This window comes from Rana temporaria, chromosome 9 (genome assembly GCF_905171775.1).
Source record: "Rana temporaria chromosome 9, aRanTem1.1, whole genome shotgun sequence".
NCBI classification, from domain to species: domain Eukaryota; kingdom Metazoa; phylum Chordata; class Amphibia; order Anura; family Ranidae; genus Rana; species Rana temporaria.
Window position 1 is genome coordinate 39,937,433 of NC_053497.1, and position 72,089 is coordinate 40,009,521.

At 42.9% G+C, this 72,089-nt stretch overlaps 2 protein-coding genes across 2 annotated transcripts; both read left to right on the top strand.

Annotated features, from left to right (window-relative positions):
• Positions 1-9,616: 9,616 nt before the first annotated feature.
• Positions 9,617-26,788, top strand: LOC120913370 (olfactomedin-4-like). The gene is made up of 5 exons (XM_040323250.1): positions 9,617-9,708; positions 12,447-12,596; positions 15,979-16,191; positions 21,376-21,535; positions 25,884-26,788. Exons 1-5 carry the CDS (start codon positions 9,652-9,654, stop codon positions 26,684-26,686), a joined length of 1,383 nt encoding a protein of 460 aa, XP_040179184.1. The 5' UTR covers positions 9,617-9,651; the 3' UTR covers positions 26,687-26,788.
• Positions 26,789-30,690: 3,902 nt separating this feature from the next.
• Positions 30,691-57,833, top strand: LOC120914520 (olfactomedin-4-like). The gene is made up of 6 exons (XM_040325197.1): positions 30,691-30,739; positions 36,675-36,817; positions 47,784-47,933; positions 50,267-50,479; positions 52,004-52,163; positions 56,915-57,833. Exons 1-6 carry the CDS (start codon positions 30,691-30,693, stop codon positions 57,712-57,714), a joined length of 1,515 nt encoding a protein of 504 aa, XP_040181131.1. The 3' UTR covers positions 57,715-57,833.
• Positions 57,834-72,089: the final 14,256 nt, after the last annotated feature.

A 72,089-nucleotide genomic window follows, 5' to 3' on the forward strand; every position in this document is an offset into this window, starting at 1 on the left:
ATCCACAAAGCACTTATCTAGAAATTTCAGGCTGTGTAACTAAAATTCCGCCGGCGCAAGGCGTTCCTATTCAAATGGGGCGAGTCCCATTTAAATGAGGCGCGCTCCCGCGACGGCCGTACTGCGCATGCGCGTCGGCCGTACTGCGCATGCGCGAAGTTACGTTACGCCGAGTTTTGAGGATCGCGACGGCTTAAAGTTGCGTCGGGGAAAAAAAAAATGACAGCGGCATGCATTCCTGAGGGAGAACTCCATGCCAATTTTCAAAGAAAAAACCGGCATGGGTTCCCCCCCCAGGAGCATACCAGGTCCTTAGGTCTGGCATGGGTTGTAAGGAGACCCCCCCACGCCGAAAAATTGACGTAGGGGGTCCCCCTACAATCCATACCAGACCCGTATCCAAAGCACGGTACCCGGCCGGCCAGGAAGGGAGTGGGGACGAGCGAGCGCCCCCCCCCCTCCTGAGCCGTGCCAGGCCGCGTGCCCTCAACATGGGGGGGTTGGGTGCTCTGGGGCAGGGGGGCGCACTGCGGGCCCCCCCACCCCAGAGCACCCTGTCCCCATGTTGATGAGGACAGGACCTCTTCCCGACAACCCTTGCCATTGGTTGTCGGGGTCTGCGGGCGGAGGCTTATCGGAATCTGGGAGTCCCCTTTAATAAGGGGGCCCCCAGATACCGGCCCCCCACCCTAAGTGAATGGATATGGGGTACATCGTACCCCTATCCATTCACCTGGAGGCAAAAAGTAAAAGTTAATAAACACACAACACAAGGCTTTTTAAAATAGTTTATTATTCTGCTCCGGACGCCCCCCCTGTCTTCGTTATTAGCTCAATTACCAGGGGGGGCTTCTTCTTCCGCTCTCCGGGGGTCTTCTTCCACTCTCCGGGGGTCTTCCGCTCTCCGGGGGGGCTTCTCCGGACTCCGGGGGGGCTTCTCCGGACTCCGGGGGGCTTCTTCCATCTTCTCCCCTCTTCCGCTCTTGACTCGGCGAACCCCGGTTCTTCTGCAGCTCTCCGGTGCCTTCTTCTTCAGCGCTGGCTGCCTGCTATGTTTGTGTGTTAGCTCGATTTCAAACAGGCAGCCGGCGCGGTCTTCTGTGACGTCAGGGTCTTCTGGTCTTCTGTTCTTCCGATGTTGTCTCGTCGCCTGTTGTCGCTGCAATGATAGAAGCGCGCCTTGCATCCCATTTATATAGGCATCACCGTCCCATCATGCTCCGGCAGGTACCCACGTGGTGGGTGCACGTGGGTAGGCACCCACCACGTGGGTACCTACCGGAGCATGATGGGACGGTGATGCCTATATAAATGTGATGCAAGGCGCGCTTACATCATTACAGCGACAACAGGCGACGAGGCAACATCGGAAGAAAGGAAGAGAAGACCCTGACGCCACAGAAGACCGCGCCGGCTGCCTGTTTGAAATCGAGCTAACACACAAACATAGCAGGCAGCCAGCGCTGAAGAAGAAGGCACCGGAGAGCTGCAGAAGAACCGGGGTTCGCCGAGTCAAGAGCGGAAGAGGGGAGAAGATGGAAGAAGCCCCCCGGAGTCCGGAGAAGCCCCCCCGGAGTCCGGAGAAGCCCCCCCGGAGAGCGGAAGACCCCCGGAGAGCGGAAGACCCCCGGAGAGTGGAAGAAGAAGCCCCCCCTGGTAATTGAGCTAATAACGAAGACAGGGGGGGCCTCCGGAGCAGAATAATAAACTATTTTAAAAAGCCTTGTGTTGTGTGTTTATTAACTTTTACTTTTTGCCTCCAGGTGAATGGATAGGGGTACGATGTACCCCATATCCATTCACTTAGGGTGGGGGGCCGGTATCTGGGGGCCCCCTTATTAAAGGGGACTCCCAGATTCCGGTAAGCCTCCGCCCGCAGACCCCGACAACCAATGGCAAGGGTTGTCGGGAAGAGGTCCTGTCCTCATCAACATGGGGACAGGGTGCTCTGGGGTGGGGGGGCCCGCAGTGCGCCCCCCTGCCCCAGAGCACCCAACCCCCCCATGTTGAGGGCACGCGGCCTGGCACGGCTCAGGAGGGGGGGGGGCGCTCGCTCGTCCCCACTCCCTTCCTGGCCGGCCGGGTAGCGTGCTTTGGATACGGGTCTGGTATGGATTGTAGGGGGACCCCCTACGTCAATTTTTCGGCGTAGGGGGGGTCCCCTTACAACCCATACCAGACCTAAGGGCCTGGTATGCTCCTGGGGGGGAACCCATGCCGGTTTTGTTTTTTACAAATTGACGTGGAGTTCTCCCTCGGGAAAGCATACCAAATGCCGTCGCTGCAATGGGCCTTTACAAGGTGTGACTAACTTTACACTTTGTAAAACGAGCCCTAATTTTACACTTGCAAAATAACACTTACGGCGCAAAAAAGAAGCTAGAAAGCTTTGTGGATCGCCTTAAGTGCTAATTTGCATACTAGCAACGGCATTTCGACTCGAAATGCCCCCAGCGGCGGATGCGGTACTGCATCCTAAAATTAGGCAGTGTAAATCAATTACACATGCCGGATCTTCTGTGTAACTTTGGAAAAAGCCTTTTGAGGATCGTTTCCAAAGTTACACACAGACTGAACAGCACTTAAGTCGGAGTATCTCTTTTGAGGATCTGGCCCATGTTTTTTATTTTCCTTGCATGGCCCCCTCAGATCTACAGTGACTGCACGTCCAAGTGCACTTTCAGTGGATTTGCTTTTTGTAAATTACCCCCATATATCCATGTGGATGTATCCGCCGCTGTAGTTCTGGTCTCTCCGCCAACATAGACTCCAGTTTTTCCATTCCAAAAATGCCAATTGGCTGTGCTTTAACCATTTTCAGCTGCCATACCTTTATGCCCTTTATCTACTGTGCCTTGAAAAAGTATTCATACCCCTTGAAAATGTCCACATTTTGTCATGTTACAACCAAAAACGTAAATGTATTTTATTGGGATTGTATGTGATAGACCAACACAAAGTGGCACATAATTGTGAAGTGGAAAGAAAATGATAAATGGTTTTATTTTTTTTTTACAAATAAATATGTGAAAAGTGTTATGTGCATTTGTTTTCAGCCCCCCTGTATCAATACTTTATAGAACCAACTTTCACTGCAATTACAGCTGCAAGACTTTTTAGGGATGTCTGTACCAGCTTTGCACATCTAGAGAGTGAAATGTTTGCCCATTCTTCTTTGCAAAATAGCTCAAGCTCTGTCAGATTGGATGAAGAGCGTCTGTGAACAGCAATTTTCAAGTCTTGCCACAGATTCTCAATTGGATTTATGTCTGGTCTTTGACTGGGCCATTCTAACACATGAATATGCTTTGATCTAAAGTTCCATTGTAGCTCTGGCTGTATGTTTAGGGTTGTTGTCCTGCTGGAACCTCTGCCCCAGTCTCAAGTCTATTACAGTCTGAACAGGTTTTCTTCTAAGATTGTCCTGTATTTGGCTCCATCCATCTTTCCATCAACTCTGACCAGCTTCCCTGTCCCTGCTGAAGAAAAGCATCCCCACAACAGGATGATGCCACCACCATGTTTCACGGGGGGGATGGTTCAGGGTTATGTGCAGTGTTAGTTTTCCACCACACATAGCATTTTTCTTTCAGGCAAAGAATTACAATTTTAGTCTCATATGACCAGAGCACCTTCCACATGTTTGCTATGTCCCCCACATAGCTTCTCCCAAACTGCAAACAGGACTTCTTATAGCTTTCTTTCAACAATGGCTTTCTTCTTGCCACTCTTCCATAAAGGCCAGATTTGTGGAATGAATGACTAATAGTTGTCCTGTGGACAGATTCTCCAACCTGAGCTGTGGATCTCTGCAGCTCCTCCAGAGTTACCATGGGCCTCTTGGTTGCTTCTCTGATTAAAGGAACACTAAAGGCAAAAATTTTTTTTTTTTAAATAACAAATATGTTATACTTACCTCCACTGTGCAGCTTGTTGTAACGTCACACCAATAACTTTGCATTAAGTACAACTATAGTTGCTTCTTTCCCAGTCAACTCTCTTCTTTTCTTCCTTCTTTCCGAATAACCTCTCACTTCCTGCAGCCTTGCTCTTCACGGTGGTTGTGGAGGTGCTCCACCTAGTGGTACTTCCTGGTTCGCTCCTGTGCGGCCTATTTAAACTCCCAGCACTGACAGGAAGGTGTTCCTCTACTGCTGACAGTATGCCACTGTCACCTGGGCTTCCAGACTCACCTGATCTAAGCTCCAGCTTCCTGAACTGGATCTCCAGGACTCCTTGTTCGCTACAGCTCACAGCAACCAGGTCCAGGCTCCCAGGACGCTCATCCATGCCCAGCTATCTGCAACCGCAAGTACTCTGCTATAGGAACCCATTACTATGCACTGATCTCCATACTTGCCGCCTTGCTTCCAAGTTCATGTTTACTGCTATGCTATCAATTACTATGGAGTTCTGCCTAAGTCTCAAATTACAGCTCTCATGTTAAAGTTCATTGCTATAGGAATCAATTACTATGCTCTGCTCTCCATGCTTGTTGCCTTGCTTTCAAGCCTGTGTGCATTGCTAAAGTACTAAGGAGTTTTACTCAAGTTGAACTGCAGCTCACATGATATGCTCACTGCTATACATACCAATTGCCTGCATTGCTTTACATGCCTGATGTTTGCTTCCATGCCTGCGTGCACTGCTAATACTGTTGAGTACTATAGAGCACCCCTAGAGTCACAACTACAGCATTCTTGTTTACCTTCACTGCTACAGATATTCTCACCATTGTGCTCTGCCTATGATATCGGTTACTATTGGAACTAACCATTGAACTATGATAAGTAGACTAATTCGTCCATAAGGAACCCAGTCCTGTTTGTACAATACCAGTATCTCTGAGTTCACTCCTGACCCCTAGTGTGCAGTCCCAGTACTGCGGCTACACTTTTCCCTATACCTGTTCTATATCATTAATACCAAGTTTACTTTAATGTTGCTTATGCTGGAAAAGCACTATTTACTTTACTGAGGCTGTGATGTTAGAACCCAACCTCTTAACTGAGTTAAGAGTGAAACCTGGGTTCGAACCTGAGAAGTCTCCGCAGTTGCGATCCATAAACCTGAATCGAATTTGGCGTATTGTTACACTTGTTTTGCACAGAGTGTCCCCGAATCCTCTGTCTCGGCTCCTCCTCGCAAAAGCTTTCCACCTTCATGCGAGCGAACTCTCATGGTGGAAAGCTTTTGCGGGCGCACTCCCGTGATACAGCGGCAGGCATAGCCGCTGACTGTATCACTCGGCCCCGCCCCCCCGGCGTGCCGCGTCATCGGATGTGATTGACAGCAGTGCCAGCCAATGGCTGCGATCACGAGGAGGATCACGAGGACGCGCGCGGGAATTTCGAGGGGTGAGGTAACTAAAACGGGGGTACGAGGGGGGCGGTACCGTCGGATGTTTTTTCACCTTAATGCATAGGATGCATTAAGGTGAAAAAACATTTACCTTTACAACTCCTTTAATGCTCTCCTTGCCCGGCCTGTCAGTTTAGGTGGATGGCCATGTCTTGGTAGGATTGCAGTTGTGCCATACTCTTTTGCCTTGTACACACAATCGGGCTTTTGCCCCGACCAAATCACATCGGAATTCCGACGGAGTAAAATAGAACATGTTCTATATCTAAACTTCGATGGAATTCATGGGAATATCCAATGAAAAAACTCTGATGGGGCTACACACGATCGGAATATCCGATGGAAAAAGTCTGTCTGCCTTTTTCCATTGGTACTGTGAGATGTTCAAAGCTTGGGATATTTTTTTTTCCTTAACCCCTCTTTAAACTTCTTAAAGGGGTTGTAAAGGAAAAAATTTTTTTTTATAATAAGCATCCTTTACCTGCAGACATTCCTCTTTTCACTTCCTCATTGTTCGTTTTTGATCAGAAGTTGCTCTATTTCTTCTCTGTTCTGTTCACTTCCTGCTTGTCTGATTGTTACACACCACCGTGAAGGGAGGCTTTACTGCGGTGGTCAGGACGTGCTCGCCCCCTCCTGGGAACTACATCTGTGCGGCAGGACACTCTCTACGTGTAATGCTGCGTACACACGATCGGTTTGTCTGATGAAAACAGTCTGATGGATCGTTTTCATCGGACCAAACCGATCGTGTGTGGGCCCCATTGGTTATTTATCCATCGGTTAAAAAAATAGGAACTTGTTTTAAAATTATCTGATGGTTAACAAACTGATAGGAAAAAAAACGATCGTCTGTAGGCACGTCCATCGGTTAAAAATCCACGCATACTCAGAATCAAGTCGACGCATGCTTGGAAGCATTGAACTTCATTTTTTTTCAGCACGTCGTTGTGTTTTATGTCACCGGGTTCTGAAAAATGGAAAAATCCACCAGACCATTTTCTTGAGACTAACCTATTGTGTGTACAGGGCATTAGAGACTTCAAGGAGGTGTGAATTACTGGGCGTGCCGCAATGCATACTGGGAAATGTAGTTCTTACATGAACAAGAGCCACAAACCAGGAAGTGAATGAGATAATAGAAACTAGAACGCTGGAGGTGATATAGATGAAGGAATATAATAGGTATTTACTCGTTTTTTAACCTAATCATTACACTAGTCTGTCTGTCTACCTTGCAGACATTAATTTTAGGCAAAACAAATTTTCCTTTACAACTCCTTTAACAACTTTATCCCTGACCTGTCTGGTGTGTTCCTTGGCCTTCATGATGCTGTTTGTTCACTAAGGTTCTCTAACACACAACTGAGGGCTTTGCAGAACAGCAAATAGATGCTATTTACTAATTAGGTGACTTCTGAAAACAATTGGCTTAACTAGATTTTAGTTAGGGGTATTAGAGTAAAGGGGGCTAAACACAAATACACACCACACTTTTCAGATATTTATTTGTAGAAAATGTTGAAAGCCATTTATAATTTTCCTTTCACTTCACAATTATATGCCACTTTGTGTTGGTCCATCACATAAAATCCAAATAAAATAAATTTTACATTTTTGGTTGTAACATGACAAACTCTGTAAAATTTCAAGGATTATTAATACTTTTTCAAGGTACGTACAAGGGCAGTTTTTACATTTTAGCTATAAGCCTAATAGTTTATCAAGGAAACATGAAGCTAACAGGAATCCTCCTGGTGCAGAAAATGTTGACTTTATTGGGATACATGTGAGACAATGGGGATTATTTACTAAAGGCAAATCCACTTTGCACTACAAGTGCAAACTAAAGTTCAAAGTGCACGTGAAATTTCACTGAAAGTGCACTTGGGAGTACAGTCGCTGTAGATCCGAGGGGGACATGCAAGGGACATAAAAAAACAGAATTAAAGCTAGCACATGATTGGATAATAAAATCAGCAGAGCTTTCCCTCATTTCAGATATCCCCCTCAGATTTACAGCGACTGCACTTCCAAGTGCACTTTCAGTGCAATTTCAATTGCACTTTGCACTTGTAGTTTGCACTTGTAGTGCAAAGTGGATTTGCCTTTCGTAAATAACCCCCAATGTATAAAAAAAAAAAACACTTAAATATTTAAGAGGTGGCACTGATGAGCCATTTTTGCATATTGTGCACACATGCTTAAAAATAATTTCAGGCCTAAAGATTACATAAAACCCCCAAAATATGATATATTTCCTGAAAGCAGACACCCTAGAGAATAAAACAGAGCTAGTTCCAATTTTTTATGTCACACTGCAAAGTTCTAGGAAGTGCAAAATGTCAGTAAAAAATACACTAAAGTTAAACGCAATAATTACCCAGTTTTTTTGTAAAATATAAAAGGCGAGGTTGAGCCGAGTAAATAGACACCCAACACGTCCAACTTTAAAGTTGCATGGGCCCGTGAAACAGCAACAAACTTCAGAACCCTATATTTTCCATAGGTAACATTTGACCCCTATAGGTCATTAGTTTAACATTACGGAGGCGGTCTGAATATGTCTGAATAGAAATATTGTTCTCACTCAAGCGTGTGCAACGATATGTTAAATGTGTATCGCAACCTGCGTTTTCATGCATAGGTGCTACGACAGATGTGTTTACATACATATGAGTGTATGTGTGGGGGTAGGGCCTCAAAACATTTGGGGGGGGGGTATGTGCTTAAGTGTAACTTTTTAGTTTTTTACAATTTGAAAAAACATTTTTTACTTAAAGTGGTTGTATACCCCTTTAGCACATTTTTACCTACAGGTAGACCTATAATAAGGCTTACCTGTAGGTAAAATTAATATATTCTAAACCTCTACGGTTTAGAAGATATTCACCTTGCATGCAGCCGCTGACATCATTAAATATCGTGCCTGGGGGGTCCCCTTAGTGTGCCTGTAAAGTGGTGCATTTGTAGCATATACCTTTGGACACTTTTTTAAAAATTTGAATAGAGGATTTGTCAAAAACTCTCATGTGGATTTTACTTTTTGACACTTTTTTTGGTGAATGGGTAGGGGTACGATGTATCCAATGCCCATTCACATGGGGGGCGGGATCTGGGGGCCTCCTCGTTAAAGGGGGCTTGCAGATTTCGATAAGCCCCCCACCCGCAGACCCCCACAACCACAGCCCAGGGTTGTCGGGAGGAGGCCCTTGTCCCCATCAACATGGGGACAAAGCACCCACTATCCCAAGAAAGCTCTATTTGTGGGGAAAAAAGTACATAAATTCTATTTAGGTACAGCGTCGCACATCCGTGTAATTATCAGTTAAAATAACGCAGTGCTGTATCGCCAAAAAAATGGCCTGATCATGAAGGGGGCAAATCTTCTGGAGGTCAAGTGGTTAAAAAAAAAAAACACATAGTGTTCGCTTGCCAGCTTGACAATAGGCTTGTTTTACTAAACTCTAACACCAGCCTAAAGGACTGTTTTTATCCATGTGACTGTAATTTTAAATTTTCATTGGGCTTAACATAAAATAAACCAATTGATACATGATTCATTTTTTTTGCTCAACCTGCTGAACTTGATTCCTCTATCGACATACTTGATGTAGATGGGGGAATCACTCTCTCTGAGCTATTATATTCTGAATGCACTGAGACTATAGCCGGTAACGCTGATCATACAGAAATTTTCCAACTGTTGGTGCAATGAATTTAAAGAGACCCATGTCTGACCATCCAGGGCAAAATAAATAAGTCACATAATTCTCTCCCCACACCACCACTCTTACCTGAAACATACACCACCACCACCAGTATGTAGTCACCTTTCCTTGCTCTGTTCAATTGCCGATGGCAAAGTGCAACATGGGTACACGGTAGGAGTCCATAGCCCTGTGTGAGCTCTGACAAGTCAATATTGATCAATGAATATATATATATATATATATATATATATACACACACACATATATATATACATATATACACACATATATACACAAAATACTTACATTTATTTTAGTTAACAAGGGGTATTCTCTCAACAACTTACAATTTTTACCCGGTGGATTTGAATACCCCAACTATCTTGGTGCCATCACATGCTTTTGCAATATAAAGTCTGTGCCACGTTCAGTTAAAATCCCTTTTTAATCTGTCATCGTTTTGGCAAAGAAAAAAAATATCATCCATGCACAATATGACAGTTAAGGGGTGTGGCTATATCTCACCATATATAGGTGTACTGGTTGAGGTCTCAACACAGAAGACAAGAACATCACCATGCTCCCACTGATTATATTATTCTTGAGAATTTTCCAAAATCAGGCTACCAGTCTGGTAAGTTATTTTGCGTATCTCCATTCATAGTGGGCACAAGGTAAGGCTTGAAGGAAAATCAGATTCTTGACACAATAGTGATAATTGACATGCTTCGTGTTAACAAATGTTGTAAAATTATCTAAATTACCAGAATTTTACAATACGTTTGAATGAGATGTTGCCATTCAGTCAGGGGTTCTTGAAGGACAAGGTCAGGGTGCCATCATCCTAGGTATATCCGGACCTAGAAGCTTTGGAAGTGGGGCAGATATAATTCTGTGTTTTACTTGTTTCTGTTAGGAGTATGAAGGATACCATTGTTGACTTTCTTTTTATGAAAAAAAAAAAATTGTTTCCTAGGTGTCATCCTAATGCTCCAATGCATTCAGTACTTTCGAGATAATCAACCTGGAACATGCATGCAAAGCAGGGAGTTGTGTGATTCCTAAAGTGCATGTTTCCTAATTTCAGTTCCTCAGAAAATATTGAAGCCATTAAATGAGGATGACAGGCAACTGATATTTTAAAGAACTCAGCAACACAGTTTACATGTTCCCTATATCACAGCGTTCCTTTAAGAGTCGTTTTACTTTCCTGTAATACTCAGTCATCAGTCTCCCATATTTAGAAATTTTGGTGATTACCACTCTAAGCAACAGTTCTAATTCCTGCTCAGCCCCACAGTGATTGACCCCACAGCATGTAATCTAATCCAGCATTTTACTTGCTTAGATTAACAAATTTTCTATCTGAATGCTGAGCATACAAAATTGATAAACCAAACCTATATGAATATCAAATTATCTTTTCAACACCTACATTTCATATACGAGCAGACATTGGCACTCAGAAAAAGAAACAGAGAGCACATCTCCCAACAGTGGCACCCATGGTTGGCATGGTACAACAATAAAACTTTGATGTCCCTACCAGCACTCTAAGCTACAATGTCAAGGTGCATTCATTCCTCCCTAAGTCTATTCCTGACATTTACTTGTTTTATCAATCTCGTATTTTGTTTCGTATTACTATGCATTGACCAATACGATTGAATGGAACTTATCTAAGGAGGGGAGAGCTGGCTCGAGTCCTGGACACTGTCTTGAACCCGTAAGGGGTGCCCGGGATGGGAGCCAGCCCCTCCCTCCAATACTTTACCAAGATAAGGTATTACACATTACACATATTGTTATGCATATCTATTGTAGACTCTGTACTGTTGCCTTATTCTAAAACACACATGGCATTGTTCTACTGCCCTTCAACAATTCAGGTTTTCCTTTTTCTTTTATTAGTACATTGCTTATATGTGCATATGTTCCCTGTAAAAACCCAATAAAAACCTATTGGAAAAAAAAAATTATCTTTTAAAAACAGGAACATGTATATCGTACATTACAGTAGCATTCCAAAGATTGAGAACATTTTCAGGCAATAGTAGACATGTGCATTCGTTTTCGTCCGAATCCATTTTCGTTCTAATTTCAGGTATTTTCGTTATCGTTTTAACAAACGATAACGAAAGAGCTGGATCTGAAATCCGAAAGATCTGACATAAAAAATGCTTTATTTTCGCTTCGTTCCGACAACAGTTCGATATAGATAGAAGATTCGACATGACTCTGACAATAGCGATCTGTGTCAATCGAATCTGTGGTCGATTGTGCCTAACTTTAACTCTATTAGTCCAAGATTATTGTACATAGAGAGGAAAGGTTCGGCATTATAGAGACAATAGCAAAAAAGGTTGAATGTGCCTAACCTAACTTTATTAGTCCAAGATTATTATACATAGAGAGAAAAGATTCGACATTATAGAGACATGAAGATTCGATGAAGCAGCTACAAACATACGATTACCTCGAGTAGACATTTATGGTCAAATGCTCCACCCATAGACTATAGAAGAATTTGAATGTGGGTTAACTAGTAATAATAATTTATAAATATAATTATTACTAGTGTCATACAACATTAGAATTCTACTATAGCTTGTAGGCGTAACATCTGACCAGAAATGTAAGATCGCGGCGTCGTACAGTTTAGCTGCTCCTCCGAATCTTCTTAGAACATTTGACAGACACTATAAGCCTTAAATTACAAATTTGACCCTAATAAATTTTGATTTTTGGACGAATGCATTTTTTTACGAAACAAAATAAATAAAAACTAATTTTGGGAGTACCAAAATAAATGTATTTTTTGGACGAAAACGAAATTCCGAAACAAAATATTTCAGTGTGCACATGTCTAGGCTCTTTTCACATGCAGCAGAGTCAGCTCCAATCAGCAGGGCTCCATGGACCTTCTGATTGGGTTCACCATAAAAACACTGACTGGCGGACCTGACTGGACTATCTACTAAAAATGCTAGTTTCCTACCTCTTTCTGGTTCAAATGGTTTCTGAGTCATTGACCAAGAAAAAACTTGCAGCAAGTCGGAGAAAAGTCAGAACTCCTGATCTGCATACTCATTCCAGGTCAGTAACCTAAAATACTAAAGCCATTTAATAAGCAAGACTACCAGGCACCTAGCATTTTCAGAAGGAGAGGCCAGAAATTGCACTCTGCAAAACAGGCACAATCAATTCCTGATACACTTTACCAACAATAGATGGATAGACAGACACGTTTGAATGAGTTTCATTTATTAATTCTGAATGTATTAAAATATTAGATGATGGTAAAGTTTTGTTCAGTGTTTTCTTTACTAGCTTAAGTCTTTTCCAGAACCTAATAGTTTTGTCCTTTAACAGATTCAGAACTCCACTGGATCTCTGGATGCAAATGGGGTCTGCCATTGCTCTGTCATGCACCCAGATTCCACCTTCCCGGTGGATCGAATGGAGAGCTTGGAAATAGCAAACCGAAACCTGACCATAACTGTCAATGAAGAAATCACCAAGGTAGACAATGCATTTCAAATATTCATCTTGTTGTGGATTTTTTGACGAGAACTGAAAACGTTCTTCCAAGATAAAAAATTGAATGAATGAAAGAGTGTGAACACCAGTTTTGAATACAATAAAACCTTGGATTGTGAGCATAATTCGTTCCGGAAACATGCTTGTAATCCAAAGCACTTGTATATCAAAGCAAATTTCCCCATAAGAAATGGAAACTCAAATGATTCGTTCCACAACCATTTATTCATAAGTTCTTCAGTTTATAGTCCATATAAAAAGATTATAGCAATGTGATAAGTTGTGTAACCATAAAATGTCCATCCACAAATTGCGGCCTCCACAAGGGGATTAGAAGCAGGAGCTCCAGAGTATAAAAGAGAAGAGAGGCGCCTCTAAGTGTAGCAGTAAGTTGCTAAATGTTGTAGCTTCATTAAAATGTAATCATATTGCACTTCTCTTCTCTTTTATACTCAGCTGTGACATGACGCTACATCGCTTGTATATCAAGTCAAAATTTGTTAAAAAATTTAGCTTGTCTTGCAAAACGCTCTCAAACCAAATTACTCTCAAACTAAGGTTTTACTGTATAAATATACTGCACATATTCAATCTTTAATACCATAGCCTTGTAGCATTTGGAACGTGCAATTAGTTCCAGGCAACAGAGCTGCCCTGTTTTAATAGTGGAACTTCCCCTATCTCAATTCCCCCCCCCCCACAAAAGTGGAACTTCCCCAATCTTGATTCCTCCCCCCCTCCGGTGTCACATTTGGCACCTTTCAGGGGGAGGGGGGGTGCAGATACCTGTATAATAGCAATCTATAACAGGTATTTGCACCCACGTCCGGGCATAGATAGCTGTAGAATGTGCGGGTATCTACGGACCCCCCCCTCACTGTCTTCTGGGAGACACACGGGTCCCTGAAGACAGCAGGGACCATTCAGACTGTGCAGTGTAACTTGTGCATGCGCAGTAGGGAACCAGGAAGTGAAGCTGCAAGATTTCTTACCGAAGATGGCATCGGCAGCATCTGAGGACCGAGGGACAGGTCGGCCTCAGGTGCCAACATCGTGGGCGCCCTGGACAGGTAAGTGTCCTTATTTTAAAAGTCAGCAGCTGCAGTATTTGTAGCTGATGACTTTCGGAAAAAAAAAAATAGGCGGACCTTCGCTTTAAAGGCGTTGTAAAGGCATAAGGCTTTTTATCGTAATGCATTCTATGCATTACGATAAAAAGCCTTCTGTGTGTATCAGCCTCCCCAGCACCCCTTAATACTTACATGAGCCTCATCTCTCTCCAGTGATGTCCACGAGTCTCTTGGCCACCCAGGACTCTACCCCCTAATTGGCTAAGACACAGCAGCGGCATTGGCTCCCGCGGCTGTCAATCAAAAATCAGTTAGCCAATCAGGGGAGAGAGGGAGCGGGCCGAACAGCAGCTCCAATGTCTGCTTGCTGTGGGGGCACTCGACAAGAGGGAGGGCCAGGGGATAGCAAAGAGGGACCCGAGATGAGGAGGATCTAGGCTGCCCAGTGCAAAACCACTACACAGACGAGGTAAGTATAACATTTGTTGTTTTAAAAAATAAAAAATAAATCACTTCAAGCAAACGACTGTTCACTTTGCAAGGCAATTTTCCACAGACTTTAACGAATGAGGTGAAGCTCTGCTGACTTCTATCATCCAATCACCTGCAAGCAAAAATGCTGTTTTTCTTTTTTATTGTGATTGGGTATTCTTTGCAAAGTGAAATTTAACCACATTTAATAAGCGCTGGAGAAAGGTCCCTTAACCACTTCAGCCTTGGAAAAATGTACCCCCTTGTCCAGAGCATAAAGCATTAAAGGGTCACTAAAGGAAAAAATGTTTTTAGCTTAAATGACTGTTTACAGGGTATAGAAACATAATAGTTAACTGATTCATTTTAAAAATGATTAAAAATAGATAAAAAACAATCATATAATGTGCCTACAGTTTAGTTTCGTTTTTGCTGTTGTTTCCTGGTTCTTTGAAAGAGACAAAGAGCCAATAGAGGGCAGTGATGGTTTGTAAAATGAAACTGGATTGGTGCTGACACACAGTAATCACACCTCCTTGATTAGTGACCACAGTGAGAAATCTCCCAGTACTGTGGTGATCAGGAAACAGACAACCAGGAAGTGTCCAGAACAGAGAGGAATTACAGCAACATCAAAGCAAAAACAAACAATGAGGACATGAAACCAGGACTGCAGTAATGTAAAGGAAGCTATTTAGCTAAAAAAAAAAAATTCCTTTAGTGACCCTTTAAAATAGATCCCCTACAGCCAGCAACAATAGATCCCCCTAACAACAATGGACCACACACAACAAAATTTCCCCCCCAGCAACAATAGACTCCCAAGCAGCATCAACAGATCTCCGCACAGCCAGCATTAAAGGATCACTAAAGATATATATATATATATATATATATATATATATATATATATATATATATATATATATATATATATATATATATTTAAATAACAAACATGTTATACTTACCTCCACTGTGTAGCTCGTTTTGCACAGAGTGGCCCCAAACCTGGTCTTCTGGGGTCCCTTGGCGGCTGTCTTGCCCCCCCCCCCCTGCAAGGACTCAGCACCTTCATACGAGCGTGCTCACATGGTGTTGAGTTCTTGCGGGCGCGCTCCTGTGATACAGCCGGCGGCCATAGCGGCTCACTGTATCACTCGGCCCCGCCCCCCGGTGCACCGCGTCATTGGATGTGATTGACAGCAGCGTGGGACTTTCGAGGGGTCAGGTAAGTATAACAGGGGGGCTGGGGGGGCCGGTATTGCCGGATGTTTTTTCACCCTAATGCATAGAATGCATTAAGGTGAAAAAACATTTACCTTTACAACCCCTTTAATAGACTCTCTGGCAGCCAATAACAATAGACCCCTCCCCCAACAGTAGATCTCTTTCAGCAACAAATAACCCCCAGCAACATAAGACCCCCAGCCACAATAGGTCCCCCACCAGCATCAGTAGACCTCATCAGCAACAATAGACCCCCCCCCTGAAAAAATTGATCCCCAGCAGTGAGCATCAATACCCTGCAGTACACCCCAGCACCCCTTGCCTTGACATACAGTCAGTCCAGGAGGTGCCGGAACTGTGTTCCCCCATGTTCCCCCACGTTCCCCCACGTTCCCCCGCGTTCCCGCTGAAAAAAGTCCCTGTAAACACCTATATGTTGCATGAATGCCTGAACAAGCATGTTTGAAACATTATACTTTAAGCGTCTTTAGGGGCAGAAGCTGACATGAATAGTTTAGCATCTTCCAAAACCACTGTTGAATAAGGGAAAATTACACAAAATAATAAAGTAAATATGTAGAATGTTTTTAAAGATCCACAGCTATGAGAGCACAGTGAGTGTCTACATGGAGCAGCTGAAGGGCCTAACCAAACGTGTGGAGGCAATGGAGAAAGGAGGTGTCTCCTACTCTGAGCTGGACTTCGAGCTCATCAAGCTGGAGATCAAAGAGATGGAGAACGTCATACTGCAGCTAAAAACCTCATTAAATGGCTCAAATGTGATTGTGGAGACTCTCTACCAGGAGGTGAGAAAAATAATGCTTATAATAATTATCAGATGATAATTAGTTTAATTCCCTTCCTAAGGTGGAACCATTTATACATAATATATACATAAAGGCCCGGATTCACAAAGCACTTACGCCGACGTATCTCGAGATACGCCGCGTAAGTGTAAATATGCACCGTCGTATCTATGCGCCGTGCCCATAAACTGAGATATGCCTGAAAATAGGCTTCATCCAACCGACGTAAGCGCATATTTACGCTGGCCGCAAGTGGCGCTCCCATTGATTTCCTATTCAAATATGGAAATAAGGGAGAATGTACTTGCACCCAGCGCATAATATACGCGGTTTGCGTAAGTCATACGTCCGGCGTAAAGTTATTCCCCATATATGAGGCGCAACTCATGCTAAGGTATGGACTAGGGAACACTGCCGTTGTATTTTACGTTGTTTACGTAGTACGTGAATAGGGCTGGGCGTAGGTTACGTTCTCGTCGTAGGCAGTGATCCGTCGTATCTTAAGGAGTAGTTCCGACGTGATTCTGAGCATGCGCACTGGGATATGTCCACGGGACGGCGCATGCGCCGTTCGTTTTAAGTACTTGTATGGCACTCTGCCCATCATTTGCATGGGGTCACGCCTCATTAGCATGGCTCTTGCCCACTTCCACCTACGACGGCTTACGCCGAGGGAACCCAGCACAGTTTTGGAGGCAAGTGCTTTGTGAATTCGGTACTTGCCTCTCTGCGCTACGTCGGCGTAGCGTATATTAGATTCGCTACGCTGGCATAAATATGCGCCAATATATGTGAATCCGGGCCAAACTCTATACATAAGTGCTATAAAAAACACACATGTTAATTCATCTTTGATTTATATATACAATAAAAAATATAAAGAAATGTATAAAAAAAATTCCAAAAGTTATTGCAAGCATTACAAGCATACAGTAAATTTAACTTGACCTATTGAGTTCTGAAAATAAAACATTAGTGATAATATGATTCAGTGAAATCAAGGATGCTATAGCCAAAAACAAGTAAAAAACATAGTCCTTGTAGTGCAGAGTAATGCCGCGTACACACGACCGTTATTCATGTCATGGAAAAAAACAATGTTTTTCTCGACGTGATTCCTCCCAAGCCTGACTTGCATACACACGCTCGTGATAAAAAATGCTTCTGAAAAGCACGGTGAAGTACAACACGTATGACGGCAATATAAAGGGGAAGTTCCATTCGAATGGCGCCACCCTTTGGGCTGATTATGCAAATTTCCCTTCTCATAACTTGCTTCTGAGCAGGCACGTTTTTTTCCCCGTCGTTAAAGCCTACACACGACCGTTTTTGACGACGTGAAAATCGGCGCAAAACAATTGAGCAGGTTCTAAATTTTTAATGGCCATTTTTCTCATCGCAAAAAATGCTCTGGAGCACACGATCCTTTTTCACGACCAATTGAAAAAATTGTATTTTTCTCGTCATGAAAAACGGTTGTGTGTGCGCGGCATTAGACCTGAAATATGCCTTAATTTAAAGTGAAACTTCTAAAGTAATCTAAAGCCTCAAACACACTATCAGACTTCCATAAGACAAATCAGTGTCTGAAGGGCGTTGGCAGTGAACTTGGTATGCATACAGACGGCAGAACATTTTCAGAAAACATACACCAAACAACGTGTTTTTTCAGCTCTTTACCGCCACCCTTTGAGCAACTTCTGCCATTGTTGTCTGATATTTAGCATTGTGTCAAGTACCTGGTGGAAATCAAGCTGGAGTGGGGGCTTCTCTTGCACCCCCTGTCTGACACCCCTGGTAGTGATGACAGGTAATGACGGAAACACAGAGTGGCACGAGGGCCGATGTAATGGATGGCGCTGGCTGAGTCTTGGCAGGAACCAGGTGGCTGTAGAGCACTGAGCAGACTCTGAGAATGGGAGCTCCGTAACGCTGGGTCAGCAGATTGATGCGCAGCTGGGACGTAAGCCAGGAGGTCATCAACAGCCCGACAGAGCAGGTACCGACAAGAGACGCAGAGGCAGAGACGGGACACAGGCAGGGTTCGGTACACAGACGGGCAGCAAGGTGCAGTAACATCAGGCAGAAGCGGAGTCAGACACAAGCCAGGATCAGGTAGTGTCAGGACCATTAAGGTAAGTACTCACCGAGGCCGAGTTGCTGAGGGCGGCTCACCTTTGCGACCCTGTGCAGACCGCTCCCTGGAGTTAGAACAGAGGAGGGACGGCACAAGGAGGCACCGGTGCCGGGAACTGGTAGGCAGACTTGGTGCAGCTGACGAAAACAGGGCAGGTGCAGAGGACTGGAGACAGTCGTTGATCAGGCAGGAACAGGCAGGTAAGTCCAGAAGGGACCAACAGGAAACAAGGCAAATCCGGGTCACAGGCCGTGGGTCAGGATTTGGAGAGAGCAGAGGAAGTCCGTGAGAGCAAGCCAAGGTCAAGGGGGCAGGAGACAACAGCAAATCCGATAAGCAGGCAGGGGTCAAGTGTAGGAGACGGCAGAGAATAGTCAAGGTCCAATCCGGGTCAAACAGGTCAGGGTATTCAGGTTTCAAGGTTCTCTCACAGGATAAAGCTGACAACAAACCAGCAATTAGCAAAGGGGAAGGGGCTGGCTTAAATAGGCCGCACTGGCCACTGATTGGTCCACAGAAGTACAGGTTCAGAACCAGGCTCCAACGGACAGCACACAGACTAGAACTGAGCAGTGGCTCAGAGACAAAGAGCCGGACCTGAAAATGGAGAGGTCCCAGGTTCGATTCTACCCAGAACCAACTGGGGAATGTGACCGTGAAAGGTCTGTGCCCTGACAGGTAGGCAGGCGGAGATCAAAGAGTAGGTTCAGATAAAGCCAGGTCAAGACACAGGAAACTTGAATCAGAACGGGTAAACAGACACTAGCTGAAAGACCACTCAGCAATGTTCATGTGTCAGTGTTCAGTTTAAATAAGGTTACTTGGCGCCCATACGTGCACATGCGCGCACGTGTGCACACATGCACATCGGGGCGCGCCCGTGCACGCACGCGCATGCGCCAATACAAGTCCTTCTTTGTGCACACACTGGTGTGCCCGTGCTTGTGTGCAGGTGCGCGTCTGTTGGCCGGACTTCTCTTACACATTGGTTCGGAGCATGCGTGTTTGTACTTTGGATTTTAGTCCGCCGGTTTTGTGTACACACGATCGGATAATCCGACGTAACACATTTATTGTCAGACAGTTGGTGAGCATGAACAGCCAACATTTTTTGTCATTAATTCCGCCAACAATTGTCTGATGGACATACACACGGTCGGATTATCCAACACAACTCGTTGATCAGACATATATTGTCGTAAAATCCGATCGTGTGTACGGGCCTTAAGTCTTGGATTTCTTCCATACACCCTGCTATGCAGTGATTCTGAATAGTGTTTCCCAGTGCCAATCCACACACATAAGGGATAGCTCCCACCTTCTGTTTTTGACCTCAACTAAAATATATTAGATAGGTTACATACTCTTTGTCCCCTCAACTGAGGTAATATTGCATCAAATCTTGTCCAGCTTATGGCATAACCACATGCTCTAAAAAAAGGAGAGGAACCAAAATGCAACAGTGTAAAACCATAAAATTAACAGCATAACTAATATGCAGAAATAGATATGAAACAAATGCAAATGACACCCAGTACAGATGTAGGTGGCCATGGTGGCAATGTTTGAGGATAAATGTACACCTTGATCAAGTCCACCCCCACCTGGTAGATTTTTTTTATTTATTATTGTATTGTGACTTAATCCCCCTCCCTACCCTCTATTCTAAGGCAGCCATGTGGAATGCTTTCTGACACCAATGCTATAGTTGTGTCCTGTATTACATGACTATATGTAAATTTAAAGCTGTTGTAAAGGTTTCTTTAACCTCCCTGGCGGTATGATTCTTTCAGAAAAAAGGTGCTGAAAGCGGTACCATTATTTGCAAGGAAATTTGGCGTTTTATACTGTAGGCCTGTAATTTTTAGAAATAACTCACATAAATCTGACCAAAGAAGAGTCTTGTAGGCATCCCGGGTATGACATTTTTTTAAAAACAAAATTATAAATTATAATATAATAAATAATTATAAATAATTATAACAAATAATAATAAGATTATAATAAAAATTATTCAATAATGTAATCAACTCAAAATCACTGAAATTTGCTCAGTTGCAGAATTGTTGCTGTCATTACTTTTATTTTTTATGACGAATTTCCCCACAAATCGCTATCGCACAATTCTGCAAGTGATTATAATTTATTATCGCTGTTTTCTAGCTGCTCTAAAACCATTTTTGACATAAAGGGACACTTTTGGACAATCTACAGTTTGCAGGCAGAAAGAACAGTTTTTATTTTATAAAAGTACATGTAGGGCACTGGGCAGACCACTAGGGACAAGGGGGTGTGTATTTTTTACATACAGTACTGTACTCTATAAGAGTACAGTATACTGTATGTAATGTGTTTGTTTACGCTTTTGAATTTGGCGCCGTTCTCCGCTCCCGTGCGTTGTAACGTCGCAGGGAACGGAGATTGGCGGCACAGGAGGACACTGTGTGAATCGAGCGAGGTCCTGCTCGCTCACACAGTGCGGTGGCATCGCTGGATCCAGGAACAAGGTAAGTAAACCAAGCCTATGGATCCAGCGAGGCGAGCCCGAGTCTGACTCAGGGTTACTGATCCTAGCACAAAAATCTAACCCCGAGTCAGACTCGGGAATACCGCCAGGGGGGTTAATAGGTTCCTTTAAGCTAGTGCTTTGTTGGTTCACTAACCTTTACCTTCAATTTCCCTTCTAAATGTTTTTTTTCTTTGTCTGAATTTCTCACTTCCTGTTTCTCCTCAGTAAGCTTGCCCCCATCATCCAAGCTGTTTTGGCTGGGGGTTAGTCAGCCAGAACAGCTTAGCGAGGAGGAACAGAAGGTGATAAATTCAGACAAAGAAAACAAAAAAAAAATAACATTTAGAAGGGAAATCGAAGGAAAAGGTAAGTGAACCAACAATGCACTAGCTTAAAGGAACCTATTTAGAAAAAAAAAACCTTTACAACCCCTTTAAGATTTGATATAATTAATGGAAAAGTATAAAAAAAGCTGACCCAAAATCAGTATAGTTTATTTCAACTTCATAATCAGCTTTATTTGTTCTTTCTTTGATAGATTCGCAATATTTCCGTCATGGTTAGTCAACTGGAGGTCTATGATAAGAACAATGTCCTGGTGATCAGACGGGAGATTGGCGAGCTACAGAAACGGTTGGAAGAGTGTCAGCAAAACGATTCTAAACCAAATCTATGGTCCCTTCCTCCAGCACACTACGGTAGGTCACAACAATGTCTACAGGTTAATAGATTACAGCAGGATTAGGCAACCTTAAAGAGGACAAGATCTACCTGAACAACATGAGATATATCAAAGATTTCTGGCATCACCCCGCATTTACCCCATCTAGGTCGCGGGCAGTGCTTCCTCCGGGCGGTGGCTTCACCCTGCGTCTTCTCCTCGACTTCGGCGGCCTCCCCTGTGTCTCCTCCTCAGCAGCCAATAGGATCGCTTCTCCTCTCGGCCAATCGGGAGATGGGTCTCAGGACCTACTTCCTGATTGACTGGGAGGAGTTTTAGGAAGACAATAGCGAATATTAATTTGCCATTGTCACAGCACTGCGCCCCGAGCCCACCCTTTTTTGAAGCCAAATAGAGCCTCAGGTTCTAATCACGTGCATCTAAAAAAACATTGGAATCCATGCGTCCGGCGTTTGGTGGGTGCTTTTGCATGCTAAACACAACCCATTCAAGTAAATGGGACCACTTTGCAAGTCCCCCACAACTGCATGCTGCTGCGGGGTCCAAGGGGTTACAGCAGGTTGTGAGAAAGCAACACAACACTGCCTGCTTTAACACCTTGTTTGCTGTACTGCACAAGGTTGCAGGACACTTACAGAGTGGCTTCATTCACTTGTATGGGTCATGCTTGGGAGGTGCTACACCCACCAACCATGACAGGGCGTAAAAACTCCTGCAGCGACATGTGTACACCTCTGGCCACTACAGCTCAAGGGGGTGCAGTTGGGACAGGGGTAATAAAAACAAAACCTAACTGCAAATGTAAATGAACCCTTACTGTTATGAGCCCCCTATAAGGATGCTTTCACATTGAGGTCTGTGGTTTACCCACACCGTGGGTGCAGTACAGTGCATCTGCAACTTTCCAGGGTTAGCTGCGCTTTGCCATAGACTTTAATTTTATTCTGCAGGTGTGATGCATTTTCTGAAAATGCACCTAAACTCCTGTATTCAGGAGTTTTGGTGCGCTTTCAGAAAGTGCACCAAACCCGCAGGGTATAATAGAAAGCTATGGCTAAGCTCAGCAAACCTGCAGGGAAGCTTCAGGTGCACTGCACCCACAATGTGGGTAAATCTGAGCACATCAGTGTGAAAGCAGCCTTATATGTATTGCTTCACACTGACCTGGAGATCGTTTATTTCCTGCTGCTGGAACCAATCTGGAGACCACTAGCCGGGATAAGAGATGGAGTGCTGTTGGTGTCACTCCGCATGGGACAGGGGGCAGCACTACCGAGGAGGCATCGGTTTATACGGCTCTTGCTCCCTACTACCGCTCCAACTTTACAACCAGTCCCTCTGCATTGCACTCTGTTTGATGCTCTGGAATGTCAGTCAGCAAGCCCAGATCGTGATCTACCAGTAACCTGTCTGCGATCTACTGGTTGCTGACCCCCAAACATAGATGAGCTGGCACTTGCCTCAAGCCTAATATATACATACAAGTAGGACGTACATCATGGGGAGTAGGGATAATGGAGGTCATAACTGAGGCATGACAGGACTATATAAGAATGTAATAAAGTTCATGGGGTCCATGCAAAAACATCTTGAGAGGCATCCCAGTGAAAAGCAAGAAGCAGCTTCTGGAACAACTGAGGAAAAGGCATAGGTGCCAATCTGAGTGTAGTAAGTTGGTGAGTTTAATACATATGTACAATAAGGGTACTCACAATGGTAAAATGTCTCAGTAGGCATAGAGCACAAAGTGCATACGGGATCTCCGGGAAGGGAACATCCGATTGGCTTCTGCGGTGGGTAATTAAACGGTCCGCACGGCTGGATGCTGACGCTTCCTGGAACTCACAGTGACGTCACTTCCGGGACACAGTGAGGAGATCTTTGGTAAAAGTAGAATATAAAGAGGTGGACTTCAGACAATGCTACAACAACCAGATTCTTGACTGGCATACATTAATTTTCCTATACATTCTGATAATCTACCAACATTTAAAGTCTTTCAAGCGGAGTTCCAGTCACCTGTGAAAAAAATAAAAGCCAGCCGCTACAAAAACTGTAGTAGCTGATTTAAAAAAAAATATCCACTCACCTGTCGCACAATCCAGCGGTGTGCTCACCCCAGTTGGTTGCACCTGCTAGCTTCATTCCTAGGTGCCGGCATCTTCCACTATGGGCACTTGGTATGTGACAGATTGCGGATTCACAGACGTGGTACCAACTGTGCAGGCGCGAGCAGCGCTGCACATTGTGACTGGTCAATGCAGTCTTCTGTGACCTGTCAATGTCCCAGAAGACTGCAGGGGAAGGGGAGAGAGGAGAACTTCGGTTTTTGACCGCCTAGACAGTCGGAATGGAACTGGGAACGAGTAAATCAAGTAATCGACCCCCCCCCCCCTCAAAGGTGCCAATTCTTCAACAGGTGCGGGGGATGAGTCCTTAAATTGGAACCTCCCCTTTTCGATAGAGCCCCACTGTAAATCATTTAGTATTCTTTTAGCAAACCCTGATGAAGAGGGCATTTTGAAGCCCTTACAACGCATTGGCTAGATGTACAGATTTCACTTGAACCTTTTATTCCAGTGTGGCGCTCCTGTTCATATTTACTGCTCTATAAATACGCATCTATCCATGTCCCCTCCCTGCTCTTTTGGAGCTGTGAATAGATTAACATACATGTCAACAAACAACAAAATAGGAGGCATTCTACAAATATAATCAAATATAATCCTCATTGGGGGTACCACATCCTGAATAATGAATATGTAAAGCTCCCTAACCGAAAAGGAAAAACTAAAGGACTTTAACCTCCCTGGCGGTATGATTCTTTCAGAAAAAACATGCTGAAAGCGGTACCATTATTTGCAAGGAAATTTGGCGTTTTATACTGTAGGTCTGTAATTTTTAGAAATAACTCACTTAAATCTGACCAAACAAGATTCTAATAGGCATCCCGGGTATGACATTTTTTTAAAAACAAAATTATAAATTATAATATAATAAATAATTATAAATAATTATAACAAATAATAATATAATTATAATAAAAATTATTCAATAATGTAATCAAATTAAAATCACTGAAATTTGCTCAGTTGCAGAATTGTTGCTGTCATTATTTTATTTTTTTTATGACGAATTTCCCCACAAATCGCTATCGCACAATTCTGCAAGTGATTATAATTTATTATCGCTGTTTTTTAGCTGATCTAAAACTATTTTTGACATAAAGGGACACTTTTGGTTGCTATGGACAATCTACAGTTTGCAGGGAGAAAGAAACGTTTTTATTATATAAAATGACATGCATGACACAGGACAGACCACTAGGGACAGGGGGGGTGTGTTTTTTTTACATACAGTACTGTAATCTATAAGATTACAGTATACTGTATGTAAGGTGTTTGTTTACATTTTTGAATTTGGCGCCGTTCTCCGTCCCCGTGCGTCGTAACGTCGCAGGGAACGGAGATCGGCGTCACACGGAGGCACTATGTGAATCGAGCGAGGTCCTGCTCGCTCACACAGCGCGGTGGCATCGCTGGATCCAGGGACAAGGTAAGTAAAAAGTGCCTGTGGATCTAGCGAGGCAAGCCCGAGTCTGACTCGGGGTTACCGATCGTAGCAGGAAAATCTAACCCCGAGTCAGTCTCGGGAACACCGCCAGGCAGGTTAAAGCTGGGATTGTGCAGACACAAATGATCTTGGTCATAACCATTTCACAGTTTTGGGATTAGGGATGATTGACCAAAGCATGCACCATGACCTGCATGCTTTGGCCAATCCCAGCGCCCTCAGCAAAGAGAGCCATAATTGACCAAAGGCCAATCATGGCTCAGTGGGACTAAGTCCATGCACCAAACTATATAAGGCTGCCTGCACGTCGGCCCTGTGTAGTGTGTTGGCGTAGATGGAGAGAAAGAGTGTGATTTAGAGTGATCAGGCAGGTAGATTATTCAGTCAGCTCAGCTGCAGTGTATTATATATATGAAATACACTGGGAAGTTTCTACTTCTATGAGGTATAGGTGTATATGAATAATACCATATTCTGTTAATGGAAATTTAAAATTATTTAAAAAGTTTAAGATTTAATAAATAGTAGAGAGAGGGTGGGCACTCAGGAGCTCAGATATCTCACCAATAAAGACCCTGAGCTATCTTAGTTAGTTACATAGCAACTTTTAGAGAACTTTCAGGCTGGAAAGTGTAGGGTGCCATATAACTTTTTTGGCTATTTGTAGAACTCGATAACATTTCTGCTTTATATATGCCATTTTGTAGAGCCAACGCTGATTTTTACTCCCAGGTATTAATATTAGAAAATACTCCATTTATATTTTACAATTTACTTTTTATGTTTCACAGGTACTTGTGACCATGGACACAGTGTGAATATCAGTAAACCGTATATAGTGCAGCAGAATTTGAATGGTGCAAGCTACCCATCAGGAGGATGGGGAAAAGACTCATTATTGGGAGCTGATCAGTCCACTTTTTGGGTTGCCCCACTACCTACTGACGGACGCGTGATGTATTATATATACAGCTATCCTTCTTATAATGACCTTCTGCTCTACAAACACACGGCATCAAAAACCCTTAGCGGTTCTAATTACGGGCAAGGTGCTGGAATGATTATGTACAACGATACAATGTATTATAATTGCTACAATTCCAATAATCTCTGCAAATACAACATGAAAACTAATGTAGCCCAGCAATTGGCACTAAGAGATGCAACTTACAACAACCGCTTCTCCTATGCATCCACACCTTGGCAGGACATCGATCTTGCGGCCGATGAAGAGGGTCTTTGGGTCATTTATGCAAATGAAAAAGAGGGTGGGAACATTCTTATTAGCAAACTTGATGCTAACACATTGGAAGTAAAGCAAACCTGGTCCACCTCACTTTACAAGCCAGGTGTTTCCAATGCTTTCATGGTCTGTGGGGTCTTGTATGCTACAAGAATCTACAGAACAAAAATGGAGGAGATCTTCTACATGTATGACACTAAAACTGGTAAGGAAGAGAATCTGAGTATCCCCTTTGAGAAGATGAAGGACACAATGCATAGTCTGTCCTACAACCCAAATGACCGCAAGCTCTACATGTACAGTGATGGATTCCTGTTCACCTATGACCTCACTTTCTTGCCAAACAAATAAAACGTTTAACATGTGCCCTAATATTGAATAGAAAAGCTAGCTTAAAAAATAATCTTAAAGAGAGCTACCCAATTAAAAAATGTACCATTTTCTTTTATTTAATGCAAATATTAAAGTGCAATATGTAATAGCAACCCAACATATATATTATATTACTCTTCTAGCTGCTCTAAACTGATAAAAGTTTGCTATGATTGGTTGATTTGTGTTTCTGTTTTGGGGTACATTCCATTGTTTTAAAAGTGTTACAGTACACAACCTGTCAAGGTACCATGAGACTCCTCAATTAGTGAGAAGCACCTGGCTATTCAAAATATTCACAGTCTATTGTACTCTTTGGGTGCCACCATTTTCTTCAGTTACATAGCAACTGAAAATTCAGGTTCTAGATAAAAGGCAAGTTATTCACCAAGAATCTGGGTAACCACAATGTTCCTTTAAAATACAGATATACAAAAATTAACACTTAGGCCTCGTACACACGTCTGAGAATCTCGTCAAGAAAAACCCGTTGTTTTCCCGGACGAGATTCTTGGCAAGAAACTCTTGCCGCCGGAGTGTACTGACTTTCATTTCACTGAAAGAAAAAACAAAGTGACGTCATTGCATATGACGAGCATGCGCTCGTCACATTCAATGCCGTCGCCGCCATCTTGCTTCACCCTACCTATGCCGTGGAAGCTACCGCGCATGCGTCAAAGTCATTTCACTCTCGAGAAACCCGAGAGTGTGTATACTTACCTGTCGCCGTGGAAACCTGTGCATGCTCGAAATGACTTTAAAGCATGCGCGGTAGCTTCCATGGCATAGGTAGGGTGAAGCAAGATGGCGGGGACGGCATCAAATGTGACAAACGCATGCTCGTCATGCGCAATGACATCACTGGGCTCTTTCCTTTCAAGAGAACCGCAGTTCTTTTGAAATGAAAGTCAGTACACTCCGGCGGCAAGAGTTTCTTGCTTTGCCCAGATTTGCACTATAACTTTTGTTTTTTTTCTCATTGGCTACAACTGCTGAAAACAGCCATTATAGCACATAAGTCATTAATATATAGATAAATAAGTAGAACGTATAATGTGATTTACAGCATTAACCATATATTTGCATGTGATTTATTATTGTATTTCCTTCCTGAAATTGTCTGTAGCTTTATGGCATAAAATAAATAAAAGTGAGCATTTAAAGAAATGTGTTTGTCATTCCTGTAGACTGCAGTGTCTTTCAGTTACTCCATAGTTTGGTCCATCTATGCAATCATGGGCATCCGCTCCATAGGGCAAGGGGGGGCAATTGACCCCCCCTGGAAAATCGAGAAGGTGTTGAAGAGTCTAGCGTCCGCGGGCTGTCTGAGCGGTCTCGGCCCAAATGTCACACAGGCACAGTGAGCAGAGTGAAGCCGCCTCCCCCTCCGGTGTTTATGTGTACACAGGAGGAGGGAACCTGCTGTGCCTGTGCCGCGCTGATGGCTGATCTGAGGAACTGAATGCGATGGGGGGAGGGGGGTCCGTCTTTGCTGAAGGGGGATCTATGCTGAATTGAGGGGTCTGTGCGGAATGGGGGGTCTGTGCTGAAGGGGGGGTCCATCTGTGCTGAATGGAGGGGTCTGTGCAGAATGGGGGGGTCTGTGCTGAAGGGGGGTCCATCTGTGCTGAATGGAGGGGTCTGTGCTGAAGGGGGGTCTGTACATTCTCTTGGCTATATTTATATGGGCATGGAGTGAAGCTAAATTATCTCAAGAGCTATTTCACACTGCCAGCTGACCACGTTATCGGTAAAGCGCCACAAAAAAAGCGGCGTTTTACCATTGTTTCAGCTGCGCTATTCGGCCACCAGCGGGGCGTCTTTAACCCCCGTTAGCGTTATAAGAAAGGGTTAAATGCGACTGTGTATCACTGCTGCCGAAGCACCCCCCTCTGAAAAAATTTCAGCGGACGCCCATGTATGCAATCCTATTTTTTTATATATTATAGATTATATAATATATCAATATTATAGATTAAATTCTGCTAACTTGCCTGGTTTATTCACAATGTCTTGTTTTTTTAAATGATGGCTGAAATAATTTTCGAATTAAACAAAATCCATAAACGCTAAACAAAAATGCAAATGCAGTTCTCTTTTCTAAATGTACATTTAGCTTAAAATATGACTATACTTAGTATTGCAGATTATAATAGGTATAATGTCCCCCATGTTGTAAACGATTAATATATTGGATTACAATGAGGCTTTTTATGTTTGTCTATTGGCCCCTTCACTCTGCGTTGTTCCCTGGGGTTGCGTTATCATATTCAAATAACATGCAGTATTTTGTGTGTTCTGTTAAGGCAGGACCGATAATTTAGAATGGGCCGCAATATATGGCAAAAGAACAAAACATGGACCTGTACAATCAACAAGAAGATGCAGGTGTTTTGTCGAGATGTGCCCGCCTTCGAAAAGTGCCTCTGCATTCGTAGAACGGATAGGCACTCCAGCTGAGTTGCTGATAAGCTAGAGTGACGTCCTACAGTGCATGGGAACATCATAGGAGCCTTTTTTCGATGGGAGATACCATTTCTAGGGCACAATTTAATGCTATGCAAACAGTGGAGGGACAACGCATGTGTCATATTGTGCTATGCTGTTGTGCCACAGGTTTTCGGCGAGGCACAATGTGATATCTACTGTGTCCCTTCTGTCTTTGCATAGCTTTCAATTGTTCCTTGTGAAATGGTATCGCCCGTCTAAAAAACCCTCCTACGATGTGCGCATGCACCATGGTGACGTCGCTCCAGCTGATCGGCAACTCAGTTGGAATGCTCTTCCGTACTGCACATGCGTTTGCACTTTTTGGCACAACAGTACAGATCAGCAAAGTGGTTATACTTTATCAAGATGCCAATGCGTTTCGGCCATTCAGGCCATAATCATGACTGATTAGGGCCTATGCTCCATATTACAGCATTGGACTAAAGCAGGGGTCTCCAAACTACGGCCCTCCAGTTGTTCAGGAACTACAATTCCCATCATGCTTAATCATGTCTGTGAATGTCAGAGTTTTACAATGCCTCATGGGATGCGTAGTTCCACAACAGCCGGAGGGCTGTAGTTTGGAGATCCCTGGACTAAAGGACTAAAAAAAGATTCATGTGAGTCCCTGGAGAGCCTCTAAGATCAACTCCTACACTTCTGTCCCATGGAAGTCTTGCAGTTTGAGAAGGAGTTCAAGTCTGAGTCTGCCAAAGTGACAGCAAGAATAGCTGATACCTACATGAACACTTGGGCATCTGACCACCTGGAGTATCTCAGTTGCCAGGTGGTTTCAGCTCTCCAGAAGGAGAGAATTTTTTTTCTTTACTGAACTTATTGAAAGCTGTACATGAACAATTTTCCGACAGAAGGCAATCAGAACAACATGGTCAAAAGGCAGCTCATTGTACTCAAAAAATGTAATGAACAATTTTTGTAGGTGACACACACATTTCCCTTAGCAGGTAACTTGGGGGGAATATCCAAGAACAATTACCTTCAGTCATGTGTAAGGCCCCTTTCACACTGAGGAGTTTTTCAGGCGCTAAAAATAGCGCCTAAATACCGCCTGAAAAACTCATGCCCAGCCTTCTCAATGTGAAAGCCTGAGGGCTTTCACATTGAGGCGAGGCGATGCACTGGCAGGAGAGAAAAAAATCTTCTGCCAGCAGCATCTTTGGAGCAGTCCTTCACCGCTCCTTCCCATTTAAAACAATGGGAAACCGCGGTAATACCGCCCGCAATGCGCCTCTGCAGAGGCGCATTGCGGGCGGTATTAACCATTAATCGGCCACTAGTGGGGGTTAATACCACACTGCTAGCGGCCGAATCCCGCGGCAATTCCGACGGTATAGCGCTGCTATTTTTAGTGCCGCTATACTGCCAGCACGCCTCCCGCCCCAGTGTGAAAGGGGCCTTACCTGCCAGCAGGTTGGCAAGGCAGGTATTCACATGGCTCTATTACAATCTAAGTAATTGATGAGCCTTTTAAGATGGTGGGAATGGATATCATTGGGCCACTAGCCATCCCAAGCAGCTCAGGTAAACAATACATCTTGACAATAGTGTAGTTGTCAATGATACCCAGAGACTATGGTATTATCCTCCCTCAAGCAGACAAGGTTGCTAACACATTTATGGGAATATTTATGAGAGTGGAGATCCCTGCAAAGCAGAAAAGGGTAAAGTAAATAAGTGGAACTTTATACATGTCTCCAGGAGAGAAAAAGCGAATATGAAATACAAGTAAAAATCAAGCTAGTATTATTAAAAAGGGTCAAATATAAAATGTTCACTAGGCATGTACAGTATTTAAATTAAAAAACAAAATAAGAGGCATAACATATAACGGTAGAGATAATGTAAATGGTCTACGCATTTTACAGGGTTACCCACTTCAACAGGACCATCTATGCCATTTTTGCAGTGAAGTTCACCATTGTCATAAACTTGTACTGAAAGAAAACATATGGAATACACAATGACAATGTCCAAAAAAAAAAAGAAGAAACACATAATACATGCATATGTTCATCAATAATATCAAATATTCCTGACCAAGACAGCAGGAGAATTTTTTTTTTACTCTTACCCCTGTCCAAATGCACAAATTTGTGAACCCGGATAAATGCTGGCGGGGTTGTTTGCATAAATGTTTTTATTACATTTTTATTCTATTAAATTGTTATTATGGTAACACACTAGGCTGGTGCGCCTTTTTCTCTTCTTCTTGTCATTGCCAGATATACTATGGGATTTCCCCATTTTGGAAAAAAGTATTTACCTTCATATCTGAGTTAAAGCGGGGGTTCCGCGGGTTTACGTTTTTTTTAAAGGCTTCTGCCGCTCTTACCTTGTGAAGGTAATCGCTCATCTGTCCCAGTCTTGTAGCCCGCTGCATTGAAAATCGCGAGGAAAGAATGTTTTGTAAAATTCTAAGATGGACGTTACCATCTTTACTGTGGGCACTGTGAAGCCCAGCTCCTTGTTCTTCCGGGATGTGGCGAATGCTGACGTCCCAGCATTCACCGCTCTATCCCGCGCATGTGCAGTGTTTACGGCGAGCGTTGCCGTCAACACTGCACTGTTGCCATCACAACGGCCGGCGTATGTCACGCCCTGTTGTGAACACATATACCTTCTCTATCAGCTCTCGCTCAGATTGTGAAATGAGCTGCTGCCTGACTAGTCACGTGACCCGCGAGATATTGCGGGATTTCAACACAGCGCGTCTCCTGGGATTCTCAGGACTCACTCCCAGGAGACATAGCGCTGATCGGGGAATTTTGGAAACCACTCCCACTCCCAAGGGGAATAGTGAGTGACAGCTCACAAAAGGCCCTAGTACTAAGGTAAGGAGACCGATTAAAAAAACAGATACATAGCGAACAATGGCTGCTGGATTTAGACAGCCAAACTTGTAATTTAGGGTGAACTTCCGCTTTAACAGGTATAATAACTAAACCTTCTTTCCTGACAGCTCCATGTCAGCACAGATGGGTATAGGCTCCCCCCCCCATGCCTCCAGTCAGGGCCGATCAGCCCTATAGGCTTATTATGCAAGCCGCTTAGGGCCCCGCAAAGCTGTGGAGGCCCCCCCCCCAAATTACTAGAGGCCCCGCCTGGTGAGAAGTAATTTTCAGCCCCTCACCCCGCTTCTCAACCAGCAAAGTAGTAGGGGAGCCCTACTTCAAGAGCAATGGGCTCAGGACCAATGTTTTTTTTCAAGGGTCCAAGATGATGTGAAACATCCTGGAGTTGAGAGCAGCTTTTCAGGCTCTTAACCATCAGTCACCTCATCCGGGGTAAACCTGTCCTGGTAAAGTTGGACAGCGCAACGACTGTGGCCTACATCTGGAAACAAGGCTCAGTCTCTCACTTCTGAAGGAGGTTTCTCTAATTCTAGAATCCACCCAAATCAATCTTCTGCAGCTATCTGCAACCTATGTGCCTGGTTGGAAGAATCTTTAGGCAAACCACTTGTCCAGGACAAGTCTGGACGACAATGAATGGTCCAGACTACTGCAAGTCTTTCGAGAACTAACAGAGCTTGGTATTTTACTTCCAGAGGTAGACTGCTTACATTCCCAGTCAACACTAAGTTGCTGAAGTTCCTATTTAGGGCCCAGATTCCACAAGCCATCGGGGTGGAGGTGCTGACCGCAGAGTAGATCTCCAAGACAGATTATGCCTTTCTGCTGCTCCCTCTGATTCTCAGCTTCCCGCTGAGGCTGTGGCTGGGGGAGGGTGACAGTTCTGATAATCAACCCAGATTGGCCGAAGGGGCCTTGGTACCCTCTGCTCAACCTTATGATTGTCAAGGAGTGGCTCCCTCTGCCTGTAAGATCAAATCTTTTCCAGTCCCATTCATCCAGCATCTGACAGGCTCAGGCTGATGGCCTGGGTCTGGAAAGGCAGAGGCTAATGGATTTTGAATGCTCTGTGAAGATTGTGAATACTCTTATGAAAACAAGAAACGACAGCCCTAAGCGTACCTATAGAAGAATATGGCATAAATTCCCAGTATTATTGCTGACCAAGATTTTACACTGGACTCAAGCGTGGCTTGATTTAGGTCTATGCGTAAGTATGCCATAGGCATGCATTTTGGCTATTTCTGCCTTCACTAGCATACAGGGGGCATCCAACGCTTAATTATACAGTTTTTCAAGATGCAATTTAGTCAAAATCTGTAATTGTTTCCAAAATGAGATCTCCCAATGCTATTGGACGTTATTGCATCAGATGCCTTTAATCACCCTGTGGTACCTCTCACTGAAAACTGCTTTACTGATGGCAATTACATCAGCCAGAAGAGAGTCAGCATTGGTTTCCTTGGGGTTTAAAGAATCCATACTCGCTTACTTCCCAGACAGGGTGGTACTCATGCCAATGCTCGAAATTTGTGCCTGAACTGACCTTCAGAGTCCATATCACACAAGAGGTTGTCCTCCTATGTTCCTTTTGGGGATTACTCCAAAAATGTGCCCATTGGATGTGGACCAAGCTTTAAAATGTTTAATCAAGGCGACTTCTGACATAAGGAAGTCAGAACATCTGTTTGTCATTTCAGGTGAAACACATAATGCTTTTACGGCTTCCAGCAAGATTATTGCCTCTTGGTTGGTAAAGCTCATCTCCTTGGCCTGCAAGTTGAAAGGGTTGGCTGAGCCAGGAGAATCACGGCACTCTTCACTAGAAGGGTCTGGACCTTGAGAGTGGCAGCAGGCTGAGTGTCTGAAACTATCTGCAAGGCAGCTACGTGGGCACTGAAATATTCATATTCATGGCTTAATGACAATTGAGTTTGGCAGGGGCATCCTGGCTTCTGTTATTTTTTTAGTCAGAATTGAGGAGTGTGTAGCATTATCCCTCCCCTGTTTTGGCTAGTTAGTTCCCAGCTGTGCTGACATGGAGCCGTCAGGAAAACGGAAAATTGAATTAAAATACTTACCGTAATTTTCCTGTCCTGACAAGCTCCATGGCAGCACAGATCCCACCCAGCTTGGCAGGACAAGTTACAGAACGCAGAGGCTATAGATGGGTTCAAATTTATATGAGTTAAGTCCTGGAGGCATGGGGGGCTGAGCCTATACCCAGCTGTGCTGCCATGGAGCTCATCAGGAAAGCAAAATTACGGTAAGTATTTGAGTTACATTTTCTGTTTTAGCGCTGGCGATCCTTCGCTTGGGGATCACCTCCTTCCCATCTAAGTTGAAGATCATAGTTCTACACATTCTTTTTGTTGGCAGGCTAATGATAATGTGAAAATTGAAACAATCTACTGTCCAAAACATATCTGATGTACAATTGCATCTCATCTTGATAAAGGAATATGAACACTACACAGCCCTACAATCTGACTCGCTTACAAAATTTAGGCCTTACTGGGAACCGTGAGTAATGTTACTTTAACAATGCTATCCTACTAGTTACCTTTGCTTCTCCTTTATAATACTCTATGTATACATCTAGTGGAATAATTTGTAACAATTATCTTGGAGCACCTCTGTGTCTTTACGTATATGTAAGGGCCCTTTCACACGGGCGGACGAACGGACCGTTTTTTACAAGTCCGTTTACGGACTTGTAATGCATCCCTATGGGATTGTAGACATTAGCGGATGATGCATCTGCTAACGTCCGTAAGGATCCGCCTCCGCAAAGATCCGCTTTTTCAGACGGAAGAAAACCCTATTTTTCTTCCGTCTGGCGGAACGGATCGGACGAATGCGGACACACGGTCCGTATTCATCCAATTCCCCATAGGGGAGAGCGGAGGAAAGACAGGGCGGTCTCTGCACAGTGTGCGGGGACCGCCCTGTCCGCCGACAGATCAGCGGGGATTTACGGATGATCCCCGTTGAGCAGACGGACACACACGGGGTGGATCAATACGGATCCGCTCCGTGTGAAAGAGCCCTAATGCCGTGTTACTAATCTATTATGCAATCTTTGCAACTGTAATAGTGACTTCCAATTTTTGCGAAATTTTGTAAAACCAATAAAAAAAGAATAACACTAAAACACCACACGTACCCCTTTCAAGGTATGAACCCACTATTCAAGGGACAAATTGAGAGCACTCTTCAGCCTGTGTGAAAACCCCAGAAATCGACACTCAGATAAAACTCAAGTAGACCCAAGATAAATAAGTTCAAAGAATGGTAAACAAATATGTGGACCTCTAATATATTTTCCCAAACTCAAAGGAGGAAAGAGGGGAAACAGAAAGGAGGAAGGGACCTAGTCTTACCCCCAAGTGTCAAATGAGTGGTGTCAACAAACCAGTATACTGTACATATATACAGTATATATATCGTAATGTTAGTGGATGAATTTAACCCCTTCCTGTCCAGCCCTGGCATCAATTTTTCTTTATGTGCTAGATCTAAGTATACATTTGGTACTCAAAGGGTGTATGGCCAATTTATGTTTATTTGCATCTGTCTCCTCGCCTCCCAGTTACTCGTGCTAAATGGTGATATGAATGTGTTCAAGTAGTTTTCAATGCTTGCCCATTTTTATGGGACCTTTTAGTAAGCATTGGGGGTTATTTACAAAAGGAAATTCCACTTTGCACTACAAGTGCACTGCAAGATCTAAAATGAGGCGGAGCTCTGCTGCTTTGATCTTCCAATCATGTGCAAGCTAAAATTATGTGTTTTATTTTCCTTGCATATCCCCCTCAGATCTACAATGACTGTACTTGAAAGTGCAGTGCACTTGAAGTGCAAAGGGGATTTGTCTTTCATAAATAACCCCCACTGTCTTATGTGGAAAGCTTTGGTCTGTACCAGGAGCCAATTATGCTGGGGGGAGAGAATTACAAAGCTGGGGATTTGATTATTTAAATTTTATTCTGGCCAAAGTATAGCTAGCATGGAAAAAGACTGTTTGGTTAAGCGCACAAGTCGACAAAATAATTTATATTTACATATATGACTTCTTTCTTTTTTGTGAAAAAACATACAGTGAAAAAAGAGACAGGTGAATAGGTAGGATGATGCACATATAATAGGTAAGTGACCTGAAAGCTGTACTAAAATATGTTACAGTATTCTACAACAACTTTATTGTGACAAATATAAAGATACTCTTCATCTTTGAGATTATAAGTGTATTTTGAGCACACACACAAGCAGCAGCCACCCCCGCAGCCACAACTTGAGGATATCTCATTACACAGTCCTGCAGGTGAGACAAATAAGGTGACCTCCAAGGCAGCGTCACTGTCACCAGAAAGGGACATATTCTCCTCACAATCTAACATGGACAGGGTTTTGGGGGATATGTTATTCAGCCAGGGGAGCCCAGATAATAGCCCTCCTTATGCATCCAATGTGCAGGCTGCTCCGCTGCCCACTGAATATTCTGGCCAGAGTTTCCACACTCCTTGACCAGGGCTTGGAAAAGGCAAGTAAACGCATAACCTCTGATCTGAAATGTGAGTTCCATGAATTGTAAACCTGCATAGGAACCCTGGAAAGCACGCTAGATGACACTATTACCAGGACCAACCAAAACACTGACTGTATAGAGAATATCCATAAGAGACTGGATGATGCCATGAACAAGATTGACGACCTGGAGAACCACTCTCGTTGCTACAACTTCAGGGTCTGCAGGATTCCCTAACCTTTTTGGACTCTGAGGCCATAGTTAAAGAATTGATTTCACACCTTATTCTGGATATGCCTTCCCACAGAATGAAACTAGATTGAGCCCATAGGGCTCTGACTACATCCCGGTCAGATGGACTACCACGAGACATCATAGTAAAACCTCATTACTCTGCGGTGAAGGAAAGAGTGATGGCTAGAACTAGAGATATTACGGATTTGCACCTGAGAGATTACTCTATCCAGATTTTTGCTGACATCTTGTTTGCTACTGTAAAAAAATGCAGAGCATTGAAACCACTGCTACAACCACTCATTGCTAACAATATCAAATATCACTGGGCCTTTGCGTTCCAACTGAACTTCACCTTTACTTGTATGCAAAAGGAAACATTGGTCATTTTGCTTTTTTACTATTATAACAGACCGATGGGCTATACACACCGTCGGTTTGGACTGATGAAACTGAACCTCGGTCCATTCTCATCGGTTTTGTCCGACCGTGTGTACGCGGCCTAAGAGATTTTTATTCACTGACGCTATTCGCCTGTGTGAATTTGGCCTTATGCCGTGTACACACGACCATTTTTCATGTCATGGAAAAAAACAAAGTTTTTCTCAACGTGATTCCTCTCAAGCCTGCCTTGCATACACACGATCGTGATAAAAAATGCTCGAGCAAAGCGCGGTGACGTACAACACGTACGACGGTACTATAAAGGGGAAGTTCCAATTGAATGGTGCCACCCTTTAGGCTGATTATGCAAATTTCCCTTCTCATAACTTGCTTCTGAGCATGTACGTTTTTTCCCCGTCGTTAAAGCCTACACACGACCATTTTTCACAATGTGAAAAACTACGAGAAAAAATTGAGAAAGTTATAAATTTTTAATGCCCATTTTTCTCGTCGAGAAAAATGCTCTGGACCCTACACATGATCGTTTTTTAATGACCAATTTAAAAAATGCCATTTTTCTCGTCATGAAAAACGGTCGTGTGTATGCGGCATTAGTCTGTGGTCTACAAGCACACCCAAATCCTTTTCCATCACTAATGCCGCGTACACACACGATCGGTCAAACCGATGAGAACGGTCTGATGGACCATTTTCATCGGACCAAACCGATCGTGTGTGGGCCCCATCGGTAATTTATCCATAGGTTAAAAAAAAGCAATCTTGATTTAAGTTTAACCGATAGATACCTAACCGATAGAAAAAAAATTATCGTTAGTAGGCACGACCATCAGTTAAAAATCCACATGCTTGGAAGCATTGAACGTCGTTGTGTTTTACGTCACTGCGTTCTGACACGATCGTTTTTTTAACCGATGGTGTGTAGGCACGACTGACCATCAGTCAGCTTCATCGGTTAACCGATGAAAACGGTCCATCAGACCGTTCTCAATGGATGGGCCGATCGTGTGTACGCGGCATTATTCTACCAGGGAAGCCTTCCTAATGTGTAACTTGCATGCATATTCTTGGCACAAAAGTGCAGTGTAGTTGCTCAACTCAATTTTATCAAGGTCTTCCTGTAATGATGCTACATCCTGTGCCAAAGTATTTTCCTGGCATCATTTCTTATCATCAGCAAACATTGAAGTTGAGCTCTTAATTCTAGCTTTAATATCATGAATCCTTTATCGCAAACACATTTCTGAACCATTTCTGTGTCCCTTACCATTTCCTTAAATAGCTTACATACTATCAATGTTAAACTCACAGCTCTGTTTCCTGGTATACATCTCAATTCTTTTTTTAAAAACTGGTAAAACTACCGTTCATAATAGAGTAAGCACATTCATCACGCTGTAACAGACAGAAAAGCGCCAAATCGTCTTTTACTAACACGGAATCAGCTAAAGCAGCCTCAAGGGTGGCGTCATCCGCATGGAACTTCCCCTTTATAGTGCAGTCGTACGTGTTGTACGTCACTGCGCTTCGCTAGAGCATTTTTAAAAAACGATGGTGTGTGGGCAACATCGTTTTAATGATGAAGTTGGAAAAACTTTGTTTTTTCTACATGCCGAAAAACATTGTTTTTTTTTTCATGCCAAAAAATTATCGTGTGTACGCGGCATTACACTTAAAATTCCATTCCAAATGATCTGTTTAAGGAATGTGCGTACTTGGCTGGTATTAATATGCTTGTATTTTGTCAGGCTGAGCTAACTAAGGATATTGTATGCCATGCGTATAGCACCTTTTCAAATGCTGGTGATAATGCCTGACATAACAAAGCATTCTTAGCAAAGTCTCAGCTGACCCAAATGCTGCATTTTACTGTATTCACATTTTGTTTTCCTTTTAAAACATTTACATACAGCTATTGCTATTATGCAGGTACTTGTGAACACGGACAAATCCTCAATATCAGAAAACCATTTGTAGTCCAATAAAACTGTTTGGGAGCCAGCTATGTGTATGGGGGATGGGGGCGTGACTCTCTACCGGGAGCTAATCAGGGTGTCAAGCGGGTGGCTCCTCTAAGAATCGATGCAAGAATGATGGAAACTCTGTGCTTCTACCCTTCATATAATGATCTGACAATCTATAGTGTGGTGTCCCAGTACAGGTATTTGCTGTAGGCCCTGTCAGATTGAGACCCTCGACTTGTGGGGCCTCCCCTGCAGGGACTCAGCTAGTGAGAGACAAGTAAATAATGCGCATAGGTACACATAAACCTTGGGTGTCAGATACAGCATAAACACAGCATGGTAATAAAAGTCAGAATGTGACAGTTTTGGATAAACTTATCAAGAAGTCTGTGTTAAAAATTGAGATGGGTAAAATACTTCCAGGGCTGCCATCAGAGGGGAACAGAGACCATGTTCCAATTTCTAGAAAAAAGGCAAGGAGAGAGGCGCCTCTGGGTGTAGTAGCTTAAAAACAATTTAATGGTTAAAAAACAAATACATGTGGTTGTTGCACTCACATTTGAGCAGTATGGAACAGGCACGTAAAGGTTTCTTTTAGGCTGGGTGAGCTGTCATCCGAGGAGGTAAGTTCCTTTTCCAGTCAGAGGGAGCGCTGTGCGGGGAGGTCACTATTTCATCCGAAGGATGGCATCCATGGGGATGTAGATGGTTCTCAACCCGAGGTCTGGAGCGCACGTGGAAGGCTGGCGAGGGCGGATGACGTCACTGGTATGCGACGCGTTTCAGAGTCTCAAAAACAGCTGATGGATTTTGCTGCTTACACTCCTTTCTCAAGCATAGCGGAGGAGGGGCACGGAACTAGTCCCCTCCACACCAATAAATACTAGTTCCGTGCCCCTCCTCCGCTATGCTTGAGAAAGGAGTGTAAGCAGCAAAATCCATCAGCTGTTTTTGAGACTCTGAAACGCGTCGCATACCAGTGACGTCATCCGCCCTCGCCAGCCTTCCACGTGCGCTCCAGACCTCGGGTTGAGAACCATCTACATCCCCATGGATGCCATCCTTCGGATGAAATAGTGACCTCCCCGCACAGCGCTCCCTCTGACTGGAAAAGGAACTTACCTCCTCGGATGACAGCTCACCCAGCCTAAAAGAAACCTTTACGTGCCTGTTCCATACTGCTCAAATGTGAGTGCAACAACCACATGTATTTGTTTTTTAACCATTAAATTGTTTTTAAGCTACTACACCCAGAGGCGCCTCTCTCCGGGACTCAGCTAGTCATGATGTGATTTATACTGTTATGGTTGATAATACACTTATTAGGTGTGTATAGCTTTAAGAGGTTTAGTCAGTCATCTTATGTTTAGTCAGAGTGTATGAGAGTCAGGAGGACTAAGTGCTAGACAAGACCTTATTGTGTTGTATTATACTTTAACTTGTAACAAACTTTAAATGTAAGTTCCAAGGGGAATACAGATAGTCTCTATGATCCACAGCTCTCAACCAATGGGCTTCAGTCTCATCATGCCCTTATAAGGGGATGTAGTTCCTGTCTTAGCAGAGCAGAGTACAGTCAGAGGAGAAGCAGTGCAGGCCAGAGGCCTCCAGTTCAGGAGAAAGTACAGCAAAGCGTGGAGTATCCCTAAATACTACAGAATCAGTACTTCAGCGCAATTATCGGATCAATCCGTTATTCCGGCGAAAAGCCTCAAGTCTACCGACACCTCAGTAAGTGCATCTATTCTTCAGCCTAGTCAAGCATAGGCCCAGTATTACTAATCCGGCCTCAGCAGCCGAGGATATATGATAAGCCAAGCCCAAGCATTACCAGCTGTGTGGTCCTCTAGAGACTGTCTGTGGAACCTTTGCGACACTCTGTGTGAACGCTGTGAAGATTTTGACACCTGTCTTCATGCCAGTAAAGCCTTCGTTATATTGACCCCTGTTGTGGACTGTGTTATTACCATCCTAGCCAGCGGGGATATGGAGGCCCCCGGAGCTGTAGTTTCCCGGGGTATACCAAGACTACAGTGGCGTCACGTGACAGAGAGGGTTAATACCATCCGACCCTCACTAAGGGTTAATACCACCAGAACCAAGTAGCTAACCATCAAGCGCATGTGCGTGGCCGTGGGGCTCACCCTCCCCGGTCACCACAATAGTGGTCCACCAGAGAGAATCCTTAATGGAAGGTTTCCAGTAGCAGTTATGATTATTCTAATTGTGGTCAAGGTAGTGGGATGATTATGTACAACAACATGTTGTACTATAACTGCTACATCTCCCTGAACATCTGCAAATATGACTGGAGAAACAATGTGTACACCCGAGCGGCTCTCCCAGGTGCCACATACGCAAACCGTTTCTCTTAGGCTGCATTCACACCTGAGCGTCGGTCGTTCGGTCGTTTTTTTGGGCGTTTTTTTCCGGCATCTTGTCGCGCGTATTCATGCTTATTTGCGCGTTTGCATACAGCGTCGTCCGACGTTTTTGTACTTCGACGTTTTTTATTTTAGCCAATAGGAAAAATGATCATCTTTTCATCACTTGTTGCTATGTTGGTAGATTTGTTTAATCTTCTGCCTGGGTGAAATGTTCTATTGATTAAAGCAACAAAACGCCCGTAGCAAACGCTCGTTGTCGCGCAAGTCGCTTGAATCGAGCGTTTCCATTACTTTCTATGGGAAATGGAAACGCTCAAATACGCCCAAACCGCCCGATACGCGCGACAAAAAATGGTCCGGAACTAGTTTGAGCTTCAGGCGTTCAGCATTTCGGCATTCGGCGTGCAGATGTGAACCATCTCCATAGGGTATAATGTTATTTTTCCCCTCCAGCGTATTGTAGCGTCGCGCTTCAGGCGACAAAACGCCTAGGTGTGAATGCAGCCTTACTCGCACACTGCTTGGCAGGATATGGACTTATCAGCTGATGAAGAGGGTCATTTATTCAACTGAGCAAAGGGCTGGAAATATTAAGTTACAGCAATAAAAGTAATACAAAAATAATAGTTTTAAGCAACAGTGTAAAGATAAAAAATGTAAATACTTGAATAATTAAAAAAAAATGAAGTGCCCCTGTCCCCCTGTTCTACCACCAGGCCTCCTCTGTAAATCTACGTGGTAATCTGTAAAGGGTTTTAAAGTGTTGCCCATGGACAGTAAAATGTATGTAGTTTGTCGCCACTGCATGGGCTTGTGCCTTTTTAAAGCATGACATGTTTGGTATCTATTTACTCTGAGTAACATCAACTTTTATATTTTTTTCATAATAAAGGGTTATATACTGTGTTTATATGCATTAACATTCAAAAAGGTGTATTTTTCGTCAAAAATTGGTTTTGAAAAACTGCTATGCAAATCTTGTGTGAAATAAAAAATTGCAAAACCCACCAATTTATTCTCTAGGGCCTCTGCTTAAAAAAAAAATATATAAGTTCTAAGTAATTTTCTAGCAAAAATAAAAATAATTGATTGTTACATGTAAACAAAAAGTTCTAGTAAAAGCCAACCAGCTCACAAAGAAAAAGGCTCCACCAAATCTATTAAAGAAAACCTTAGAAAGAAAGAGGCTTTGACAGTAGTTCAGAGAATGGACAAAGATCTTGATTCCCAGTATAAATAGTAAAAGTTATAGCAGAGAACCTCTTCTCCCTTAAAACCCCTTACCGCTCGGTCAATAGTCAATTGACGTCCGGGAAGTGGTTGTGAAATCCTGGCTGGACGTCTATTGACGTCCTGTAGGATTTCATGCCGGGGCGCATCGCGGCAATCGGTGATGCAGGGTGTCAGTCTGACACCCTGCATCTACGATCTCGGTAAAGAGCCTCCGGCGGAGGCTCTTTACCACGTGATCAGCCGTGTCCAACCACGGCTGATCACGATGTAAACAGGAAGAGCCGTTGATCGGCTCTTCCTCACTCGCGTCTGACAGACACGAGTAGAGGAGAGCCGATCGGCGGCTCTCCTGACGGGGGGGGTTCGCGCTGATTGTTTATCAGCGCAGCCCCCCCTCGGATGCCAACACTGGACCACCAGGGAGTGCCCCCCAGTGCTAAAAACCCCCCCAGTGCAAAAAAAACATCAATAAAAAAACACAATCGATGCCAATCAGTGCCCACAAATGGGCACTGACTGGCAACATGGGCACTGGCTAAAATGATGCCCAGCAATGCCATCAGTGCCACCCCTCAGTGTCCATCAGTGCCATCCAGTGTCCATCAGTGCCACCTCTTAGTGCCCATCTATGCCCAGTGCCCACCTATCAGTGCCCATCTGTTCCACCCATAAGTACCCATCAGTGCCACCCATAAGTGCCACCCATGAGTGCCCATCAGTGCCGCCAAAGAGTGCCCAGTGCCGCCTATGAGTGCCCATCAGTGCCGCCTATAAATGCCCATCAGTGCAGCATACCAGCGCCGCCTATCAGTGCCCATCAGTGCCGCCTATCGGTGCCCATCAGTGCCGCCATATCAGTGCCCATAATTGAAGAAGAAAACTTACTTATTTACAAAAAAAATTTACAGAAAAAAATAAAAACTTATTTTAGATGTTGCGCAAGAAATAAAAATCGCAGAGGTGATCAAATACCACCAAAAGAAATCTCTATTTGTGGGAACAAAATAATAAAAATGTCATTTAGGTACAGTGTAGCATGACAGCGCAATTGTCATTCAAATTGCGACAGTGCTGAAAGCTGAAAATTGGCTTGGGCAGGAAAGTACGTAAGTGCCTGGTATGGAAGTGGTTAAAAAAATCATAAATCTTGGATATTCTTGCAAAGAAGGAAATAAAACTAGGCCTAACTAATGTAATTGATCAAATAAACCAATTGACCAATTAAAGCCGTTCCAGTTCCAGCACAGTTTAAAAATATGTTGTACCTGGGGATTGTTGAGTTCTCCAGTAGTTGGTCAAGCTCTATAGTCATAGGGCTAGATTCACATACATTTAGGCAGGCGAAGCGTATCTCCTATACGCTACGCCGCCGTAACTTTGAGAGGCGAGTATGGTATTCTCAAAGATTTTGCGCCCAAAGTTACGGCGGCGTAGCGCATTAGGGCCGGCGTAAGCCCGCCTAATTCAAATGTTGAAGCTGTGGGCGTGTTTTATGTATATTAAGTGTGACCCCACGTAAATGATGTTTTGATCGAACGTCGCATGTGCCGTCCGTGGACGTATCCCAGTGCGCATGCTCCAAATGACGTCGGCAAATCGTCAATGCTTTAGACGAGAACGTAAATTTCGGCCAGCCCCATTCACGGACGAGTTACGCAAACGACGTAAAACTTGAAAAATTTGACGCGGTTCCGACGTCAATACTTAACATTGGCTGCGCCATCTTTTTGGTGGTTTATCTTTACGCCTGAAAACCCCTTACGTAAACGGCGTATCTTTACTGCGACGGCCGGGCGTACGTTCGTGAATAGGCGTATCTAGCTGATTTACATATTCTAGGTGTAAATCAGCGTACACGCCCCTAGCGGCCAGCGTAAATATGCAGTTAAGATACAATGGCGTATGAGACTTACGCCGGTCGTATCTTAGCAATATTTAAGCGTATCTCAGTTTGAGAATACGCTTAAATATACGACGGCGGGGATTCGGACTCACGACGGCGTATCTACTGATACGCCCGTCATAAGTCTACCTGAATCTGGCCCTTAATCTCCAGGAAAATGAAACTTAGCAGTTATGTAATGTTTTTTGAAAGTTAAATGAAGGCTCCAAGCTTAATATTTCAAAGCCCTGAATAGAGGAATTAAATAGATTAAAAGATTAAGTCTAGTTTAGTATATCACCTCTCTCAATGTAACAAAAGGATTACTGCCAAATTCCACTCTCAAAACAAGCTTAAAAAGTCATCTGCCACGCTGGAGAGGTTGTGGTACTATGCCAAAATGTGATTTGGATTGCAAAGGGCCACAAACCACCTTTCACAGATATGTACAGTGCCTCACCAAACTGTAGTCTGCGGTATTTATTCAGAAAGCTTTGCTGATCTGTCATAGTATTGGCAAAGAACCAAGAATACCATTCTTACGCAATGTGTTTAGGGGTGTAGATGTACCTCACTATATATAGTGTACTAGTTGAGGTCTCAAACACAAAGGACAAGAACAGCACCATGTTCTCACTAATTATATTATCTTTGAGCATTTACCAAAGTCAGGCTGCCAGTCTGGTAAGTTATTTTGGGTATCCCCATTCAGAGTGGGCACAAAGTAAGGCTAGATAGAGCTTTTGATTCTGGATACAACCATTTTAGGCTACAAGATTTTTGTCTGCAAAATTTACATTATCTTAATCATTTTATCTTATTTTCCAGTGAGATGTTGAGCCGGCCATAGATGGCTCAAATGTCCCTGCTGAACTGGCTGAGATTCAATCCATCTATGGGCAGGCTGGTTGTACTCAGTGTAAATAGTGGCAGCAAATTTCGATTTTGTTTTAGTCTAATGCTGCGTACACACGATCGGAATTTTCCGACAAGAAAAGTTCGATGTGAGCTTTTGGTCGGAAATTCCGTCAGTGTGTAGACCCCATCAGACTTTTTCTGTCTGAGAAAAGAAAAGTTCTTGTCGGAAATTCCAATCGTCTGTATGCAATTCCAACTCTCAAAAATCCTACGCATGCTTGGGATCAATTTGACGCATGTTCGGAATCATCTAACTTAATTTTTCTCGGCTCGTTGTAGTGTTGTACGTCACCGCGTTCTTGGCGATCGGAATTTCCGACAACATTTGTGTGACCGTGTGTTTGCAAAACAAATTTGAGCCAAAATGACGTCGGAAAAAAATCCACGTTTCTTTTGTCTGAATTTCCAATACGGCGCCTGCGCACAGACTAGGAGCTGACTGCGCAGGCGCCGTATATAGCCGAGTCCCAGATCGGCTATTTTCGGAAAAGCGTGACGCGCCTTTTCCGCACGTCAATCATCTACGCCTCTTCATAGGAACGCCTATTCCCCGCGGGAGGAAGAAAAGAAAATGAACTATATAACGGTATATACAGCGATAAAAAAAAAAATACCAGCATACTGTAGCTGACGCAAGTATGCTGCATGTAATGGTACATAGATGTTTTAGGGTGAACCTCCGCTTTAAGTTAGTCGACTAAAATGTAATTAGCACTGGTTGCATTGAATTCGATCCATCAATTGACTTCAGTACAACCAGCCTGTTATTATTGTGTTCTGTCGACAGGGAAGACTCCCCACCGGCAGAAAACAATGGCACTGGACGAGGGATTCCCATTGACTGTGTTGATGGGGAAATTGAGCATTTGTGGTGGAAGGAAAGAAAATTATATAATCTATGGGCTGCTTTAACATCAAGTCAATGGCTCTTACTGGACAAAGTCATGGTTCCAGTATATACTAGGTACAGTATATCCTGGCAACTTTGAATTTGGGCAGGAAGCATGATTCTAGTTTCATTAACATCTGTTGGAAGTGTAGAGGATGCCACTGATGACTTTCCCTTTGTGAAAATATTAGTTTTCTAGGTGTCATGCTAATTCTCCAATAGATTAAAATCAATGACCTGGAACAAGTATGCAGATCAGAAGCTCTGAGAATCCTTTAAGTGACTTTTTTCTGAAAATAATCCTGCAGTGATCAACTATCAGTAAAAATGTTACAAAATGTTGGTGATCCCTAATTTATGCAATAGTTAAAATCTCTATTCACCACTCCCATATTGACCCCCACAGCATATGTAATATAATCAAGAATGTTACTTGCTTAATTTAATTGATATTTTATTTTAAGGTTGAGCATAAAAAAAAAAAATTATAAACAGAACCCATATCAACATCAATGTATAACATGTATAATTTACATTGTAATAGGGTTAAAAAATTGAGGCAATATTGGGAAGGCAGAGCCAGGCTGCCATTGGTGACTATTACTGACAATGCCAGTTTCCTGCCTTTCTCTGGTTACAAAGGTTTATGAGTCAATGTCAATGACCACAAGCAAGGTTGCAGGAAGTCAGGAGAAAGTCAATACTTCTAATCTGCATAATTGTTCCGGGTCAGTAACTTGAAGTAAAAAAAGAAAAAAAAACCTTGAATAAGATTTGAGATATGCCGCATATACACGATCGGAAAAAACGTCAAGAAAAGTTTGAGCTTTTGGTCGGACATTCCGACCATGTGTAGGCCCCATCGGACATTTTCTGTCGGAATTTCTGACAGCAAAAATTGAAGAGCTTGTTCTCAAATTTTCCGACGGCAAAAGTTCTTGTCGGAAATTCTGATCGTCTGTATGCAATTCCGACGTGCAAAAATCCTACGCATGCTCAGAATCATTGAACTTCATTTTTTTCGGCTCGTCGTAGTGTTGTACGCCACCGCGTTCGTGACGGTCAAAATTTACAAGTACATTTCTGTGACCGTGTGTATGTAAGACAAGTTTGAGCCAATATTCCGAAAAAAATCCACGTTTTCCTTGTCGGAATTTCCGAACGTGTGTACGCGGCAATAGACCAGTGGATGAAAAATGTGGATAATGCAAAGTTTTTGGTCAGTGTCTTTTTTTTTTATCTTATTCCAGAACCTAAAAGTTTTGTCCTTTAACAGATTAATGGCTCCACTGGAACTCTGGATGCAAATGGGGTCTGTCATTGCTCTGTCATGCACCCAGATTCCACCTTCCCAGTGGATCGAATGGAGAGCTTGGAAATAGCAAACCGTAACCTGACCATAATTGTCAATGAAGAAATCACTAAGGTAGACAATGCATGTCAAATATTCCTATTCTTGCAAATTTTATGCTGACAACTGAAAATGTTCTGCCACTTTGATGGCTTAATAAAAATGTTATATAATTTTTAATCAATTAAAAGAAGAATGTGAACAGCAGTTGCAAACAAAAATATACAAATTCAGTGTTAAAACACTGCGGCGCTCACATATCCTTGAAACTGCTTTGAGATCCTGTGCATCTTTCCCTCCAGCCAGGAGTGCTGACAACCTCTGGCAACTTCTGAATCCTTTCACTTCCCCATACTGTTTACATACCACAGTAATAAAGCCACACACCACTGATCCTAAGAAAAATATATTCTGTCAGCAATAACAGAGACACTTTACCAGGGCTGGGACAAGGGATGGGCAGGAGTGGCGGCTGCACTGGGCACTGTGGTTTCATGTGAGGTGGGGGTGTTGTAAAGAGATTGAGGGGGAGGGGATTTGTGTTGGAAGGGGGAATTGGGGACTGCAGGGGGTAAGAATTGTTCTAGGAGGAGAATTTTTTGAGGAGGAGGGTTGCTAGTAGTGGTAATTTAGGGGGATTTGCTTTGGGTGTGGCATGGGGGAATAGTATTTGTGCTAGGAAGAGGGGGTTGTGCTAGAAGAGGTGATATGGTAGATGGAGGAGGGAAGTTGTGCTAGGAGGGGACATTTTCTGTATAGAGGGGGATTTGTGCTAGTAGGGATGATTGGGGGGGTGGTATCTGTGCTAGGAGGGGACAATTTTTTAGGGGTATTCTTACTAGAAGGGGGAATGTGGGGGAATTTGTGCCAGGAGGGGGATAAAGGATGTGTACTCGAAGGGGAGATATGAGGGGTAGAGGATTTTTGCTAGGAGGGCTGATTTTTTTTGGAGGGATCATTTGTGTTTGGGGGATTTGGGGAATGGGGCGGCAAAGATTTGTGCTGGGAGGGGGGATTTCAGCAAGGGGGTGAATTTGTACCAGGAGGAGGGGGGGTTTGCTGACATGTAATGCTCATACATCTTTGAGGGGAGCGCAGTTTGGAATGTTCGCCCTGGGCTCTAGATCACCTTGTCCCAGCACTGTGCTTCTCCCACATCCTCCCTTCAATGCTTTTTGTCCACTACTAGTCCCACGCCGGGTCTCTCGGCTCCTCCCTGCAGTAGATAACCCCCTCTGGGGAGCTCTCTCCCGAGGGGGTTACCTTGCGGGTGAGTTCCCGTGTCATACTACACTCTGCGTCATTGAATTTCATTGACTGCAGCAGGAGCCAATGGCTGCGCTGCTATCAATTTATCCAATGAAAATCTGAGAAGCAGTGGAGAGAGCTATGCGGGATCGCGCCCACTGAAATTCGGGGCACAGATAAGTAAAACGAGGGCTCGGGGGGCCGGACATTGCAAGGTGTTATCTCACCTAGATGCATAGGATGCATTAAGGTGAAAAAACTTGAATGTTTACAACCACTTCAATTGTAGAGCCCAATTGCCGCGTACACACGCTCGGAATTTCTGACAACAAATGTTCGATGGGAGCTTTTGGTCTGAAATTCCGATCGTGTGTAGGCCCCATTGGACATTTTCTGTCGGAATTTCCGACAACAAAAATTTGAGAGCTTGTTCTCAAATTTTCCGACAACAAATTTCAATCGTGTGTGGACAATTCTGATGCACAAAATTCCATGCATGCTCTGAATCAAGTACGAGACGGAAGCACTCGGTATGGTAAAACTAGTGTTCGTAATGGAGATAGCACATTCATCACGCTGTAACGGACTGAAAAGCACGAGGCTGAAAAGCGCGAATCGTCTCTCACCAAACTTCTACTAACACAACTGGTAATGAACTTCCCTTTTTTAGTGCCGTCGTACGCCTTGTACATCATCGCGTTCTTGGCTTTCGGAAATTTCCGACAACATTTGTGTGACCGTGTGTATGCAAGACAAGTTTGAGCCAACATCCATCGGAAATGTATCCACGGTTTTGTTGTCGGAATGTCCGATCGTCTGTACGTGGCAATAGAGTGGGTGGAAGTGATCAGCAGCGCGTGGATTCATGACTTTTGTATGTTTAGCTTACAACACTAGGAATATCCAATATGTTTTAGTCAAAACAGCCCTATTTACATATTTTATGTTTTCTGTATGTTTGTGTAAATTAGCCCAGAATCATATCGGTAGGTTAATCAAATTTTGACCAGCCTTTATGTGGATGTCTGTATGAGTGTTTAGAACATTGTAACGTTCTTTATGGGCAGAAGCTGATAACAATTTAGATTTTCCTAAAACCACTGTGAAATAAGTCAAAGCCATACAAAAAAAAATGTAAATATATAAAATCTTTTTTAAAGATTCATAACTATGAAAGAACAGTGAATGCCCACATAAATCAGCTGAAGGATCTAACCAGACGCCTGGAGACCATGGAGAACAGTGGCCTCTCCTACTCTGAGCTGGACTTCGAGCTCATCAAGCTGGAGATCAAAGAGATGGAGAACCTCATACTGCAGCTAAAAACCTCATTAAATGGCTCAAATGCGATTGTGGCGACTCTCTACCAGGAGGTGAGAAAAATAAAGCTTACAATACTTACAAAAATGTAAGTTTGGTTAAATGATCTCTAACACAATTCCCTTCCTGAGGTGCGGGAGGTAATGATTCATATATCAGTGAGCTAAGCGTCAGTCCATGTTCTCTTGTCTTCTTTATACTTTGCATTTTCATAACACACAGCGCATATAAAAGATTTTAATAAAGTATTGGTTGGACATTTCTAAGTTTAAAGAAAATTTATGTTTAGCTGGGTATAAAATAAAAAATTTTCTTAATCAGTTTAATTTTTTTACTATTGTAGTCAAGCAAACATGAAATCTTACATATGATTTTTTTTTCTACTATTTCAGCCAAAAGGTATTGGTTTATACTTTTTTTTTCCAGAACTTAATTGCTTATGCTGAAATTTGAGTCCTGAGTAGGGATGAGCCGAACACCCCCTGTTTTGGTTCGCAGCAGAACATGCAAACAGGCAAAAAACGTGTTCGAACATGCGAACACCGTTAAACTCTATAGGACACGAACATGAAAAATCAAAAGTTCTAATCTTAAAGGCTTATACGCATGTTACTGCCATAAAAAGTGTATGGGGACCCCTGTACTGCCCCAGGGGACATGTATCAATGCAAAAAAAAGTTTAAATTATTTTTTTTCAGGAGCAGTGATTTTAAGAATGCTTAAAGTGAAACAATAAAAACAAAATATTCCTTTAAATATCATGCCTGGGGAGTAACCTTAGTCTGCCTGTAAAGTGGCGCATCTTTCTGATGTTTATTACAGTGCTGCAAAAGGAAAAAAAATATTTTAAAATTGCTCGCAGCTGTAATGTTGTATTGGCTCCTGGGAATATAGGTGAAAAAACATTGAAAATAATGGCCCTTCGGGTCTGGTATGGATATTAACTCCACGTCAACATTTTTTTTTTAAATTGCATGGAGGTCCCCCCTAAAATTTATATCAGGCCCTTTAGGTCTGGTATGGATTTTAAGGGGAACCCTGTGCCAAAATGTAAAAAAAAAATGTTGTGGGGTCCCCCCAAAAACCATACCAGACGCTTATTCAAGCATGCAACCTGGCAGGTCAGGATAGGGGGCGGGGCGAGCGACCCTCGCCCCTCCTGAACCATACCAGGCCACATACCCTCAACATGGGGAGGGTGCTTTGGGGTCCCCCCAAAGCACCTTGTTTTCATGTTAATGAGGACAAGGGCCTCATCCACACAACCCTTGCCCGATAGTTGTGGGGGTCTGCAGACAGGGGGGGTTATCAGAATCTGGAAGCCCCCTTTAACAAGAGGGCCCCCAGAAACCCTCGCATGTGAATGGGTATCTTGTACATTGTACCCCTACCCATTCACCAATAAAGTGTCAAAAAAGTTAAAACGACAGGAGACAGTTTTTGACAATTCTTTTATTTAAAAAAAAAAAGTGTCCTGCAATGTCCATCCATCTTCTCTTTTAAGCAATCACATAAAATAACCATTCAGTTAAACAGATCCATAGAACATCAAAGCTCCTTTTTTTTCCCTTTCATAGATCCACAACATTTCCATCATGGTCAGCCAGCTAGAGGTCTACGATAAGAACAATGTTCTAGCGATCAGACGGAAGATTTCAGACTTACAGAAACAGTTGGAAGAGTGTCGACAGAACAACCTTTCACCAAATCTGCCTTTCCATACTCCAGCACACTATGGTAGGTCACAAATGTGTCTACTGATTACAAGATTACAGTCATGTTGCTTTAATAAAAGAGCGTACATTTTGGAAAAAAAACACAATATTTTGTACTTTTTGCTATAATAAATATCACCATGTTTTATTTATTTTTTTATTAACAGTGAATATTTTCTCAGTTTAGGCCAATATGTATTCTTCTACATATTTTTGGTAATAAAAATCGCAATAAGTGTATATTGATTGGTTTGCGCAAAAGTTGTAGATAGATTTATGGCATTTTTATTATTATTATTTTTTCACTAGTAATGGCAGCATTTTTATTGGGACTGCGACGTTATGGCGGACACTTTTGACACGTTTTTGAGACCATTGACATTTATACAACGATTAGTGCTATAAAAATGCACTGATTTCTGTAAAAAATTTCCCTGGCAGGGAAGGGGTTAACACTAGGGGGCGATCAAGGGGTTAATTGTGTTCCCTAATTAGTGTTCTAACTGAAAGGAGGTGAGACTGACCTAGAGGAAATTACAGATCGTGGTTCCTAGCTATTAGGAACTCACTATCTGCATTTCCTCAGATCACAGAACATGGACGTGTTTATTTACACACACGTCCTTGTTCTGCCCCTCTCACAGACACCAGTCACGAGCATCGGCACTCCCGAAATGCAGTGCGTATCTGTTAACGCTGCTTAACCACTTAAGGTCCGCCTCCTGCACATATACGTCGGCAGAATGGCACGGCTGGGCACATGTACGTACAGGTATGTCCTCTTTAAATGCCCAGCCGTGGGTCACAGGTGCGTGCCCGCGTCGCGGTCTGAAGCTTTGTGACCGTGGCTGCGGGACCAGCGGACCCAATCGCCGCTGGAGTCCCGCGATCGGTCCCCGGAGCTGAAGAACGGGGAGAGCTGTGTGTAAACACAGCTTCCCCGTTCTTCACTGTGGCGCCGTCATCGATCGCGTGTTCCCTAATATAGAGAACCACAATCAATGACGTCACACCTACAGCCACACCCATCTACAGTTAGAAACACAGATGAGGTCACACTTAACCCCTTCAGCGCCACCTTGTGGTTAACTCCCAAACTGCAATTGTCATATACAGTATATATATATTTTTTTATTATTAAAGGGCCCAGAGGTCCCCAGGGCCCCGGATGGCAACCCCCCTTTTTTTTATATATATATATATATTTTTTATTTCTTTTTTTATAAGGGGCCCAGAGGTCCCCAGGGCAACCCCCTCAATTTGTGGCAGCCCCCCACTTCTCAATTTGAGGCGGCAGCAATCCTGATGGCGGCCTTGCTTGCAACAGAATATTGGCATGCATTAAAAAGGGGATTCAGCACAGAGATAAAAAGATAATTCTCTCTGAAGAAGAGACGCTTGAGAGGGGATATGATTTCAATGTACAAATACCGTACTGTTGACCCCACAATAGGGATAAAACTTCAGTGAAAGAGAACTTCAAAAGACACGCGGCCATTTACTAAAATTAGAAGAGAAGCGGTTTAACCACTTGAGGACCACCGCACGACGATATACGTTGACAAAATGGCACGGCTGGGCACAAGGGCGTACATGTACGTCCCCTTTAAGAGCCCAGCTGTGGGTCGCGCAGCGTGGTGTGCTCGTGGCCCGTTCCTCTTCTCAGTGACCATCCCCGCGGGAATAGCGGACCCGATTGCCTCCGGTGTCCAGCGATCAGTTTCACAGAGAGGAAGAACGGGTAGAGGTAAGTGTATTAGGGAACGACGATCAGTGACATCATACGCACAGCCACGCCCCCCACAGTAAGATCACTCCCTTAGGGCACACTTAACCCCTACAGCGCCCCCTCCTGGTTAACCCCTTCACTGCCAGTGTAATTTTTACAGTAACCAGTGCATTTTATAGCACTGTTCGCTGTAAAAATGATAATGGTCCCAAAATAGTGTCAAAAGTGTCCGATGTGTCCGCCATAATGCCGCCATTACTAGAAAATAAAAATGCCATAAAACTATCCCCTATTTTGTAAACGCTATACATTTTGCGCAAACCAATCAATAAACTCTTATTGCGATTTTTTTTACCAAAAATATGTAGAAGAACGCGTACCGGCCTAAACTGAGGAAAAAAAATGTTATATCTTTTTTGGGGATATTTATTATAGCAAAAAGGAAAAAATATTGATTTTTTTTCAAAATTGTCGCTCTATTTTTGTTTATAGCGCAAAAAATAAAAACCGCAGAGATGATCAAATACCACCAAAAGAAAGCTCTATTTGTGGGAAAAAAAGGACGGCAATTTTGTTTGGGAGCCACGTCGCACGACCACGCATATGTCAGTTAAAGCTATGCAATGCGGAAATCGCAGAAAGGGGCCAGGTCCTTTACCTGCATAATGTTCCGGGTCTTAAGTGGTTAACCTTAAACTGCATAGAGAGTTCTTTACTGTCAGAGTGATAAGGATGTGGAATTCTCTTCCACAAACAGTGGTTTCAGCGGGGAGCATCGATAACTTCAAACCATTAGATGGGCACCCTAACGTCAACAACATACAGGTGTATACAATATACTTTTAACATAAAAGCACAAACATAGGTTGGACTGGATGGACTTGTGTGTTTTTTCAACCTCACCAACTATGTAACTATTTCAGCAGGTAGCTTTTTTTTTTTTTCTTTTAGAGGGTCTGCAGCCATTGGTCATTCTGATTAACAGTGGATTAACAGGAAACTGTGAAAAAGCCTGTGTGTTGATTTACCACTGAGTTTTTTTGTGAATGATTAGGGCTACTATGTGCCCATTACTCATTCATGTAGGGGAGAGTTATTTTAAAAGTGGGCTTCTGATTCTGATAAGCACTCAACCATCAGGCCAAGGTTTTGGGGTAAAGGCCCTTGACCTCATCCTCAGCAACATGGTAACAAGGTGCCCCCTACATGTTCAGGGCATGTGGCCTGGTATAGTTCATGGAGGGAGGGCACATGCTCTCCCCTCCCCTTTTTTGGCCACCCCGGATGCATGCTCAGATAAGGGTGCAGTATGGGTTTTGGGGGGCACCTCACCTTTATTCTTGTATGTAATGTTCCCCCTTAAATCCATGCCAGACTTGAAAGAACTGGTAAGGAATTAGAGGGGACCCCATGCCAATTGTTTTGTTAATGGGGTCCTCTTTAACCGCTTCAGCCGCTTCAGCCCCGGAAGATTTGGCTGCCCAATGACCAGGCCATTTTTTGCGATACGGCACTGCATCACGTTAACTGACAATTGCGCGATGTGAGATGTTGTACCCAAACAAAATTGGCATCTTTTTTTCCCCCAAATAGAGCTTTCTTTTGGTGGTATTTGATTACCTCTGCAGTTTTTATTTTTTGCGCTATAAACAAAAAAAAAGAGCGACAATTTTGAAAAGAAAACACTATCTTTTAATTTTTACTATAGTAAATAATGCCCCACAAAAAAAGCATTTTTTTCCCTCAGTTTAGGTCGATGTGTATTCTTCTACATATTTTTGGTAAAAAAAAAAATCGCAATAAGTGTATATTGAGTTATTGTGTCTAAAAACTATGGGAAAGATTTATGGCATTTATATGGCGTTTTTTTTTTTTTGTACTAGTAATGGCAGATATCTGTATTTTTTTGCAGTATTACGACATTGCGGCAGACAGGTCGGAACTCTTTTGACATATTTTAGAAAGACACAATCTGTTCTCTCCTCAGACAGCATGGGGATTTGTGCGTTTACACACACACAAACCCCCGTGCTCCCGCTTGTGTATGCACTTTTAATGTGTGCCCTCTGGTGGCTCTGTGTCTGGGATGATGCTTCACTGGCGACTTCCCACCATAGTTCTTAATTCTGGCACAGTCCACCTGAGAGATATCTGACCATTACCGTATATACTCGAGTATAAGCCCACCCGAATATAAGCCGAGGCACCTAATTTTACCACAAAAAAATGGGAAAACGTATTGACTCGAGTATAAGCCTAGGGTGTCCATCTGCATGCCTCACTTTGCCCATGTGCATGCCTCACTGTGTCCATGTGCATGCCTCACTGTGCCTCACTGTGCCTCACTATGTCCATGTGCATGCCTCACTGTGCCTCACTGTGTCCATGACTAGACTTACGTTTAACATGGGAGTATATAGAAGGGGTGCTCGGGTTTGAAAAATCGTTGCTCCCCGGCCGTAGGTTTTGTACACTTGTAAAGAAGAACTGGGACTACATATATGCTACATTTGGGGTCCAGGGGACCTACGGCCGGTACCAGGTCCCCAAAGTTACCAGAGAAATTATCGTTTACATGGGAGTCTATGGAAGGGGTGCCCGAATTTAAAAAAACGTTGCTCCCCGGCCGTAGGTCCCCCAGACAACGAACTTTGCACACCTGTAGAGAAAGTTTGGGGTGCAGGGGACCTAAAACCGGCCGTACCGGGTCCCCAAAGTCCGGGAGATCAGGCGCAGAAAGTTGACTCGAGTATGAGCCGAGGGGGGCATTTTCAGCACCAAAAAATGTGCTGAGAAACTCGGCTTATACTTGAGTATATACGCTAAATTCCCTGAGCTATCTTGGTATTACATAGCAATTTTCAGTGAACTTTCAGGCTGCAAAGTGTAGTGGGTAGCCTTCACTTCTCTACCAATTGGTAAAACGTGATCAGATTTCTCATTTGCAATTTACATTTTTGGAACCACACAGAATTTTACTGCCAGGCTTTTATATTAAAGAATACCCCAGCAATATTTTACAATTTTCTTTTTATATTGCACAGGTACTTGTGACCATGGACGCATTGCAAATATTAGCAAACCATATATAGTACAGCGGAATTTGAATGGCGCAAGCTACAAATGGGGAGGTTGGGGAAAAGACTCATTATTAGGAGCTGATCAGAACACTGTTTGGGTTTCCACGCTAAGTACTGATGGACGTACAATGAGTTCTGTCTACACCTACCCTTCTTATGAAGACCTCCTGCTCTACACAAAGACTGTAACAAAATACCCTGGCAGCTATGGGCAAGGAGGGGGAATGATTATGTATAACAGCACAATATATTATAATTGCCAATATTCCAATAATCTCTGCAAATACGACTTGAAAACTAACAGAGTAGAACGAAAGGCGCTGAATGATGCCGCTTACAACAATCACTTCTCCTATGCATCCACACCTTGGCAGGAAATTGACCTTGCTGGTGACGAAGAAGGCCTTTGGGTCATTTATGCTTCTGAAGGAAAAGGTGGAAACATACTCATTAGCAAACTTAATGCTACCACAATGGAAGTAACGCAAACTTGGTCTACTTCCATCCCAAAACCAGGTGTCACCAATGCTTTCATGGTCTGTGGGGTCTTGTATGCTACAAGAATGTACAGAACAAAAATGGAGGAGATCTTCTACATGTATGACACTAAAACTGGTAAGGAGGAGAATATAAATATCCCCTTTGAGAAGACAACGGATACAATTAATAGCCTGGCCTACAACCCAAATGACCGCAAGCTGTATATGTACAGTGACAGCTTCCTGTTCACCTATGATACTACCTTCTTTCCAAAAAAGAGGTAAACTATTAAACTTTCTGAGCCAATCTTCCATAATATTGATTAATATGCCTATCTTAAAAATAGTCTCACAGAGAGATATAAAATTAAATAAATTGACCATTTACCTTAAAGTGGAGTTCCACCCATAAATATAACATTACATCAGTAGTTTTAAAAAAATGTCATTAGTCCTTTAAGAAATTTTTTTTTTTTTTTTAGATGCCTTCAAAGTGTTGTTGCTAGGCAGAATAGTTAATCTTCCCACTTCCTGCACCTAGGTGCTTAAGCTTCCTAACCTACACCGCACAGACTCCTGGGAATGTAGTGGGTGTAACTTTCCAGGAGTCTGTGCACTCCCCAGTCTCAAAGAATCATGTGACTTGGACAGTACAGGTGCTAAAACCTGATCTGAAACCTATTACACTGCTTGTAATGGCTGAAATCCAGGAAGTCATACAGTCTGGCTTCATGATGCCCACACTTAAGATGGCCCCAGTCAATTTCTATTTTATAAAGTGTCTAAATGCTGTAACAACCTAACAAAACGGACCTTAGTTTACAGACTAACTTTACTAGAATACATTAAGCTTGTGTATTACAGGGGTATTTATATTTAAAAAGTGAAATTGTGGCCGGAACTCCGCTTTAACTTAATAAAAATAGCAAAATGCAATATTTGATAGCAATCCAACATTTACATTATATTACTCTTCTAGCTTGTCGAAACCAATAAGAGTTGATTATGACTGATTGATTTGGCTTCCTCCATTGATTTAAGATTCAGAGTTACAGTACCCAACCTACCGAATGGAACAAGAAATCCCAGAATTAGTGATTAGGAGCCCCAGGCTATTAAAAAAACAGACAGCCTATCATATTTTTTAGGTACCACTGTTTCCTAAAGGGGTTGTAAAGGTAAAAAAAAAAAATCCTAAATAGCTTCCTTTACCTTAGTGCAGTCCTCCTTCACTTACCTCATCCTTCCATTTTTCTTTTAAATATCGTTCTTTCTTCTGAGAAATCCTCACTTCCTGTTCTTCTGTCTGTAACTCCACACAGTAATGCAAGGCTTTCTCCCTGGTGTGGAGTGTCGTGCTCGCCCCCTCCCTTGGACTACAGGAGAGTCAGGACGCTCACTAACACACAGCTCCTTTCTCTATCTGGGCAGCACAGTGGTGTAGTGAGTAGCACTTTCGCCTAGCAGCAAAAGGGTCGCTGGTTCGAATCCCGACCACGACACCATCTGCCTGGAGTTTGCATGTTCTCCCTGTGCCTGCGTGGGTTTCCTCCGGGTACTCCGGTTTCCTCCCACACTCCAAAGACATGCTGGTAGGTAAATTGGATCTTGGCCCAGTATATATATGTATATCTGTGTGTATGACTGTGTGTCCCAAGCGTGTCACGATCCTACGGGGTAAAATGACCGCACCAGCCAAGCAGACACTGGCTGGAAAAAGCGCCCAGAGGCGATTCAGTTCGCATGAGCAGGGCTATACAAGTCATTCATTCATTCTATCTGCAAAGTAGAGTCCTGACTCTCCTGTAGTCCAAGAGAAGGGTCACGCACGACACTCCACACCAGGGAGAAAGCCTTGCATTACTGTGTGGAGTTACAGACAGAAGAACAGGAAGTGAGGATTTCTCAGAAGAAATAAGGACATTTAAAAGCAAAATGGAAGGATGAGGTAAGTGAAGGAGGACTGCACTAAAAAAAAAAGGTTTTGTAGAATACTGTACACACGATCGGATTTTTCAATAAAAAAAGTCAGGTGGACTTGTTTCATCGGAAATTTTTCTCGGCTCGCCGTAGTGTTTTACGTCACCACGTTTTGGACGGTCGGAATTTAGTCAGTGGGGCAGATTCAGATAGATCAGCAGATCTTTAGATCCACGTAATCTATCTTATTTACGATCCGCCAGCGTAAGTTTTTGAGGCAAGTGCTGTATTCATAAAGCACTTGCCTCGAAAGTTGCGCCGGCGGATCGTAAATCCCCCGGCGGAATTCAAGTTCCGCGGCTAGGGGGAGTGTAGTATTTAAATCAGGCGCGTCCCCGCACCGATTTAACTGCACATGCGCCGCCGGCTAAATTTCCCAGCGTGCATTGCTCCAAATTACGTCGCTAGGACGTCATTGGTTTTGGCGTGAACGTAAATTACGTCCATCCGTATTCGCGAACGACTTACGCAAACAACGTAAAAATTCAAAACTCTGCGCGGGAACGACGGCCATACTTAACATAGGATACGCCACATATAGCAGGGGTAACTATCCGCCGGAAAAAGCCGAACGCAAACAACGTAAAAAAAAAAACGATGGGCGGGCGTTCGTTTCTGAATCGGCGAGTAAAACACGAAACGCCACCTAGCGGCCAGCGGGAGATTGCAGCCTAAGATCCGACGGTGTAAGTCACTTACACCTGGCGGATCTTAGGGAGATCTATGCGGAACTGATTCTATGAATCAGTCGCATAGATCCGACTGTCGGATCTCAGAGATACGACGGCGTATCAGGAGATACACCGTCGGATCTCTATCTGAATCTGCCCCAGTGTGTGCAAGACAGCATGAATGGAATTCCGATGAAAAAATCCATTGGGTTTTAGACCATCGGAAACTCCGATCGTGTGTACGCGGCATTACTCTAGACATGATAAAAAATTACATGTATGATGCAGTCTTTCACTAGCATGAATCCAGAGGTCCCTTCTATAACAGTTATGTTAACGGTTGATTCTGCTGTTAGATCCCTTATATTTTTCCTATATTTGAGTAACAACCCTCTTTATTCTGAAGGGTTGCGTGTCTGTTTTCATCCGATCTGGATAGGGTTTCCATTCGTCTGGATTTAGCAGAGCAGATCGGATGTCAGCGGACATCTCACCGCTGACATCCGTCGCTCCATAGAGGTGCATGGAGCGTCTGATCAGGTCCGCCTGAAAAACTGACAGGCACACCTAATGCCCTGTACACATGATCGGTTCGTCTGATGAAGAGGAACCGATTGATTTTTTCATCAGATATCCAATGAAGCCGACATTCATCAGTCTTGCCTACACACCATCGGTTAAAAATCCGATCGTGTCCAACACGGTGTCGTAAAACACAACGACGTGCTCAGAAAAATGAAGTTCAATGTGTATTTTTGACCAATGGATTTCCCCACAGACGATCGTTTTTTTAACCATACGAAAATTTTAAAACAGGTTCTATTTTTTTTCACCGATGGGGAAAAAACTGATGGGGCCCACACACAATCAGTTCGTCCGATTAAAACGGTCCATCGGTCCGTTTTCATCAGACGAAACGATCGTGTGTACAGGGCATAAGTGTGAAGCGAGGAGAGCCGATAAACGGCATTTCCTTCTTTACATGTGATTAGTTGTGATTGGAGACATCTGATCACATGGGTAAAGAGACCCGCGTCGTTGGCTCTTTACCAAGATTGCGGTCGCATCTTCTCCCAGTGACAGCCATATGATGTCATATGAGTGTCATATGACACTGTCCCAGAACAACTGAGAATCCCCCCGCCATCCATTTTCTTCACAGCGTGCAGGAGATACCGTGTTTGCCCGAAAATAGGCCCAGGTCTTATATTAATTTTGGCAACAAAAGACACAGTAGGGCTTATTTTTGGGGTAGGTCTTACCATGTAATATGCTGTCTTCTCATCCCCTCTCTCGACCTGCCTGTTAGGAATCCCCAGTGTGAACTGAGCTAAAATGCTTGTAAAATCTTGTAATCCACTCTATTACTGTAGTATATAATGTACAATGTGTGTATTTCTGTAATATAATTGTGCCAAATACCTTCATTATAGCACCGCTCTGCGCTTTTGTGACCTGCCGGAGCTCTCTTCCCTGCATTTATGTTACAGAAACACACACATTGTACATTGTGTACTACTGTAATAGAGTGGGTTATAGGATTTTAAACTAGGGCTTATTTTCGGGGTAGGGCTTATATTGCAGTCCTCCTGGAAAAGTACGCTAGGTCTTATTTTAGGGGTAGGTTTTATTTTCGGGGAAACAGGGTAGTTAAACACTTACAGCAACTATATTTTTTTTCTTTTGGAATAAAGGTTAATAATTATATGATTAAAAGGGCACTGATGAAAACACCCCCACCAGTTTGTCCCACCACTGTGTGATGGCCACTTTTTCTGAGCAGCTCAACCTGTTATAGAAAGTGTAACAATAACAATCCACAATGCTGCTGTGTAATTTCACTGCAAACCATAAAATAGTATTGTCGAGTGGAAAAATGTCTCTACCGGCAGGATCAATGGGTAATAAAACTAGATTACAGGGGGTTTAGAAAACAAAACATTATTTGTTAATACTAGTGACCTGCTGCATCGTACATGTCATTTTTGATTTTGCCCAGAGTTGCACAAAATCTATTGTTGTTGTTTTTAGTTTTTATTGGCTACAACTGCTGAAAATAACAAACAGTCATTAGAGCACATATCCTCAATAAAGTGTTACTAAAACCATCCCTGTGATGGGAATGAGGGACACCTACTAGTAAATGTATGTAGGCATAGGACACGCCCCCTGTCACACCCCCTTAAAGGAGAATTAACCAAAAAAAAAGGTTAATTAAATCCACAAGGACTTTTCTTTACCACTGCTATTCCTTTATATTGGCTTTCAAATTTTACAAATGCAGCAATTTAGAAATTGGATGAAAGGTTTAGCACTGGGAAACACTTTTTGAAAGATAAAAAGTGCATTTTATATACAACTATATAGGTCAGACCAAAATGAGGGACAACTGAGGAGGAGAGAGGGACAGAGGGATATTTTTTTCAAATCAGGGACAGTCCCTTGAAATCAGGGACAGTTGGGAGCTATGACTAAACCCAGAACCTGCATTCACTATATCTGATCTCCCACAGTACACAGAACATAGAAATGCATTTATTTTAGTAACTATAAACTGCTAAATATCTTTTCTCATCAGCATTTAGAGCAGTCTTGTGACTTCTATCAGTGTCTGGTTAAAACTTGTAGGAGGAGTGTTCATTATCCTCAGATTTATCTATGAGGCCGCATGATCTCTGGTTTTCTGTCTGGACAGTGTTGATTGGCATTGTGCTGATAACATGCACCCTCCCCCCCCCCCCCCCCCAAAAAAAAAAAGAAAATTAAGCAACACACACCAAGCTAAGCAAATACAGAGAACCTTTAGGGCTCCGGTACTGTAAGGAGATGGGGACAGTGGAAGAAGGGGAGGATCAGAGACAGGATCAAACAGCCTTTTTAGACAATGGACTAATCCCATAGAATCCACAGTGAGTATAACAAGCATGCTACTGCATACACACTAATTTTACTGGTGTGGGTTAAGTAACACTTTAATAAAAACTATAGGTTAATCAGTAGTTCTTAAAATGTAATTTGAAACAAACTATAAATTTGCATTTTATTTTGTATCGCCTTCTTAAACTTTTCTATGGCTTTAAGATATAAAATAAATATGAGAGCATTTAAAAAAATGTGTTGGTCATTCTTGTAGAGTGCAAAGTGTCTTTCGGTTACTTGACTGATTGGTCTAATGTTTACTAAAAATACCCATGCAATCATATTCTTTGATATACTGTATTTTATTCTGCTAACATGTTTGGTATATTCACATTGTCTTAAGAAGTTCATTGTTTGAAATTGTTTGTGAATTCCATAAACAAAAATGTAAGTAAAAAACTTTTCTAATTATATCATTTAGATGATGTGTGTTTCTCAACGTCTGGGTCCCCCGGGGGGTCACAGGCACCGGACCCAGGCAGTCCTGGATCAATTTCATGCATTTCCATGGTTTGGGTGAGCAGGCCACCAGCAACATAAAAAACAATAATGTTCTTGGGTCCGGAGGCACAGCGCGATTCCTTGCTAAAAATAGCAGCACTCTACTGCCGGCGCTCGCCCACCCCAGTGTGAAAGTGCCCTCAATGTCATTATGTACGCTGGCTCAATTTATTCTCATAAATACTGTTTTGATATGTATCTAAACTATATTACACACACTTCCCAACTTTTGAACTTCAGAATGAGGGAGACCAAAGGAGGGATAAGACCTGGGCTGCGTGGTAAAATGTGGGCGTGGCCAATCGCTTAGCAGCGGGAGGGACCTAAGGGATGTGGTTAAACAAAACCCAGGCTTCCTTGTACCTATAAAATCTGCTTTGTCTGAGCCTAACTTAGCCACTTACGGACCAGCCACCATCATTATACGTCGCCGCCGGTACTTTGACGTGGAATACCGCTGTTATGTCAGCAGACAGCTGATATAACCTTGGTATCCTCTTAAACGGCGGGCGGTCAACTTTCAGATAAATGTAGTCTCTGCAGCGGATTCGCCGCAAGATCACTTTTATCAACGGCGGGAGAGGTGACCCCCCTCCCGCTGTGCTCCAGTTGTCTATGACAGAGACTATCCGACGTTCTCCCTTCACAGGCCTGGAGCCGATGAGGGAAAGATGGCCCCCCACTCGGCTCCCATAACATTGGATGAGGGAAGCGACGTCAAACGTAATTTCCGCCCAATGGTCTTAAAGGTTTTTTTTTTTTTTTTTTTTTAAGGACATTTCTTTTGTTTTGTTTTTTTGCATTTAAGTGTCAGGCCGCGTACACACGACCGGTTTTCTCGGCAGAATTCAGCAAGAAACTCGATGGGAGAAGTATTCTGCCGAGAAAACCGGTCGTGTGTACACTTTTCGCTGAGAAACCCGTCGAGGAACTCGTCGAGCCAAATAGAGAGCATGTTCTCTATTTCCTCGTTGGGCAATGGGAAAATTTGGCTCGCCGAGATCCTCGGTGGCTTCACAAGGACCTCGACGAGCAAAACGATGTGTTTTGCCCGTCGAGTTTCTCTGACGTGTGTACGCGGCCTAATGATGAGATCTGAGGTCTTTTTGTTGTTTACAAACGTTTTTTATTGTGGAAAAAGGTCAAAGTACATAAAAAATTACAATGTAGGTACATGTATGCATACAAAAATCTTTAACAGTGAACATTGTACAGAAGAAGAGAAAAAACAGTCAGGAAGGTGTCAGTTAATAGACATTTATTCTAAACCAGAAAGGTGGCATCCCAGAGAATCCATTTTTTTTTGGAAGAGGGGCATAGAATCATATAATGTATGATGAGTTCTCTCAGAGAGTTTAATGTTTGTCATGCGGTTGAGGATTTGAGGCCAAGGTACCGACGTGGAGCGCCAATTAAATGCTATGGCCCAATGGATGGAGCTGAGGAATGTATGGATAAGCCTTGTGCTGGATATAGGGATATCATATATAGGGGAGAACAGAAGACATATTTGGGGAGTGAGAGGAATCTTTTTTCCAGAGATTTTGTCTATAACAATACTGGCCTTGTTCTTAAGATGTGGACAATCCCAAAAAGTATGCAATAGTGTTCCCTGAGTGGGACAGCCCCTGAAGCAGAGTGGAGATAGAGTGGGATAAAATGTATAAGTTTTGGCTGGGGTAAGATACCACCTATAGAGCAATTTAATAGCGGATTCTCTGATTGAAGTTGTTTTGGTACATCTATGGAGATTTATGAAGATAGTGTCCCATTGTTCGAGAGTAAAAGAGGTGTTTAAGTCCGATTCCCATTGTAACATGGGATGTGACTTCTCAGGCATGTTAGTTTCGTTTAAGCTTTTGTATATTCTGGAGATTAAACCACTATCACGAGGGGAGGAAATACAAATTTGTTCAAATTGTGTGAAAGGGGGGTGGAGTGTAAGTGAGTAATATTTCTGAAAGAATAGTTTTATTTTTGTATAGTTCTCTAATTCATCAGGAGAGAGATTGTATTTTGTTTGTAGGCTGGGAAAAGTGAGAAATGAGTTCATATGAGAGAGTGATTTTAAATGCGTTAAGTTACGTGACTTCCAAGCTGTCAGTAAGTTTTGTCAGTAAGTTTTGAGGAGACATAAAATGCAATGTTGCAGTTAGGACTGCAGTTTACACAGAGCGCCTTGACGGGGCCTGCAGCTTACACATGCATTTGCAGATGTGTGCAACTAAGCCTCTGTTTTTAACGCACCAGTTAGACAGGGGAATTTGGTTGGTTGCTGATTGGTCGGTAAGTTTGAGCCTGGATATTCTATGTTTTTGTATGTTTATACGCCCATTCCAGCGCTCCTTATTATACCATTCATAGGTAGGGGCAGTGACTATTGTTTGTTGAATTTTTGTCATTGTGGTCAGGCAACGCACTAGCACCTTTGCTTCCATGTGCTTAGTGTGCAGTGTGTTCCTGCCCCTTTATTGAGGGCTGGGCTCCTCCAGTCACCTGCCCCTTATCTATCCATCAGCAGTCATGTGCTCCCACTGAGGAGACATAAAATGCAATGTTGCAGTTAGGACTGCAGTTTACACAGAGCGCCTTGACGGGGCCTGCAGCTTACACATGCATTTGCAGATGTGTGCAACTAAGCCTCTGTTTTTAACGCACCAGTTAGACAGGGGAATTTGGTTGGTTGCTGATTGGTCGGTAAGTTTGAGCCTGGATATTCTATGTTTTTGTAAGTTTTGATCTTGGGCATTATCTAGAGGTGAAAAACGACGATCACCTAGGAAAGATACCAGTGGGGGAGTGTCGGAAGACAGCTTGAATTTTGGGGCTTGTCTGTTCCATAGTTGGAGAGTGTGAGTGACGATAAGGTTTAAAGGTAATTTTTTGTGTTGGGATGGTCCTGGACCAGATAAGTCCTTGTAGATTGAAAGGTAGGATAGATTCTTCCTCGAACCGGAGCCAAGGGATTTGATGTGAGGTAGCATACCATTAGTCTAATTGGGTAAATCTGGCTGATAAATAATAGAGCCATATGTTTGGGATGCCGAGACCTCCCTTTAATTGGGGCCTAAACATAAGGGAGTAACCAAATCTGGATTTCTTGTTTTGCCAAATGAATTTGTTAGTCTCTCTTTGCAGTGTATCTAACGTTTTCTTAGGTAGAATAAGGGGAAGAGCTCTAAACAAGAACAAAAGTTTAGGTAAAATCATCATCTTTACCGCTACTATTCTACCCGAGAATTAAATCTGGTACGAAGACCAAAGTTTCAGTAGATTTTTAATATTGTTAAATAAGGGAGGGTAATTTGCTTGATATAATGTGTTGTACAAAGGTGTAATCTGGATACCCAAGTATCTAAACGAATCAACGTGCCAGTTGAATGGGAAATAATCTTTAAGAGAGGATATTAGGGCTGGGGAGATATTAATTGGTAGAGCTGAGCATTTAGATAGATTTACCCCCAGACCTGTCAGGTCGTGGAAGATGTCAAGGGTTTTGGTTAGATTAGGTAGAGAGATAAGAGGTTCAGTTATAAACAGGAGAACATCATCTGCATAAAGACTCAGCTTGTATTCTTTGGAACCCTTAAAATATCCTTTAATGTCAGAATTATTTCTGTTAGCACACGCAAGGGGTTCTATGGCCAGGGCGAAAAGCAGGGGGGAGAGGGGGCATCCTTGTCTAGTGCCTTTAGTCAGGGGGAAATAGTCGGAGTTGTAGCCTGGGAGTTTGATACGTGTTTGGGGATTGTGATAGAGAGCTTTAAAGCCGTGTAGGAATTCATTAATGATGCCATATTTGGGGAGTAGAGTGTCAAGATATGACCAGCTCACACTGTCAAAAGCTTTGTGTATGTCAAGACTAAGTAGTAGCGTGGATTTGGAGTGTATGTTGGAGTCTTGAATAATATTTGCAGTCAGTCGTATATTGTCTGTTATTTGTCTGTTTGGAATGAAGCCTGTTTGATCAGGGTCCACTAATGGGGGGATAACAGCCGATAATCTGTCTGCCAGTATACGGCCAAATATTTTCAGGTTGTTGTCAATAACTGATATCGGGCGATAGTTTTGGGGGATGGAGTGGTCTTTATTAGGTTTGGGAAGAAGTGACATGTTAGCCAAAAGCATCTCAGATGGGAAATGGCCTCCTTGCAGGATATTATTATATAATTTCGTAAGGTGTGGGGTAATGATGGGGGCAAATTTTTTATAATAAGATGTAGAATAGCCATCGGGGCCTGGGGCACTTCAATACCGACATTTTCACCCCTTTCCTGCCCAAGCCAATTTTCAGCTTTCAGCACTGTCACACTTTGAATAAGAATTGTGCGGTCATGCAACGTACCCAAATTAAATTTTGATATTTTTTTCCCCACAAATAGAGCTTTCTTTTGGTCGTATTTGATCATCTCTACGTTTGTTTTTGCGCTATAAACAAAAAAACAGTGACAATTAAAAAAAAACACAAAATGTTTTACCTTTTGCTATAATTAATACCAAATAAAAAAAAATGTCCTCAGTTTAGGCCAATACGTATTCTTCTACATATTTGTGGAAAAAAAAATCGCCATAAGCGTGTATTAATTGGTTTGCGCAAAAGTTATAGCATCTACAAAATAGGGGATAGATTTATGTCATTTTTATCGTGACTGTGACACTGCGGCGGACATATCAGACACCTTTGACACTATTTTGGGACCATTCAAAAGAATACAGCGATCAGTGCTATAAAAACGCACTAATTACTGTATAAATGTGACTGGCAGGGAAGGGGTTAACACTAGGGGCGATCAAGGGGTTAATTGTGTGTCCTAGGGAGTGATTCTAACTGTAGGGGGAGGGGACTGATGAGAGGAGGAGACCAATCGTTGTTCCTATATACAAGTAACATACGATCAGTTCTCCTCTCCCCTGACAGGACGTGGATCTGTGTGTTTACATGTTTTTAAATGTGTTTCTTAAATGGACACATTGTACGGGGCTATTGAAAATAGTAGAGATATAACCACAAACAGAAACATTGAACTGAATGGACCAATGTCTTTATTCAACCTTACCAACTATGGGCCAGATTCACGTATCTGGCCGTATCTTTGTGCGGGCGTAGCGTATCCTATTTACGCTACGCCTCCGCAACTTGGACAGGCAAGTGCAGTATTCACAAAGCACTTGCTCCGTAAGTTGTGGCGGCGTAGCGTAAATTGGCCGGCGTAAGCCCACCTATTCAAAATAGGCTGGTAGGGGGCGTGTTGTATGTAAGCGAATCGTGACCCCACGTAAATGACGCGCCTAACGAACGGCGCATGCGCGCGCATGCTCAGTATCACGTCGAATTTACTCCATAAGATACGCCAGGCCCAATGCCTGTGACGTGAACAGCCCCATTCACGTACGACTTACATAAACGACGTAAAAAGATACGCTTGCCGACGTCCATACTTTGCATTGGCTGCGCCTCATATAGCAGGGGTAACTGCACGCCGGACGTAAGCCTAACGGGCGCAAGTATGTTTGTGAATCGGCGTATCTACATTATGGACTATGAGCTTTGATGGACCAGCTTTGAGCGACTTACGCCGCTCGTATCTTGGCCAAATCTATGCGTAACTGATTCTAAGTAAGTCCACTGTGAATCTGACCCTATGTAACTTTGTTATGTAATAGAAATGACACCTGGAAAGATTCAAACTTATAAGTATGATCTGTTTTCAATTATTTTTTTAAGGAATTATTAGTTGCAACAATATGGGATTTTATCATGTACCTGTAATTTTATGATGTATGATTAAAAATTAAGAATTTTATACTTTGTTGTATTCTAGAATAATTAAGTGATATCATAAAACCTCCATTGCCCCTGTGACAAATAATGACGGAGGTGGTTAATCACAGTCCAAAAGTGCTCCAAGTGATCCCCTGTCCTTGCTCCACCATAATATTGATGCTTACCAGATGAAGAGAACCCAAAACAAGGTCTAGCCACACATTAGTGGGCAACATTCCCCTACTGAGGGTATGCAGGTAACACTCCCTTCGCAGGACCTGTATGTTAGATTTGCCATCAAAAAGATCACCTGATAATGCAGTCGGTTAGATGTCATCACTCATTAACCAGGCAGTAAAATGAATAACTCAGGCATTCAGAAGTTATCATCCCCAGTGAGCATGCTGACATCTCCGATATGTTCTCCAACCCGACGCAGGTTTTGTCTCAATAGACTATGTCAGCTATTTGAAGAGGGATATCTTTGTTATGGCAGTAGCTAGCTACCATAACCCCCGGTATCCTCTTCTTCAGTGGGCGGTCCGCTTTTGACCCCAAGTCTCATATTTTAGAGGTCCTGTCATGCTTTTTTTCTATTACAAGGGATGTTTTTTTTTTTTAAAGAACAGTGTAAAATGTAAAAATAAAAGGTAAAATAAAAAATCATTTTAAACACGCCTCGTCCCGCCGAGCTTGCGTGCAGAAGTGAACGCATACGTGAGTAGCACCTGCATATGAAAATGGTGTTCAAATCACACATGTGAGGTATCGCCGCAATCATTAGAGCGAGAGCAATAATTCTAGACCTCTTCTGTAACTCAAAACATGCAACCTGTAGAATTTTTTAAATGTTGCATATGGAGATTTTTAAGGGTAAAAGTTTATCGCCATTCCACAAGCGGGCGCAAATTTGAAGCGTGACATGTTGTGTATCAATTTACTTGGCGTAACATCATCTTTCACAATCTAAAAAAAAAATGGGGCCAACTTTGCTTATTTTTTTATTAAAAAAATTTATTTTTTCAAAAAAAAAGTGCGCTTGTAAGACCGCTGCACAAATACGGTGTGACAAAAAGTATTGCAACGACTGACATTTTATTCTCTAGTGTGTTAGAAAAAAATATATATAATGTTTGGGGTTCTAAGTAATTTTCTAGCAAAAAAAAATATTTTAACTAGTAAACAACAAGTTTGAAAAATAGGCACGTTCTTAAAGTGGTTAAAACGGAGGTCCCACTAAAAAAAAAAAAATATTAAAAGCCAGCAGCTACAAATACTGCAGCTGCTGACTTTTAATATATGAACACTTACCTGTCCAGGGTGCCCACGATGTTGGCAGCTGAAGCCGAGCAATCGCTCAGCTCTCGGCTGCCCCCGCCGCCATCCTCGGTGAGGGAATCGGGAAGTGGAGCGTTGCAGCTTCACTTCCTGGTTCCCTTACTGTGCATGCGCGAGACGCACTGCGCGTCCTCACTGGTCCCCGCTGTGTTCTGGGAGCTGTGTGTCTCCCAGAAGACAGCAGGGGTACAGAGTAGGTGCCAGAAGTGGCGTAGATCACCAAGGTGATCTATGCCAAGAAGTGGGAGCAAATACCTATATTAGACAGGTATCTGCTTCCCCCCACCCCCCTGAAAGGTGTCAAATGTGACTCCGGAGGGGGGGGTTCCAAAAAGTGGAAGTTCCATTTTTAGGTGGAACTACGCTTTAAGCACCTGTGTCACCAACGGTATTTGGGATTCCCCTGTCTACATCATTTACCAATTTTATGCCACATTTGAAGATTTGTGATTTTTTAATGAGCATTATTTGAGTTTTTTATGCTTTGCACAGAATTGGCACTTTAATTGAAAATATCAATTCTGTATACCTTACTTGGCACTTTATTGAATAATAACATTTATGGATGCCCATGTTTACAGCTTTACATGTAAATATGGATACATTTTCTTTTTTGCGCGTTTAGCACTTTATTCTCATCAGCACTACAAGATTTTTGTTTATGTTTTAGTATTGGGATGTGCAATACAGTGAGTGAAGCTGTTTATTAATCTATAATCATTAATCACTGATTTTAGATCACAACACTTAGCGCAGATTATTTTCTTTGTTTATATCTAAAAACTCCCATTTAATATTACATTTTAAGAATACCCTCTACATTCCTCTCGTGCCCATATTGTTCACTGTTATAGCCTCTGTAAAACCCTCCAGCTTTGCCCATTTTTCAATGGGTACACTTTTGCTACTTTTCTAGAAAGCAAAAATCTGATTATTATTTCTTTATGGACCATGGGATATAATCTTTAGTGATAGTATCAAATATGATTATCATTTTTTTCAAGAAAGTCTTCGTTATTCTTTAGGTTAATCAGTAAATCCAGATAAGATATGAGAAGATATATTATCTATGTGAGCATTACAGAACAGGAACTAAACATAAATCCCAGGAAAAAAAATAACATATGTGCTAACTATGTTTTTATATTACTAATATTATTGGTGTATCTCATGCCCTACATATATGTTTTAAAGTGTGATTGCACTCAACACCTTTTTGCTTGTTTTTGTTTTTTTGTGTGTCTTTAGGTGGATGAGTGTGGCAGGGTTTTATCCTCCGATCAGGCCATAATGATAACAATTGGGGATTGTATGTGCTAGTCAGCAAACACTGCAACTAGAAGCTAAAATGTAATTTAGGAAGTTCAATCATTTTTAAATTTAAGTTTAGATCTATTTAATGCACCATATCCAAAATCCACACCACACCTCGCAGGATTAATGAGTGGACTGCCTGAGTCCTGTGCTGTGTAAACCTCTCTTTCTAG

Coding starts and splice junctions, on each gene's coding strand:
- LOC120913370 (XM_040323250.1), top strand. CDS start 9,652: ATGCTCCCACTGATTATATTATTCTTGAGAATTTTCCAAAATCAGGCT. Junction 9,709..12,446: donor AAAATCAGGCTACCAGTCTG/GTAAGTTATTTT, acceptor GTCCTTTAACAG/ATTCAGAACTCCACTGGATC. Junction 16,192..21,375: donor TGGAGACTCTCTACCAGGAG/GTGAGAAAAATA, acceptor TTTCTTTGATAG/ATTCGCAATATTTCCGTCAT.
- LOC120914520 (XM_040325197.1), top strand. CDS start 30,691: ATGGTGGGAATGGATATCATTGGGCCACTAGCCATCCCAAGCAGCTCA. Junction 36,818..47,783: donor CTCGTTGCTACAACTTCAGG/GTCTGCAGGATT, acceptor GTCCTTTAACAG/ATTAATGGCTCCACTGGAAC. Junction 50,480..52,003: donor TGGCGACTCTCTACCAGGAG/GTGAGAAAAATA, acceptor TCCCTTTCATAG/ATCCACAACATTTCCATCAT.